This window comes from Lycium ferocissimum, chromosome 6 (genome assembly GCF_029784015.1).
Source record: "Lycium ferocissimum isolate CSIRO_LF1 chromosome 6, AGI_CSIRO_Lferr_CH_V1, whole genome shotgun sequence".
Lineage (NCBI taxonomy): Eukaryota > Viridiplantae > Streptophyta > Magnoliopsida > Solanales > Solanaceae > Lycium > Lycium ferocissimum.
In genome coordinates, this window is record NC_081347.1 from 71,560,747 (window position 1) to 71,630,399 (window position 69,653).

The following is a 69,653-nucleotide window of genomic DNA, read 5'->3' on the forward strand; positions in this document are numbered from 1 at the left end:
TTTTTCTAAAAAATATTACTCATACACCGGACAAGCTCATAAAACCGAAACTAGAATCGGACATAAGAAGATCTCTACCCGGACCAAATAAACCTACAAAAGAAAGAAGAGAGTTGTTGTAAGGATTGTCAAGACAACAATACATGCTTTGTAAAAGCAAAAAGAGAAATAAAAGAATTTAATTCTAGAAGAAGAAGAAATATTAGACGACGATAATCTAATAGAAAAAAATTATACTTTAATAGATATAGAAACATAATTATATAATTTTAAAACGGGATAGAAAAGATAGGAGTAATAAAAAACCAAAAGATTTAGATAATATAATAAGATTACTAGATGAGATAGAAATTATAGGTGAAAAACCTTTAAAACATTGAAAAAATAACAAAATTGTATGTAAATTAGACATAATAAATCCAGAATATATAATTAAAACGACCTCAATAGAAGCAACTAACCAAGACGTAGAAGACTTTAAAGTACAAATAAAAGAATTGTTAGAGTTAGGAGGTAATAAGAAGATCTACTTCTAAATATAGATCCGCGTTTTATGGTAAGAAATCATAGTGAGATAGTAAGAGGAAAAGCTAGAATGGTAATAAATTACAAAAGACTTAATGATAACACCGGAACGGATGGATATAAGTTACCGGACAAAACGAGCTAATAAATAGAATACAAAGTAAAAAGATCTTTAGTAAATTTGATTGTAAATCGAGGATATTGGCGGTACGAATGCATGAAGAAAGTATAGAATGGTGCATTTACTGTCAAGAAGGACATTTCGAATGGTTAGTAATGCCATTTGGATTAAAAAACAGCTCCACCAATTTTTCAAAGAAAAATGGATAGCATATTTGGAGACTATAAAAGATTTGTCCTAGTATATGTAGATGATATATTAGTATTTAGTAAAGACATGAAAGAACATTTAGGACACCTCCGGGGTACAGTATTTAGATTATTTGTAGAAAATGGAATAATAATTAGCAAGAAAAAGATGGAATTATGTAAAAACCATATAAACTTTTTAGGAGTAGTACTAGGAGATGGCAAAATAAAATTGCAACCGCATATAGCCAAAAAGGCCTTAGAAATGCCAGATAAATTAGATAACGTTAAAGAATTACAAAAATTCTTAGGAATAGTTAATTATGCTAGAAGTTTTATAAAAGATTTAGGAAAAATAGCAGGGCCATTGTATTCAAAAACTGGATCAAATGGTCAAAAACACTTTAATACCGAAGATATTAGATTAGTACGAGAAAATTAAAGAAAAAATAAAGAATATTCCGGACTTAAATATGCCCCTAGAAACGGACTATTTAATTATAGAAACGGATGGAAGCTTCGAAGGATGGGGAGCCGTATTAAAGGCAAAACCAAATAAATATAGCAATAAAAATGAAGAAAAGATATGTGCTTATCAAAGCGGCAAGTACCGAGAAAACTCCCATATTCCCCTTCTCTTTCATCAAATGCTCCAATCCCTTTAATAATTAGTTAATACAATTAAACTACAAAATAAAGGCAAAAAATTGAGATTCAAGATAAATAGAGTTTCTGGTCTGGGAGAGTGCCACGTCAGCGGGCTTATGGCCTGCTTATATATATATATATATATATATATACACACACATATACATATAGTTGTGCACAGGTTTTCAACAGTTGTGCCTTCTCCATTTAGTTATGTTTTTCTCTCTCCTAAGTAGTTATGTATTAATCTCCATTAGATGACACCATTTCACAATGAATAGGTGTATTCTTTAAAGGATGGATAACACCTTTTCACAATATATTATGTTTTTCAAATGTGTATTTAAATTTTGAATCACTTCTAAAATAAATTTCAACAAGAATATCCAAGCCTCTGTCGTTTTCATTTCTTGGATTATTCCGCAGCCTCAAAGATCCTTTAAAATTCTCATAAAGACAAAATCACTTTGTAAATTTAGATTTAATGTTATACTATTCTGCTAATTTCAAAGATGTATCTCTTGTAAATGACACAAAGTTTGACTTTATACTACAGATATACTTCATCACATATACCATGTAAACCATTGAATAAAGGCTGAGATTATTCATCATTATAGCCACTTAAACTTTTGAACCATGGCAAACAAAAACACTGTAGGGTCCATACTTGCAATTTTCATAGTTTTTTTCCCTATTTTTCTTCAGTTGCAACTCTTCTTCTTCTGATGATGATGGAAATTATTTAAGTGATAAATTTGCAACTATTGGCAATTACTTTACTGCAGTTTCAAAGGGCTTTTTTGCTGAGCTTCAACGGAGAAAAGTGGATTACTGCTCTTGTGCACCGTGTTGTTACACATGTCCATGCCCTACTTCTTAAAATTGGCTCTATATATACATAATAAAGCCGGGATTCAACTATATACGTTGACAATGTAAATAATTTTCACATTATCAGGTCGCTCGTATTTGTTTTTAGCAGGTTGTCGTAACCTGCATTATTTTCAAGATTACAGATCCGACCACTTTTTTATGAAGGGTGGTTACATGTGCTGATATCTTTCTGATGACCGGATAGTGTGAAAAATTATTTACGCTATTGGCGAATATTAGTTTAACTCTGAAATTAAAGTCCCTAATGCTATATCATGTACCCCTATTTTGGTTTTATTTCGTATGAACGTGATTGTTTAGGCACTATATGTATCCTATATGTAATAACCCTTCGTAGTATAATAAAAGTTTCCTTTTGATCAACAAAAGAAAAAGGCCACCCTTATACTTGTCTGTAGTACTAGTAGGTTATCGTAACGTGCCTTGTTTTCAAGATTACAAATCCGACTTCTTATGGAGAGTGATTACGTGCAGATATTTTTTGGGTGATATGATAGCTTGAAAATTAACTTATTTACACTGTCGGTGTATATTAGTTAAACGTAGAGAGCATAAGCTTCTTCTAACTTCCACGTGTTTCTTTCTTCCTTTTTTTTTAATTTGTATTTTCCTATGTGATCTTGCTATCCTGTTAAAAATAAATATGACGGTACATAGATGAATAGTCTATAAACCATCAGTTACAAGTACTTGAATAATTGTGTAATTAAGAGACTAAAAATTTTAAACCCTTTTGTGTAGTTCACTACAAAAAAAGGGGGTAATTTGCGGAGGTTGAAAATTGCAATTCTCGGGGGTTTTAGTCTCCACTAATTGATTGAGGAGGCTAAAACCCCCGCAAATTGCAACTTTCAACCTCCGCAAATTACTTTTTTTTTTTTAGCGTTTTGTTCCTTTAAAGGGTGATTTTTAATTTACTTGCAGTATAAAGTAAAGCATTATTAGATTTGTCACGCACCAAAACTGGGACCCGATGACCTAGTTCTCGTCGAGCAAACCAATAACCTTAACATTTTATTGAGAACATATATAGCTTGAACTTCGAGATCAATCACATCTACTTAAGCTTTGACAAAATTTTAAATATAAAAATTAACCGAACAATACTGAGTTGAACCAATATATAAAACACAATATGCATAACTATTACATATGTTACATAGTTGTTATATGTAATATTACATATTTATGTTACATAATCGTTAGTAATATTTGCGTCTTCTGAAGCAACAAATTAGTTAAATTATATAATTCCCTAATTTTAAGTCATTAAGGAGTGCTTTTGTCTTCATCGTTCTTCCTTGATGGGCTACTACTATATATTATGGGTGTGGACCAGTGATATATTAGAATTATTATCTTATACTATAACAAATAGGACATGCGAAAGTCATTGTTATATGCTTGCAATTTTAAAAATATCGGAATTAACCGAACCAATACCAACGAAAAACCTGAGACAATTGGATAGTTTGAAAGATGACCTTTTGGTTATACCGTATACGTGATAGATTAACCCAAAAAATTAGTATACAATTTATTTTTTAAATAATCGGTCGAACTGAACCACTATATTGACACTCCAATAACTCTTTCCACATGTATTATTTGAAACGATAGCCATTCTCAAACAACTGATCTCTAATTCGACGTCTTTATCCCACGTATTATATATACTGATTATATGTGATGATATGATCATGGTGCACATCTTCTTGTGATATATTTGATCGCTTCGGGTAGTACCGTCTTTTGATTACTTTGGTTTTGAGAAAAAGAATATTATGTCTTGATCTTTTTATGAATATTCCATGAGTTTATGAAATTTTAGAGATGCCTCTTCAATGAGATGTGTACCACTTGTTATTGGATTGTGCTCATCTTATAGAGGCCCATCCTAAATTTAGTAAAATTTTGATGTCTACTTTACAACGGTGTTTAGGCAATTATAAGACGTCTACAGATTATGTTACGGTGGAAGTTTTAATTTAAAGAACTTAATTAAAATATTGGAATGATCAATGATTTAAAATTGTAACTGCAGTATCTAAATAAAGAGAAAAAAAATTGCATGAAAACGATAAACTAACGTACCAAGTGCTAAGCAAACATAACAAATTTATCAAAATGTTCGAAACAATGACAAGGAAAAAAAAATATATATACTATAAACTTAGCTGAATTTGCCGAAATAGGCATCTATAAATTAGACTATTTGTGATAATCTTTTATTATATACTAAGATTAATTCTCTCTCTATATATAACACCTTCATGAGGCATTGCCATATCAAGATTTGGAACCATGGAATTAATGCAACAACTCCTCGCAAATTAGCGACACGTCATAATACAGTTACAAGCTCATCAAATGCAAACGAAGCGACTTTTAGTGAATCGTTAGCTCAAGCAGATGCAACAACTTCTCGCATATTAGGATCACGTCATAATGCAGTCACAAGCATGTCAAATGCAAATGAAGCAACTTTTAGTGGATCAGGACACCAGGATTTATCCGTTTCAAGTTCATTAGCTCACACAAATGTAATAATTCCTAAAGGTCCACTTATAAATCCAAATGAAGCAACTGATCGCAAGCATGGGACACGCCAGAATCCTATTATAATTACAAGCTCGCCAATTCAAGCAAATGTAGTTCTTCCTCGCGAACCAGGGACAGGTCACGGTTCATAAATTGTCAACTGATACAAATAAAACAACTGCTCGAAGACTAGTGAATCCTTTTTCCCCCATCACAAGTACTGTGCCGACTATAGTACAATTTCTAATAACTAATGGCTAACTGCTCGAGCCAGTTATGTATATAAATAAGTAGATGCTATAAATGCACCGTGTTGTATTAATACTATCTATGCATTTTGTGTTTTGTTATCTTCATTCTACTGCTTCCTTTATTTTAATTTACATGTTTTACTTTCCTTTTTAGTTTGTTTAAAAGAGAATATAACTAATTAAGTTGCATCCTGTTCAGAAAATCCTACAAGCTATTCCAAACTAATTAAGTAGGTTTAGCAAAGAACAAATCACAATGAAAGAAAGGAAGGCCTTTGAAACTTAAATTTGGTGACGATTACAAAGAGAGTATGTATGTGTAAGGAAGAAGGAGACAAAGTTAGGGGGATTGTGGGGGATTGTAAGTGAAGTAGATGAAGTAAAAGATTTCTTGAACAAGCCTATACTTTTTTTTTTTTTTAATTTGAGTATTGACAGAATAAAAAAAATTGATGATTATAAATTTGTTAACAAAAAATGATTTACACTAGTAAGGGTATATCGAAGTCAAGTTTTAACGTTTTACTTTATGATATATAAAATAAAAGAATTGTTACAGAAATTTCAAGATAAGAAAGGTAAATGTAATATCGTAAACCATAAGGGAGATTAATGTGACAAAGAGAAACCTGAAGGGAGGTCTCTGAAATTATCCATTTACATTAATATCGCTTCTTACTTGCTTTATTTAGTGAAGATTTGTATATACTACAACAAATATTTAAGGCATACCAAAGTCATTGATATATACTTGCAATTTTGTTGTATGCTTGCAATTTTGTTGTCTTATCAGAAATTAATCGAATCGAACCGATATCAAACGAAAATCAGACAATTATAGGATAGTTAGAAAAATGATTGTTTGGGTTATAAGTGATAGATAAACCAAGAAAATTAGTATGATGCTAAATTTTTAAGATAATCGTCCGAACCCAACTGTTGACAACCCTATAACTCTTTCCATGTGTCTTATTTGAAATGATAGCCGCACACAAATTGATCTCTAATTTGATGCCTTTAGTCCGATGTACAGTCAAAATATTACTGACTAAATGCGATGATAATCTACTTAATTGATATGCAGTCAAACCTCTCTATAATTGTCATTCGTCGTAACATCATTTTACTATAACGGTCTGATTTTCTCCGAAACTAATTTTTCATGTTATATTTTATTTATCTATAACAACGTTATATCTATAACAACAGTGACATTCATTATAGCGGTACACTATGTATAAAATTACCTCTCTATAACAGTCATACTCTAATATTGTGTAATAATATTTTGTAAGAAATATACTATTTATAAAAATAAAAAACTACTGTTAAGAGTCAACTATTACTTGGGATGAGATCGAAGAGTCAATTGTTAAGCTTTTAGACAGCCTTCAAGAGAAATATATTGAATTCCCTTTTGCTGAAAGTTTAGACAAAATTCTTCGTCAATTCAAGTGTTATATTATCACTAAGAGAGTAGTATTTACGAAACAACCTACAATTGTAAAATTCTTACATCAGACTTGAAATATTTAAATTCTCAATTAATTTTAAATGCATACGTTCGTTAGATTTCCTTTACCGGTATAGTACAACTAGTTGTGGATTTATTAATTTATTAGTCTAGGGCTCGGATCGCTTCGGTATGTTCGTAGAAGGTTCTATAACGAATAATGTCTCTAACTTTCATAGGCGGGCTCGGATTGGTTTGATACTTGTCCGTGGTCCCCGAGACTTTCCTTTGTATAGTTCTAACGACTTTTGAAAGAACCTAATATGGCTATCACCCCGACCCCCGAGTGTTGGTTAGTCTACTTATTTGTTGAGTCTGTAATGTTGATTTTTATGCATATGGTTACTCACGACTCTGCTCGTGCATATGATTGTTACATCTTTCACCGAGTCCCGGGCCGGTTATGTCGTCGTGCGCACTATGCTATATTCCGGAGTATGATGTGTTATGGTTCGCCGAGTCCCTCGCTAGAGGGCCGGGTACCGCTTATATTTGGTGTTATGATGTGTTATGGCGTTATGATGTGTTATAGAGATATGAATGAGATATCAATTTTTAATAAATGAGATATGAACACAATTGAGATTTTAAAATTAACAAGTATATTGTTTTAGTTTATATGTAACATAAAAAGTACAGAAAAATAATTGTTTGCGTACTTTTGTTTATAACAGCTAAATGAGATTTAAACTTCAAATGCCAGTATACACACATAACAGCACCTCACTATAGCAATCATCAAATTTTCGGACAAGCGCTGCCATTATAGAGAGGTTTGACTGTATATTACCCTTGTATCAATGATGGTGTTTAGGCAATTATACGACGACGTCTAGACACCGTTATGTCTGTCACTTTTTTTTTTCTTTGTGAATTTGGACTGAATGTTTTTTTTTTTTTTTAAATGTCTGTCACATTTTATTATGGGTGAAGTTTCGATATGTATTACTATTTGTTGCTTTGTTTGCTTTGTTCATTGCTATTTTGCTGTCATATATTTTCTTGCAACCCTGCTTCGAGAAATTTTCTTTTGAGCCGAGGGTCTATCGGAAACAACCTCTCTCTACACCACAAAGGTAGGGGTAAAGTCTGTATACATCCTATCCTTCCTAAACTCCACCTGTGGAATTATATTGGGTATGTTATTGTCCATATCTAGAATGATGTTCAAAATATTAACTTTGAAACAACATCTAAAAAGAGAGGAAAAATTGCATGAAAACGATAAACTTTCCATCAAAATATTCGAAATAATAACAAGGAAAAAAGATGTATACTATAAGCTTAGTTGATGAAATGCAATCATAAACTTAATTTGCCGAAATGGGCATCTATATATATAATATATATATTACACTTGAGAAAACTGGTTTTAAACTTATTCACATAGAGTGATTATGTTGGTGACAATGTTTTATTATATAACATGGAGGTTATTACTAAGATTATTTCCCTATATATATAACTCTTTTATGAGGTATTGCCATATCAATATTTGGTCATTTCTCAAATAATATACATTCAAGTTTAAGCCATGGCAAAAATAGCCCTTTTTCTTGTTTATGCACTTCTCATTATATTTTCACTCTTTTGGAACCATGGAAATGCAACAACTCCTCGCAAACTAGGGGTACGTCATAATGCAGTTACAAACTTGCCTAATGAAGCAATTTTTGGTGGATCAAAGCACGAGGATTCTCACATTCCAAGCTCATTAGCTCACGCAAATGTAGTAGTTCCTCAAGGCCCACTTGTAGTTACAAATGATGCTACTTCTCCCAAGTTTGGGAAACGCAAGAATCCAATTATAATTACAAGCTTACCAAATACAAATGAAGCAATTAGTTCTCGTCAATCAAGTATCCATTCTTTCCCCACTTCAAGCTCGTCAACTCAAAAAGATGTAGCAACTCATTTCCATCAATTGCCAGCTGATAAAGATGAAACAACTACTCGCAAAATAAAGAATCGTTTTTCCTCATCACAAATGTGGAAACCGGTACAGTTTGAGGTAACTCCTCGCAAACTAGGGGCACGCCATAACGCGGTTACAAGCTTTCCAAATACAAGTAAAGCAACTGCACGTGGATCAGGACTCCATATAATGCATCATTTGTCTATTTCAAGCTCGTCAGCTCACACACATGCAACAATTCCTCGCATACTGGGGGCACGTCATAACACAGTTACAAGCTTGCCAAATGCAAATGAAGGAAATGCTCGCGAGCTTGGGGCACGACAGAACCCAATTATAATTACAAGCTTATCAACCACAAATGGAGAAACTAATTCTCGTGAATCAGGGTTCCATTCTTTCCCCATCTCAAGCTCGGCAACTCAAACAAATAGAGAATTTCCTCGCGACTTAGATGAGATAGGACATGTTTCATCAATTATCAACTGATACAAATGAAATGACTCCTCGAAGACTAGGGAATCGTTTTCCTCTTATCACAAGTGTGCCTTCTAAGCACATTTTGAAGTAATTTCTAATAACTAATGGCTGCAACGTTAAGCCCAATATGTACTAAGTAGATGCTCCCTGAGAGATCATGGTTATCTTATATATGTGTTATTTACTGTGTTGTAATACTATGAATAACGCACTGTGTTTTCTGTTATCTCCAATTCTAGTACTGCTATATTTTGATTCCAGTAGATTGCTTTTCTTTTTCATATTACTACTGTATTTCTTCCCAGTAGATTCACGCCGTGCAAGATCCTTTAAAGGGGGCAACGTTCCCTACCAAAGGTTTCTCCGGCTCAACCCGAGATCTCTGGCTAAGCCGTTATGTATCGCCTAAATCTGTTTTGAGGCAACAACAATGAGATTTTATATTTGCTTTTGTATTGCCAGCAATATAAAAACAGAACACTGGAAAACGCAGAGCTATTGGAACAAATATTTCTTCTTCACAATTTTCCACTGTAGTGATACATGTATATATTGTATTTCTACCTGTAAGGTCCAACATATAAAAAAATGAGTGTCGCAAAAGATGCAAATGCTAAAATAGATGTACAGACAGGATTCAAAAAGATCACATTTGACAAAAAGTACAAATTCACTACTAAAAAATGGAGTACTATTTTCCCACTCAACTTTGGTGGGAACAACCTAAATAGTAGTCTTTTCCCATGGAAAAATTAGGAAGTTTTCCAGCATTTCAATGACAACCTGTTTCCCACCATGCGTTTTCTTAATGAGCTGGTTCGGTGGGAATGAGGTGGAAAATCATGTATTTTATAACACAAATTTTTCACTGAATGTAGGTGAGAAAAATCTCTGTTTCTAATAGTGAAATACACACACAATCGAGGACATACAAAGTGGGAGAAGATCACTGGAAATGGTTTGTTCATGTCTCAACCTTATTGGTCAGTAAGTATGTATAACCGTGAAGAATTGAAAGTATAATACAAAATAAACCTGATATCACATGAAAATAAATTGTCATGAAGACCTACAATATCTTGGAATCCTTGTTAACTTCGCAAAAAAAAATTAGGATACAATGAAATGGAAAAAATACATATAGGCGATATACCAAATAAGTGTATTAATGCTTAGTCATGTTTGTAAGTTTACATTTGGTCCTTCTTATCGTTGTTTTCAAATTTTATTATTACATATAAGTGACAATATAATGGATTTTGTAGTCCTTGGTTAGTTCTCAACTTTCTTGTTGGGAAGCTTGCTAACCAAATGCTCTGCACTTTCAATTTTGTCCTTTGTATTTCATATATATTAACATCATATGCCAAAGTGTGTTTTAAATAAATCAAGAAATTTACAAACCTATTTTGATAATACATAGTCCCACAAATTAACTTGTTGCATGTGGATATGTACTTTTTCTATCCCATACTTTTACCCCTACTTTATTTATTTGTTACTTAGATTGCCACATTCACCTAGGTAGATATAACAAATTTTGAGATCCTTTAAAATGCTTCAAAAGTTGTCTAAAATGATGATGTCATATCTAACAAAAATAATTGTGACAAACATGAGAAAATACAATAATTTTAAGGAGCTCATTTACTGTTAAAAAAGTACTAGATAGTATTTTTCACTGGGTAAATTTTAAAATTACTATTAAATTTCCCATGCTCTTGTTTATTAATGATCTTTAATTTGTATTTTGAAAATATAAATTTATGTATGATATTTTAACACAATTTTACAAAACTATTAGTTATGTCGTCGCATTCAGACATGATTAGGTTATTTAAATTTAGTCGATCCTTACTTATTTGAGATTGATAGCTTAAGGTTATTATGACATGAATTTACACAATAATATTCTACTAACAGTAAAAAAAAATGAAAAAGAAAATGCATTTTTTGAAAGGAAAAGAATATTTAAATTAAGAAAAACATTTTTTCTTTGATATTATTGATATATTTTTTATGAGTTAATTAGAACTAGCATCTATTAAAATAAGTTAAGAGTCAATTTTTTTTTTTAATTTTTAATTTTATCTTTATTTTCAGTTAAGTTCGCTAAGCCTCTCAATGAAAGAATAAATATAGTGTGCATAGATATATTAGACCTAGGCTTTAATCATCGTATTTTACTAGCATAAGCCGATGAGATTACGAACGGCTAATTAATATATACCAAACCATATATTTTTATCTTAAGCTAAAAATTATATGTTAACAAATTCATAAAATACTAAAATGTCTTTTCAATGTACAATTATAGTTAGTTTGAAATTGTTTTACATACTTCAAATTATGTTAATTTACAAAACATTAAGTTGGATGTGCCTCTTTAATAGTTGTTTCCTACAATACTTGCTTCGTCATAAATAATTCTTTTAGTAAGTTATCCAATTGTGCGACCAACTTAAATAATTAATAATACATAATTAAGAAGCAACCATATAAAGGAGTTGTGCCAGAAAAGAACGCAACACAAATTACTTTTTTCTAATTAAAATTTTTATGAATACTCTTTACCTTGATCTTGGGCCCGGGCTCAATACGGGCTTTCAGGAACTAGTATATATAAAAGAAAGGGAGTCTAGGCTCATAATATTACCTTTCTTTATTACTTCATATTATATGAACGTCAAATTATATAGTTATATTGGTGTCGGATAAATTAATATATCGGTCAATTTCTACTTTCGATGTCAACTTTATCGATTAGTAACTATTGCCATATTCGTTTTTTTTGTTATTATAAAGTATATTGCAACTGCTCACAAGCAAACAGAACAAATCTATCAAAATGTAAAAAACGAGGAAAATATGGACTTAGCTAATGAAACATGACTGTATATAGAAAGTACGAGTGCTTAATTTGCCGAAAGGGCATCTATAAACTCTACATATTTGAAAAAACGACCTTAATACTATATATTGTGCAGGTCACTTTCAAATTATTTTCAAAGAAGAGACGCAAAAATAGTGATAACCTTTTGTTATATTAAGTGGCGTAAAGTTTTATGAATTTTCTATTGATTGATATGGAGGCTATTACTAAGATTTCCCTATATAAATAACACATCTACGAGGCATTGTCATATCAAGATTTGGTCATTTCTCAAATATACATCAAATTTAGTTTAAGCTATGGCTAAAATCACCTTATTTCATGTAGTTGCACTTCTCATCATGATATGTGCTTCAACCGTAGCAGCTGGTATGAATGAAGCAATTCCCCGCAAACTAGGGGCACGTCCTAATGCGGTTACAAGCTTGCAAATAAAAAATGAAGGACGTTTAGGTGGTTCAGACTCGACAGCTCAATCAACTGCAGTGACTCCTTGCAAACTAGGGGCATGCCAATTCAGAATTACAAGCTTGCCAAATGCAAATAAATTAGCAACTTCTGGTGGATCAAGATGCCAGTCTTCTTCTACTTCAAGCTCATCAGCTCACACACGTACAATAACTCCTCGCAAACGAGGGGGAGGCCAATTTGGAATTGCAAGCTTGCCAAATACAAATTGTGCAACTTCAGGTGAATCAGGTGAAAGTGGATCAGGACACCTGTATTCTCCCATTGCAAGCTCGTCCACTCACACGCATACAACAGCTTCTCGCAAACTAGGGCCACCATCTCATGCAAATACAGTCACTCCTCACCTACTAGGGGCTCGCCATAATGCAATTACAAGCTTGAAAAGTACAAATGAAGCAACTTCTGGTGGATCAGAGCACCAATATCCGGATATTTCAAGCTCGCCAGCTCACACACATACAACAAGTCCTTGGATACTAGGGGCTCACCATAACGCAGTTACAAGTTTGTCAAATACAAACGAAGAAACTAATGGTGGATTAGAACATCAGTATTCTTCCATTTCAAGCTCGTCGGCTCATGCAAATGCAATAACTGGTCCTCAAGTCCTAGTTATATTCACAAATGAAGCAATTGCTCGCAAAATCAGGACACGCCATAACCCAATTGTAGTTAAAAGCTTACCAAATACAAATGAAGCAATTAATTCTCGTGAATCGGGGTACCATTCTTTCCCCATTTCAGGCTCGTCAACTCAAACGAATTTTGCATTTCCTCGTGAACCAGATCAACCGGGACATGGTTATTCAATTATCAACTGATACAAATGAAACAACTGCTCGAAGACTAGGGAATCACTTAATTTCCCCCAACCAGTACAGGTTGAAGTAATTGTTGTATGTTATCTAATACTATCTAATAATGTACTCTGTGTTTTTGCTATCATCTTCCATTCTACTACTACTATATTTTGATTCCAGTAGATTGCTTTTCTTTTTCATCTTTACTACTATTATTTTCCATCTCTACGTATATATTAGTGCTGCTGCTAAATTCAGTCACAAAATCACTCCAACCCCACCGCTAAATTTATTTCATTAGTGGCAACTAGTTTAACTGCCGAAGGAGCCGCCACGATATTATATTTTATTTCCTCTGTCCTAATTTATGTGGGCACAGCTTGGATTTCGAGAGTCAAATTTCTTAATTTTGATCATGAATTTGGACATAGAATCTGAGAAAATTGGGGTCAAATAAAAAACTCATTTGACTTTCGAAATCCGAAAGATGACACATAAATTGGGACGGAGGGAGTAGCTTGTTAGAACCGCAACAAAAAAAAAATGCCGCGAATTTACATTTTTTTGTAGTGAATAAATACATAAAGTTTGAGTAGAAAGTCAGTGGGCTCTGCAGACCTACAAGCTCTTGGAATCCAGGGGCGGAACCACGGGGAGAAGGGGGTTTAACTGTATACGAGGTTAAAATTATTTTTACGTCTATACAGTAGATGTTGAATTCTCTTGACTTTTCGTGTGTTCACTTCGTTATATTTTGAATCCGCTTACTGAAAATCCTGACTCTACCAGACTACCATTATTGAAGTCCATGAAACTTTAACAAAGAATAGAACACAATAAAAAAAATTCCATATATACAGGCGATATCAATTAAGGACTTGGTATTGAGGCTTAGTTATGTTGATAAACTTACATTAGACCCATCATTAGTTGTTTGCTAGAAGTCTTTTAAATAGAGTTACAAGATTTGCATGTCAAAACAAAATATAGAAAAAGTTATGGTTTCAAAGAAATTAAATTAATTAAAATTGGAATGAAATGGTCTCGAATAGAGCAAATTGGGGAGTGGGGAGAGTTGAGTGACCCCAATATTTAGCTTAGCTAGGATTGACGAGTGATAGTAGTTGTTGTCATTACATTCAAATTTATACCAAAAGTCTAGGCTCATAATATTACCTCTCTTTTTTACTTATGTGAATCAAACTTTTTTTTTTCTTCTTATACTTCCAGTTGAAAATTGTTACACTTATAAAACCATAGCACGTGATCTGGAAAACCATTGTAGTCCGGGGCGGATCTAGTGAGGGGGTTACGGCTTTATTTGAATTCAAAAGCTTTGGCGTAGATTTTGTATGTGTATTAAAAAATATGCCAAGCAAGTATAATTAATAGATTTTGAATCCAGTAAATTATACGAACTATGATAGAATTCCATACCAGAACCATAAATTTCAAATCCTATATCCACATCTGATCGCAAATAGCTATATCAATTGGTCAATTTCTACATTCAATGTCAACTTTATCGTTTAGTAACAATTGGTATATTCGTTTCTGTTAAAGTATAAAACTGCATCTAAAAAAGGGAATATTGCATAGAACAATAAATTCCAATTACTGCTCACAAGCAAACAAAATAAATCCATCAAGATGGTCGAAAAACAATGACAAAAAGATATATATAAACTTAGATGATGAAATGTAGTCATAAATTTAATCGAAGATGAGAAATTAATTGCATATAAAAAACACCAAACCGTAATTTGCCGAAATGGGCATCTAATTCATTATACACATTTGAGAGAATTTGTCACTTTCAAATTATTTACATAGAGTGATTATATTGGGGATAATCTTTTATTAAATTACACTTTCCCTATATAACACCTTTATGAGGCATTGCCATATCAAGATTTAGTCATTTCTCAAATGTTCATCAAGCTTAAATTAAGCTATGGCTAAAATCGTCCTACTTTCTGTAGTTGCACTTGTTAGCATATTTACGCTTTTAAGCTCACCAACTCACACAAATGCAGTAACTCCTCGCAAATTAAGGGCACGTCATAACACAATCACAAGCTTTCCAAATACAAATGAAGCAACTTCTGGTGAATCAGTGCATCGTTATTCCCCCGTTAATTCTAACTCCCCAACTCAAGCAAATGCAAGAACTCCTTGCAAACTAGGGAATTGTTATGGCGCCGTTACAAGCTTGTCGACTGTTATAAATGCATCAACTACTCGCACACTAAGTCGAATTGGCGGTATTACAAGCTTGTCAATTGATACAAATAAATCAACTACTCGCAAACTAGGGAATCGTTATGGTGCCGTTACAAGCTTGTCAGTTGAGACAAATGAATCAACTACTCATAGTCTAGGGAATCGTTTTGGCTCCGTCTACAATGTGCCAACTGATACAAATGAATCAACTACTCGCACACTAAGTCGAATGGGTGCCATTACAAGCTTGTCAATTGATACAAATAAATCAACTACTCGCAAACCAAGGAATCGTTATGTCGTTACAAGCTTGTCAGCTGAGACAAATGAATCAACTACTCATAGTCTAGGGAATCGTTTTGGCTCCGTCTACAATGTGCCAACTGATACAAATGAATCAACTACTCGCACACTAATTCAAATGGGCGCCATTACAAGCTTGTCAATTGATACAAATAAATCAACTACTCGCAAACTAGGGAATCGTTTTGACACAGTATACAATGTGCCAATTAATAAAAATGAATCAACTATCCATGAGACTAGGGAATCGTTTTGGCGGCGTATACAATGTGTCAACTAATACAAATGAATCAACTAGCATATTAGGGAATCGTTTTGCCGGCGTACACAATGTGCCAACTGATACAAATGAATCAACTACTCGCATATTAGGGAACCGTTTTGCCGGTGGACAGAATGTGCCAACTGGTACAAACGAATCAACTACTCGCAAATTAGAGAATCTTTTTGGCGCCGTACAAACTGTGGCAACTGATACAAATGAATCAACTACTCCCAGACTAGGAAATCATTTTGCCGGCGTACACAATTAATGTGCCAACTAGTACAACTAAAATGACTTCTCACAACATATAGTGGCTGCTCAAGCCCACTATGTACAAAGTACCAAGTATGCTAAAGTGCTATATTGTGCATTGTGTTGTATTATATTATCTAATAATGCATATTTGTGATTTGCCCTTCATTAAACTTCCTTTTGAACTTGAATTGCGGGAAGAAAAAAAAGGGGGAAAAGGGTTGTCAAATTTGCTCTTATATTGTTTGAAATTTAGTAACTTTACTCTTCATTAAACTTTTAGAGGTCGTTTGGTGTTCAAAATCAGGTTATTTTGGGATTATCTGTCCCATAATTTATACGGAAGAGATAATTTCATGATTGCGGTAAAACCATTATTTCGATTTTACGTAATATCACCAACCAAACACATAACAGATTTAAATTTTACGTAATATCATCAATCAAATACATAACATATTTCATCCTAAATTTTATACAATTGTAACACCTCAGACCTTTAACTTAAGTGTTGACCATGATTCTAGACTTAGAAAACCAGATAAAGAGTGTGGGAATTGGAAATTTACCTTCAGTTGGCAGATGGGGATTTACACCCCAGAATACGGACCGTGTTTCAGTAGACAGCCCGTATCTCAAATCGTGTTTTGGAGTCTAATCACTGTGCCTCCTGGAATTTGGCTTGGGGAATTTATATTGTTAAAAACGGACCGTATTTTGGTTTACGACCCATAATTTAGATCATATTTGAGGAGAGGATTAAGGCAGTGCTTCTGTTTTTGGGAACATGATTGATTACGGTCTATAATACGGATCATATTTTGGTCCGTATTTCCCAACCCGCACCAGAACCTATAAATACCGGGTTTCAGTTCTAATTTTTATTTTTACAATTCCCTAGACCCTAGAGCGATATATTCCTCTCCTCCATCACCAAGAACACCAAGGTATGTCAATTCTAATTATCCCAAGTGAATTCTAACATAAGATTACGAACGTTAAGCATGAATTCAATGTACTTAACCTAAGGTTTTCAAGAAAACCCATTTAAGGGTTCAAGATTTAGGCTTTTGGGGTTCTTCTCAATTTCAGACTAGTAGTTACAAGACTTGGAGCGTATACAGGTATGTGGGGCTAACTATCTACGTTAGGGAATGTTTATGATTCTCCCTACGCCTCATTCTTCAATGTTCATGATTCTCCCTACGCCTCATTCTTCATACTTGTCAGTAATTTGACTCAGAATACAGTTTAGCCCTAGTTTTATGATATCTTGTAGAACTGTTATCTTCTAGGGTTGCAGTTACAAAATTCGTTCACGATTGTCAATTTGAATATCATGAACTCAGCACATAATCTTTATAGACTTATGTATTATTATCACATGAGTCTCAGTCTAGAAATTCAGTATGCTCAGAAAAAATCAATATTTTCGGTTCGATCCCAGCATGTCTATTTCAGTTCAGTATTGTTCATTGTTGTTATGGTCCTAGTCTTTATTAATTAACCATAATTGAACATATATGATTTTGCCCAAGGGCACAGTCTTATGTATACGTATACTTGGCCGAGGCCATTGACTGACGCACTACTAGGCCGAGGCCATAGCGTGAATTTATTATTGGGTCGAGGCCCCACATATACAAACACTGATAAAACAGATGATTCAGATACAGAGAGGGAAGTATTCATATCTCTACTTCCTTTGCTATCACAGTTTACAGTTATCAGTTTCAGTTTTAGTTCCAATACTTTATTGCTTCAGTTGCTTTACATACCAGTACAATTCAAATATGTTGATGTCCCTTTTCATTGCTTGAGGGCCTGCATCATCCATATATAGGTTGACGACTCAGCTATTTAGGAGTGCACGTATCAGTTATTGGTGAGCCCCAGATTCCTTCGGGGCGTTGTCAGCTATCCAGTTATTTTAGTTTTTAGACAGTTATATTCTTAGAGGCTTCATAGATAAAGTCCAGATAGTCAGATATTTGTTATGATAGCCTCAGTGGCGAAGCCAGGATGTATATTAAGAGGTGTCAAAAAATATGGATATGTCAGAAACTAGGTTCGAATATGGGAACTTAGGTTATTTTTGCTACCCCTTAACCACTAACCTAAATCTTTAGCTTGTAACAAGGGTGTCAATACTAGTATATGTTGACACCCAATTTTGTCCCGCCTTCCATAAATATTTATTTACATTTATAGTATTTTTGGCAATTTAAGAAATGATTCTTCGTATTTTTACTATAATTATTGGATTTTCTACCGACGTTGCATTATTCCATTGCAGTCACTAGCGGTCATTATTTTTATCCTTATTGCTACTATTATTATTATTATTATATTTATTATTATTATTATTACCAGTATTATTATAATTCGCGTTATAATCATTTCAGCATTTTTACCACCGTATGCACATACCTTTGCGCATTATTTACGCGCGAGTTAAATAATAGTGTTTATTTACTATTGGATTTCAAATATATTATCGCACGGCTATTACGACGTCATTTTATTTTATCTGAGTACTAATAAATACATACTTTTATATAAGATAATATTTTAACACACGTTAGCATATAATTAATTTAAATGGGTCTTTTATTTAAATTCAGGAGCCAAGTTATTCAGCTCATATTTTAATTCATCTAACTCAAAACCGAACCCAATCAACCCATATTATTTTCGGAGCAGTCCATAAAATCAACCCATTCTTTAATTCACTAGCCCAAACCAATTAATCCACTTTAATATCCAACCCAACGTTTTAATACCCGCCCAACACAATACACCCGACCCGACCCGGTTCTATCAAAAGTGGATGAAAACCTAAAGGGTTTTCATCTCTTCTTCAGCGCCGCACCTCACCTTCTCTACCTTCTTTTCCTCTCTTCTCTCTTTCGTCTCCCTCTCTCTCCCACGCTCCTCTCTCTCTTCTCTGTGACCCTCGACCAAAATAGCCAAGTCTCAGTCAACTTTCACCTTTCCCAGACCGTGCATGGTCGATTTGGGGAAGGGAAATTAATGTTTCGTACCCCCCCCCCCCCCCCCCCATTCGGATTCAACCGTTGAAAAGATTCAATTTTGTTTTCTTCTCTTTTCTTTTCTGATCGCGTCTGAAAGGATCTTGATGAGTTTTGTCCAGTTGTGGTTTCAATTTTTCTTTTTACGAGTTCCTTTTCATTTTCGGGTACAAGGGGTTTTAATGGATTTTTGTCTTCCCCTTCTGGGACTTCTGATCAACATCAGAAAAAGCTTCCAATGTTGATTTGAAACGGTTGACCAAAGATCCCGCCCGTTTTAGAAAACCTAGCGAAACCCTAGAGTTTCCTCCTATAAATAATCGTTTGAATCTGTTTTTGAAGGGCGGCCTTGAATTCGAATATTAGTTCTTTTTAGCCGAAGAAATCCCTCCAAAAAAAAAAATAATAATAATAATAAAAAAAAAAGTTTGAAACCATCTCAAAACAAGAGTTTCTTTGGCTGTTTAAAACATTAATTGATTATTTCTTCCAGTATCGTCTAAAAGGGTTAAATCCTGTTCTGTTTTTTGGTTTTGAGTGTTCGCTTGAGTCCGAGCCCGCCCAAATTTGAGTTTTCGAGGTATATCGGAGATTCGACGCCTCACTTCGCTGCACCCGAAGCAGGTAATTTGCCTCCTTTTTAGTTTTTTTTTAGCAGTCATTTAAGTGCTTTATTACTATTTATGTGATTTTTTTTAGTTAGCTGGTTATTTGTTAGTCAGTTCCTGTTTGTAGTGTTCCAGTTGCATGATGTTTATTTGATGTTAGATTAATCCTGTTCTAGTCCATTTGTGTAGTTGTTTAGTTTCTGTATGCTAGTGGGATTAGTCATGTGCTAAGTTATGATTTACATGAGTTAATTATATGTCACATGTTAGTTTTAGGTTGGTATTTTGCTAATTGTGTCCATATGCTTAGTTGTTTCTTGGATTATTTGGTCTATAATGGTTCATTCATGTCCTATTCTGATTAGCCATAGGTCATTTAGCCTATAGTCATTGAGCATGGTCTCGTTTGTTTAATAAATAGCCAGCCATGTGTATTGGCTAGCTTTGTAGTTTACTTAATCATGCCTTCATGTGTTACCTGCATGTCAATTTGGGTCCATATGCTATATATGCCAGTTTAGTTGAGATCTTGTTGTTGTGAAAGTTCAATACAATTATATATGCTCATTTAGATGCTTTTTAGCTAAGCGGTTGTTTAACATGATAGCTTAGTATGACTATGAATGCTGTTTCATGTGAAGTCTCGTATAATAGCTTAGCATAAGCATGATTTGCTTTTGTATCTTTGTTTTGGTCGTTGGTATCGGTTCGAGTTAAGCTTTATCTCCCTTTTAAGTCGTGGAACTTGGTTTGAGGCATGATATATACTTCATTATTCGACTAAAATATGCCGTTAAGGTCAACTGGAAATCAAGAAATAAGTTCATCATGTTGGACTAAGTCACGAGCTTGTTTTTTGGAAATATCCACTTTTGTTTGTATTGTTTGAATCCTCTTGACATGTCTCTTGGCTTGCTTCCACTTCCCCGCTCATTCCCTTGGCTGTATCGCTATTGCTGCCTGCCCTATAGGGTTTCTAGTCCTTCCCTCTCTTAAATTAGAAACTTTCTGAGTTTGAATATTACTGTTTTAAATAGCAAATCCCAGAACAGTTAGGCATGCTTCAGGCCTGTTTTCAGAGTTCTTTTTTTTATTTCTCAGCTATGCTTGGCTTCACCCTCTGTATTTGATTTTATCATAGTCGCACCTGCATTATACCAAGCCTGTTTCGTTGATACCTCGTCCTTGAGACTGTCTGCATTTAGCTATACTATATCTATGATAATCTGCTTCCTGTTTCGTTTAGCTTCAATTAAATAGGATCAAAGTGTTTTATGTTAATCCTCAAACCCGTAGCTATGCTCTGTCCAATATGCCCTCTTGTTGTGCTAAATCTTTACTGATCCAGTTTAGCTTTTAGAGTTCTGTACTTCCTCTGTTAATTTGGTTCAAGCATGCTCTTACATTATATCACTAAAGCATACTGCATTTTCCTACACTTGTTTAAAATTTTATATGATCTTACATTGCAAATGTACCATGTTCGATTATGTATATGTATGTATATGACCAGTATACCTTAGCTAATACATTTATGGGGAGATTAGTTGGTCATTATGGATTAAGCTTGAACCTTCCCCGGTGTTAGCCATGCATGGGATTCATGAAATCCCTTGGAACTTGTGCAACATCAGGAAGACGAGGGCGAAAGCTTTCCAATATTAACCTTCTATATATCCTTATGAATGTGTATACACAAAATATACATAGTATCTACATAACCCGCTGGTCTGTTTTGAATTTACTTTATATGTCTGATCTTTCATTAATTGGATACTAATCCTTTTCTTTCATTTTTTTGCATGATTATCGCATACGAGTCCAAGGGACTCATCCCTCCCGCATTCGGTGTTGGGCTAAAAGCCCAACACAATATTCTCGTGTCCAGCCAGTCCGCAGCAAAAAATAGAAATGAAAAAAAATCAGTTGGGCCGAAGCCCAACAGTAGCAGCAGAGCAATTTTCTGGGCCAAAGCCCATATAGCGACGCCTTTTTTTTTTTTAATGGGCTGAACCCATTTATATTTTCTACTCTTCATTTATTTTGTGCAATTAACTCTTTGTTTTGTTTGTTTTCTTTAGCTTAAATGAATTTTAGTAAATTAGTGGGTTTAGTTTTAGTAATGGGTAGTTAGGAAGACTATTAATTAATCCCCGAGTCTCATTCTCTTTCATTACATTAAGATTATTTATAATACCTATAATATTTATATTTCTTAGAATGATTGATTTATAAAATGGCGTAGTTATATATTTAAGCTATAGGGAATCATAATTCATATCGACTATCTTAAAAGATTTCGAACCATCATTAATATGGAGATAATAATATAAATATATTTTATAAATGCTATTTCTTTCAAAATTCATCCGACTAAATATATTTTATACAAACTTAGTTAAATAAGGTTAGGAAAATAGAAAGAAAATTCATCACCCTTTGCACTCTATTTATAAAAAAGGAAAGTTAGATTAGACAAAGCACATCTAATCAATAGATTTTTAAAGCTTCATTTGCATTATTTTTTAATCTCTTTATATCAAGTGTAGATTCTCTACATATAATATAATTTTACGTCAAGTTTAAATTGGCTAATCATTACATTTTTGCAAGCTTCTTTTTATTAAAGTTTAGCAATATTTATAGCTATTTTAAATAGCATTTGAACTCTCTCTTTTATGCAAATTATCCCCCAAGTCTTGATGAAAAATAGCATTTTTTACACTTTTAAGTCTTATTCTAAAATAGCATTACTATACTGTCCTTTATACTTTAGTAATATTATAAGTTATTTTTCTTAAATTTAAGCATCTTATTTAACTTTAATTAATTAACCTAAGTTTGACCGGATAACCGTAGTTAACGGATTCTAAAGGATGCCTAACCCCTTCCCTTTAGAATAATCTAGAACCCTTACCTAGAATTAAGATTAAGCAGACCATTAACGGAGGTTTAGTTAGGCTTTACCTTAGTTAATAAAATAGGTGCCCTAATTCACCGTAAAATTAATTAGGTGGCGACTCCTTAAAATAAGCAAAAATAGGAATCTCCAATATGTTGTACTCTAAATTAGCCCGTTTAAATGGGGTATAACAGTATATATACCTATAAAACCAAAATTTCACCTACCTATACAATGTAATTTTCCGGCAAAAGGGTGTCGCCTGACACCCCTCGGGCGTGGGTAGCTCCGCCCCTGGATAGCCTTGTTGGTAGTTATACTCAGTGTTCAGTTGTTTTGATTTAGCCATGTTGGCTACTTTCAGATATTTTCAGATTGTCTAAGTATTTTCGCATTATGATATTTCAATCAGACTTCCAGTTAATCAGCATGTGTTAGTTTTATTTTATAAACCAGATATGTTTTGGTATCACATGTTGATTCAGCCAGCCAGTTGGTTCGCTCGGTCACATGCAGTCAGGCACCAGGTGCCGTGTTACGTCCAGGCCCAGGTTCGGGGCTTGACAACAAGGGTCACTTAATCCTCCAACCAAACGACTGCTTAATCTAATATTGATCATATCTTTCAGAAAAAAAGTCTCATTTTTTTCTCTCAACCCCTAACGAATCTCCAACATGAGAGTACTTTTAACCATAGTAAAATTTGAGGGGTAACTTTAGACATTTCTCTCAAAGAATTTAAACATGAGGAGTCTAGTCTACCCATTTCAGGTAAGAGCTTCGTAAATGACAAAGCCAATATGAGACAATCTACTAACTACAAGAGTATGAATAAACTAAAAGTATAACGAATGGCAAAATTGAGCAATGTTGTATAGTAAGAGAGGTCAATATGGACCTTTTTGGAAAAAGAAGAAGAAGAAGTGGATGCCACAACGTCGTAAGGTACTTATATGATTTCTCTACTGACTTGACCTCTCTTTACTAAAGACTTAGGTAATCAAGAACTGCAAAATAAACTTTAAGAAAAAATGACAAGTTCAAATTTGGAAGTGAAATCATCTTCATCTACAGATCCTTTGCAAGTTCCAAACTTTAATATTCATACCCCTTATTATTGGTACACTTTCTCTTTTTCTTTTTTAAAGATGTTGAGGGGTGTTATATATATATATATATTCTTGAAATACATACTACATAGCTGGTGATTTCTATTTGTTTATGGATTTTGATGCATAATAGAGGATACCCTTTTCATTTGAAGACCTAATTAAGTGAATTGGTACTTTTTTTGTTTGCCTGGGGGGGGGGGGGGTGTTGGGGAGGCGGGGGTCTGTATGTATTCATTCTTGAAAAACAGACATAGCTGGTGATTGCTATTTGTTTATGAAATCTGATACATAAATGACTATCCTTTCACTTTTTTGGTTTGTAAGCGTGGGGGGTGGGGGGGGGGGGTGTTATATATGTATGCATTCTTGAAATACAGATATATAGCTGGTGATTACTGATTTCATGATACATAATTGACGATACCCTTTCATAGCTGGTGGTAGTCATGTTGGTAAGTTTAATTACATTTGGTCCGTTGTTTAATAGAAAATGTAGAGAAGTCCTAGTATTACAAAAATTAATTAAATTATTGAATTTCTGGAATGAAAAACTTAGTTCCTAATGGAGCTAAAACGGACAATGAGGACTGAGGAGTCATAGCTATAGCCTACGCCAAGTAGCTTGGGATTGACGAGTAGTAATAGTAGTACTTCTTATCTTTGCATTCAAAATTGTAAAAAAATCTAGGCTTATAATATTACATTTCTTATTATTATTATTAAAAATTTTATTATATGAACGTCAAAGTATATAGCTATGTTCGTATCGGATAAATTAATACTAGTATATTGGTCAATTTCTACTTTCGATGTCAACTTTATCATGTAGTAACTATTGCCATATTCGTTTTATGTTATTAAGTATAGCAACTGCGCCTTAGAAGCAAACAGAACAAAATATCAAAATGTTCGAAACAATAACAAGGAAGACATGAACTTAGCTAATGAAATATGGCTGTATATAGAAAGTACGAACGCTTAATTTGCCGAAAAGGGCATCTGTACACTCTACACATTTGAAAAAAAGACCTTTATACTATGCATTATACTGGTCACTTACAAGTTATTTTCAAAGAGGAGACACAAAACTTAGTGATAATCTTTTATTATATTAAGTGGCGTAAAGTTTTATGAATTTTTTATTGATTGATATGGAGGCTATTATCAAGATTTTCCTATATAAATAGCACTTCCAAGAGGCATTGTCATATCAAGATTTGGTCATTTCTCAAATATACATCAAATTCAATTTAAGCTATGGCTAAAATCACCCTTTTTCAGGTAGTTGCACTTCTCATCATGATATATGCTTCAACCGTAGCAGCTGGTATGAATGCAGCAATTCCTCGTAAATTAGGGGCACGTCATGACGCAGTCACAAGCTTGCCAATTACAAATGATGCACCTTTCGGTGGCTCAGGGTCATCTCACTCAAATGCAGTGACTACTCGCATACTAGGGTCACGCCATAATGCAATTACAAGCTTGCCAAATACAAATGAAGCTGCTTCTAGTGGATCAGACGATCAAGATTCTCCCATTTCAAGCTCATTGGCTCATGCAAATGTAATTATTCCTCGAGGTCCAATAATAATTACGAATGAAGCAACAACTGGAAAGCTTGGGAAACGCCAGAACCGAATTATAGTTACAAGCTTACCAAGTACAAATGAAGCACCTAATTCTCGTGAATCAGGGTTCCGTTCTTTCCCCATTTCAAGCTCGCCAACTCAAATAAATTTTGCATTTCCTCGCGAACCAGATCAGTCGGGACACGGTTCATCAATCATCAACTGATACAAATGAAACAACTACTTGAAGACTAGGGAATTATCTGAAGTAATTTCTCATAATAATTATTGGCCGCTTGATCGAGGCCACATTGTACAACTATGCTACCATGCTTTTTTATGCAGCGTGTTGTATAATAAATGTTATCTATGCTTTGTGTTTTGTTATCTTCCATTTCCATCTTTGAAAGATAAACTTCATAATGCCAATTACAACTTTAAATAATTTCCGCCCTATGGTCTTTGTTACTAGAATCATTATAAATCGCATCAAACCACACTCGGATAAATTAATAGGACCTTGCAAATCTAGGTTTTAATAAAATAGGAGATAACTATAATGCCATCATTATCCAAAGATTATATCGCACTTTTTGAAAAAAATGGAAGGTGCTAATGCAGTGACGCTTATGTTGATGTTGCTAAAAATTGACCTTAAAGTTTCTAACACATTGGAATGGTCCTTTATTCATCGAACACTTAGGTTACCCCCCACCCCAACCACCACCCCCGCAACCCAACCCCCACACAAAAAAAAAAAAAAAAATTTATTGTAGCATCTATATATTATACTAAACATCTAAGTACTTACAAGAAAACAAAAGAAATCTATAAAAATGTTCGAAACAATGACAAGAAAAATAGAATGTGTCCAGTCATAAAAATAATTTGCCGAAATACGCATCTATATATTATACAAATTTGAGAAAACTTTCACTTTCAAATTATTTACATAGAATGATTATATTGGGGATAATCTTGTATTATATGACATGGAGGCTATTACCAAGATCAATTCCCTATATATATAACACCTTTATGAGGCATTGCCGTATGTATAGATTTGGTGATTTAAGCTATGGCTAAAATCATCCTACTTTCTGTAGTTGCACTTGTCATGATATTTACGCTTTTAATCTCACCAACTCACGCAAATGTGATAACTCCTCTCAAATTAAGGGCACGCCATAACGCAGTTACAAGCTCGCCAAATATAAATGAAGCAACTTTTGGTGGATTGGAGGATCGGTATTCGTCCATTTCAAGCTTGTCAGCTCACTCAAAAGTAGTGACGCCTCGCAAGCTAGGATCAGGCTATAGATTCATTACAAGCCGGCAAAACAAAAATGAAGCAACTTCAGGTGGATCAGAAAACCAGTATTCGTCCATTTCAAGCTCATTAGCTCACACAATTAGTGCAAGAACTCCTCGCAAACTAAAAGCACGTCGTAACACAATTACAAGCTTGCCAAATATAAATAAAGCAACTTTTGGTGGATCAAGACGCCAATATTCTCCCATTTCAAGCTCCTCGGCTCACACAAATGCAACAACTCCTCGCAAACTAGGGGTCCGCCATAACATGGTTACAAGCTTGCTAATTAATACAAATGAAGCAACTCCTCGCACACTAGGGGAACGCGCGGACCTAATTTCAAGCTCGCTCAATACAAATGAAGAAGCTTTTGGTGAATCAGGTAAATGTTATTCTCCCGATAATTCAAGCTCACCAACTCAAACAAATGCAATTCCTCGCAAACTAGGGAATCGTTATGGCGCTGTTACAACCTTGTCAACTGAGACAAATGAATCAACTATTCGTAGTCTAGGGAATCGTTCTGGCTCCACATACAATGTGCCAACTGATACAAATGAATCAACTACTGGCACACTAAGTCGAGTTGGCGGCATTGCAAACTTGTCAATTGATACAAATAAATCAACTACGCACAAACCAGGGAATCACTTTGAAGGACTATACAATGTGCCAATTGATACAAATGAATCAACTACTCGCAAACTAGGATATCATTTTGGCGGCATACACAATGAGCCAATTGATACAAACGAATCAACTATTCGCAGACTAGGGAATCGTTTTGGCGGCTTACACAATATGCCAACTGATACAAATGAATCAATCTACTCGCAGATTAGGGAATCATTTTGCCACCATACACAATGTGACAATTGATACAAATGAATCAAATACCAGCAGACACTACAACAAATATGATATTTAGCTACGAAAATGCTAGCTACGGCATAAAATTCGTCACTAATTATTCACTTTTCGTGACAAAAGTTACATTTCGTCCTTAAATACATGAGGCACATATTTTTAGTGACGAAACACAAAATTTCGTAGCAAAGTTTTGTCCCCTAAAGTTTCCCTCCAATAAATGAGTTGGCGCCATTTATTGAGTTCTATTAGCCACGAATTTATAGTTATTAGTGACACATTATTTTGTCATTAATGATGTACCCAATTTATGACAAACTTATTTTCGTCCTAAAATTAGTTAAATTTTGAGACGAAAACTTTTGTCGCAAAAACTATGTTGATACATTAGCGACAAATTAGAATTTGTAGTTAATCATTGTAAGTTTTAGCTACAAAATTTTATGTTTAATTGTGACCTTAGTTTTTGTCACTAATAACATAAACAATTAGTGACAGAGAAATTTATTGTCCCTAATCAACATGCGACTTAGTGACAACAAATTTTTGTCGAAAATATGTAATGTTTTAAATAGCGACGATTTAAAAGTTGTAGTTGAATGATTTAACTATTGGCGACGAAAAAAAATTTGTAGCTAAAATCAATGATCTTTGTTTCCGATTGTTTATGGTGACAAGTTATCAATGTTCGAGTGTTTCGATAGCGAAATTTTAAGAAAATTTAGGATATTTATGAAAAAAGCAAAGCGGTGCGAAGAAAGGAGGATGAGATGATTTAATGATCACCTTAATTTTTATATTTAATGATCACCTTAATTTTTGTCACTAATACTATAAGCAATTAGTGACGAGCAATTTATTGTCTCTAATCAACATGTGACTTAGTGACAAAAAACAATGTCACAAAATATGTCATGTTTTAAATAGCGACGATTTAAAATTTGTAGTTGAATAAATCAACTAGTTGTGATGAAAAATATTCATAGCTAAATATAAAGGATCTTTGTCTACGATAATTTATGATGACAAGTGACAACTAACTAATATTTTTTCAAGTGCTCTTAATAGGAATAAAAAATACTAAATCATAGAATAATGTGGTAGCGCCCAACTACATCTTATGAGAATTAAAGGCAAGTATCAAAGCAAACATAAAACGTAATGTGAGTTGGGGTCGTGATTCCACATAGACCAATTATACGAAGAAAATAAAAGAAATAAAGTAAGGGAACAAGAAAAGAAATAAAGTGATGTTAGATCATGATTTTAGAAGAAGCAATTCAGTCAACGGCCAGCAAGTAACTAAGCAAAATTCAAAGAAAGAAAAAGAATTAGATTTTGTTTTATCTTGGGATTCGTTAAATGGTATCACTTTTTAATATATTTGCATGATTTAATAAGTGTGTGTGGGGGACTAAATAATTGTAGTGCTTATGATATCATTTTGTTTAGTTACTATTATGGCAATGCACGACATCGCATTTGTAGTTGAATAAATCAACTAGTTGTGATGAAAAATATTCATAGCTAAATATAAAGGATCTTTGTCTACGATAATTTATGATAACAAGTGACAACTAACTAATATTTTCATGTTTTGTTACGTTATTTTCATATTGTATATTATTAAAGAATAAAAAAAAAGGTGTGCTTAATTTCTAAAATGGATTCGGGCCTATTTTTTTGTGGTCGACAAGCTTTATAAAAAGCAGCCGTCCAATTAATGACGAAGGTTGAAGACAACTAAAAGAAATTAGTGGAGATGAAGTGTTAGATATCTTAGATTAACTTTGAATTGTATTATTAAACTGGCATGTAATAATTTTTATTATTCTTGTAAATTAGTTTTAGGAAGAGTTATGGAATGATACATAAAAGACATGTTTGTCCTTCAAATGTTCGTTAGGCCTACCTCTGGCATAAAGAGGTCCCTTGCATTATAGAACGCGTTGCGTTATGTGCAATAATGTGTTTTATGTGCAATAACATATTCTTACCGTATACTGACTCATTTTCTCTTTTCTTTTCTTGTTTTATCTTTTTTTCTTTTAAATTTATTTTCAAAATGAACATTGACTGGTGCTAAAGGGGAACTCATGAGCATCCATATTTCACACGGTCTAAAGTTAAGAAAATAAACTTACTTTTTATAGAAATGAGGAAAATTTTACCAAAGACGAGATAATTTTACCATTGTCCCAACTACTTTCTTCGAGTAGCTGGGACATAAAAGAAGAAAAAAAAAATTAAAAACAAAACAAAAAGAAGAAAAACAATTTTACCATTGTCCCAACTACAGTCACAGTAGCATTTCTTTTAGATTGTCACGTGTAAGTCCACCATGGTGAATCATCATCTTAATTCTATTCCTATCTCAAGGTACAATTATTAGATTATTAAAAAAACATCAAGTGCTCTTAATAGGAATAAAAAATACTAAATCATAGAATAATGTGGTAGCGCCCAACTACATCTTATGAGAATTAAAGACAAGTATCAAAGCAAACATAAAACGTAATGTGAGTTGGGGTCGTGATTCCACATAGACCAATTATACGAAGAAAATAAAAGAAATAAAGTAAGGGAACAAGAAAAGAAATAAAGTGATGTTAGATCATGATTTTAGAAGAAGCAATTCACCAACGGCTGCCAGCAAGTAACTAAGCAAAATTCAAAGAAAGAAAAAGAATTAGATTTTGTTTTATCTTGGGATTCGTTAAATGGTATCACTTTTTAATATATTTGCATGATTTAATAAGTGTGTGGGGGGACTAAATAATTGTAGTGCTTATGATATCATTTTGTCACTACTATTATGGCAATGCAGAGAAAAGAAGAATTAAGCTTGAGAAAGATACACTCCAACACTTAAAATTGTGTTGCTAAGGATTTGAAATATGATTTTATAGATTCCAACTGCTAAACTTATGCACATACTATAATATTTAGCAGATAAAAGCAAAGTGCTCATGGCACTGTGAGGACGTGTCTATAAGCAAAAAACACTTACCGGAGAAACTATTTCGCTTACTCAATCTGACGATGAGTCAAATAAGCATACTCCGCTACTACTACAGTAATATTATTCCTTAGATTAATTAGTACATATTAGTTACTTTTCTCCGGTTTGAAGTGAAAATTTAAACAATTAAGGCCGACATTCATGTTAAACTTTAACCATAATGTTCGAATTTCTTGACTTGGTTGTCATTAAAATAAATGAAGCAAAATTTTAAGTTGTTGCTTTCTTCATCCCGTGCGATACTCATACGTGGTATTTTGAACCGACTTTTTTCCTTCGATGATTCCCCTAGGATCGGAATGGTCGTGGCAAGACTAGAGGGAAAGGTCTTGAAAGGATGAGGAAGACTATGGGAAGCAAGATGAAAATTGAGATCCCGCTTGGTAAAGGGAGGCCAACTAAGCCAACTCAATCGGCAAAATTATCCAATGAACTAGGGATAATTGCCAGAAATTTTCTTTCGCTTCCAAACAAGTGGAAGGAACTCACAAGAGAGGACAAAGATGCAGCACTAATTAGATGCCACGTAAGGATTCTATACTCTTGTAATTTTATTACATTATAGTGATTATAGTGAGTTCGCTTCTTTTGGGTATTGTAAGTTAACTCATGTATCCTTCGCTACTACGTATGGCTCTAGAGTCGAAGGTTGGTGTTGAATTCAACTTCACTTCTAATAACACAAAAAGCTTTCCAAGAATAAGAACCCCTTTTGACCATTGCACATTAAGGAATTTTGATTGTTCGTGTGTTTCTTCATAACATATCTGTTTTTTAGGAGAAGTTTGAAATTGATTTGGACGAGCATTACGTGAAAGATAGTTGTGAGGATATTTTGAAAAATAGAAGCCGACAATGGCGGTACAAGTTAAAACAGCTATTTGAAAGTGCACGTTCGGAGGAAGAAGCTCGTAAAATTGAAGTGCCAGAGTTGACCCGAGAAAATTGGAATAAGCTTTGTGATATGTGGGCTGATCCAGAGCATAAGGTAATTTATATTCATGTTATTATCCTTGTTTTTTTTTGTTTTTTTGATGAAGTAAGATGTTTCATTAGAAAAGCATCAAGTAGATGCATAATTACAGGGGCGTAATTACAGATAGGCAAAAAAACAAAAGAATTGCATGCCCCTAGGCCTCCATTGCACTTTGGGAGCAATACTTTATCCCATTTTACCAAATGAAATTTGTGTGTGCTACTATTCCCTTCCCATAGAAAATTTCATGTTATTATCCTTGTTGATTAAGTTACATATATTTATATGTTCTTTGTAGAAACGATGCGACATAAACAGGGCCAATCGAAGTAACCTTAAAATTAATCATTTCATGGGGTCAAAAGCGTTTGTACCGGCTCGTGCTGAACTTGTAAGTTATACCATTTTTGTTCTTTTTACTAAAAATATTTTAGTTCTACTTCATATTAATATTTTATTTTATAGGCTGAAAATGGAGTAGAGCCTGATAGAATTGAGTTCTACAAGAGTACTCATTACTCGACTGAAAAAGGATGGTCATCTCTAGAGGGCCGAGACAAACTATGTAAGAAAATTATTATTTTAATACCATATCCATTGCATTTGTCCGGGTAAATATTGTTGAAGTTGCGTCTTCCTTCTTTTTGGCTTAGAAATCGAGATTAGCCTTGAATAATTCATAATAAATTTTTTCTTGTGATTGAACTTTAAAATAATGAAAATTCTACTTTACAACAGAAACAACTACTCAAGTCAATTCCCGAGCGAGTTTGGTGAATTCCATTTTACCAAGGAATATTGATTTTGTTATAGTCTTCCCGAAAACTCGATTTCCAATCTAGATGTTGTGTTATTTGAAAGAATTTGTGTCTTGTGCTGCTATTTGGTAGCGTGATTTTCACTGCAATATAGTTGTATTTGCTGCTAGATTATAATTAATTTAAATAATATTACTATTCTTATGCAGAACACCATGAAAGATTTGAAAGATATATATACTTCGGGAGAGCCGGGAGAGCCTTGCATGACTATTGATCAAATTATGGATACTGTACTTGGTACAAAATCGGGGTACATAAAAGGTCTCGGTTATGGTCCGAAACCCGATACTACCAGAGCCACACAAAGAAGAACAGCAGAGTTAGAAGACTCCCTTAGAAAGACGAAAGAGGAGAGCTGCTAGTGCCCAACATGATTTACGAAACGATTAAATGCAAATGAAGTTGTGGTAGAAACCCAAAGCGGTCAAGATAGAAAACCAAAGAGTCCCGGATAGAAACTCAAAGAGTTCGATACAAGCATTAAATTCTCAACTGGTTACTTTAGCAAAGACGCCAAGAGGAAATGTTTAAAAAAATGCAACATTTTGCTAGCTCATCGCCATCAAGGTTAGAAGTAACACAACTTTACATGATAAGTTCTATTTTTCAACTTTACACGCCAAGAGGATTGTGCACTCATAACCATTGAGCTTTGAATTCTTCAACTTCTACACTTTAAATCTAATCTTATTTTGCTTCTCTCTTTTCCGCAGTATTAAATGTGGGAATTGAATCAAGACCGATTGCAAGCTAAGTGTCACCACATTATTAGTATTTTGGAAGAAACCCGCACTATCCGTCTTAGTTTAGGAGTAATATTTCATATATTTCGGTTGGATTGGTACTTTGGAAGAAACCGCATTGTCTATCTTAGTTTAGCAGTAATATTTAGTATATTTCAGTTGGATTTTCTTGTTAGTAGACATATTTTACATTTATTTAGGAGTTTGTAATGAGATATGATCTCAGTACAATTTTAGTTGTTAATTGTATGATCATGGGTGAATTGTATCATTATCTGGCATGTTAAAATTATTTTGTTTTCAATTTATGCAATTCTAATTTTAAAAATTATTACCTACAAAATAATTAAACGTGAATGTCTATAATTAGTGACAAATATTTTGTTATTAAAGGATTAATTTTTGGCGACGACTAAACTAAATTTTTCTAGACAAATATATTTTCGTCACGAAACAAATTAGTTCGTCATAAGTTGACTACATTTAGTGACAAAAATATATTTGTCCCAATATCCTCCTCCTTGTTGGGTACGAATTAATGCTTTATGTTATGACAATGGTAATTGTCACTAATCATGACAATTTATAGTGATAATTTTTTTTTGTCGCAAAAAGCAATACTATTAGTGACGAGATGAAAGATTCAACTACAAAATTGTAAACTTTGTTTATAACAACAAATTTGTCACTAATCCCTATACGTTTAGGGACGAAACATTTTTTTGTATATAAAAGGTAGTCTTTAGTGACGAAATTACATTATTTCAGCTACAAAATACATATAACTTTTGAGACAATTTATATCGTCACCGAAACGTACTAAATAGTTAGTGACAAGGTAGTTTCGTCGTATTAATAGGCTCTTTAGTGACAAAAACACACTATCAACTACGATAATCTATCCTTTTTATGACAAATATGTTAGTCACAAATACTATGCATTTGGGGACGAAAGGAAGATTTCGTAGTTAATAAACTTTATTTAGCGACGAAACACTAAGTTGTCTTTGTATACTTTTAGCGACCCGCTTTTAGGGACGAATGATTGACGAAATTTTTTTTCACACAAGATTTTTGGTGACGAAATATGACTTATAAGTGACGACATTATTTGTCCCTGATAATCGAATTTGTTGTAGTGAGACTAGGGAATCGTTTTGGCGGCGTATTATACAATGTGTCAACTGATACAAATGAAGCAACTACTAGCACACTAGGGAATCGTTTTGCCGGCGTACACAATTAATGTGCCAACTAGTACAACTAAAATGGCTTCTAACAACATCTAGTGGCTGCTCAAGCCCACTATAAACGAAGTACAAGTATGCTGAAGTGCTATATTGTGCATCGTGTTGTATTTTATTATCTAATAATGCATTTTTGTGCTTTGCCCTTCGTTAAACTTCCTTTTGAACTTGAAGTGGGGGAAAAAAGGGAAAAGGGTCATCAAATTTGCTCTTATATTGTTTGAACTTTAGTAACTTTGCTCTTCATTAAACTATCAGGGGTCTTTTTGTTGAAACAGGTCGTCTCAACATGACTAGGGGCCTAAAGCCAAATTTCAGAGAGGGACTCTAATTTTATTTTATTTTTAAAGGGAAAGATCGTCATATATATTTTTATTAAGGTCCACTTTTCTAGTTTTTTTTAGATGCGAAGTCATTAATTACTGTTTTATAATCGTCAAGAACAATGCAAAGTTGTTAACAATTTTTCAAATCAATTTATTTGAAAAAAAAAAGTTAACTGACAATATAGCTAATCAATCACGCGACTAAAAAATTCTTCTCTTTTTTTCTTTTATAAATATTGTGCACTCCCTCTGTCTCAATTTATGTGACGTAATATGAATTTCAAGAGTCCAGCTTCTTTATTTTTATCGTGAGCAATTCAAACATACAATCTTTAAGTTTTTTTGAAAAAACAATTTACATATTTAGAAACTACATAAAAGTACCATAAGTCATAATAATTTTTTAAACAAATTAGCATAAAACTCAGGGGAAAGAACGTGCGTGCCCCCTCAAACCAAAATAATTACCCGCCCATACCCCCATTACTTTCGTACCCCCAGAAAAATTTAAAACTATTTACCGAGATGCCCCCAAATTATGATAGCAACATGGTATATAAATATACTGAGATGGTATCATCGAAGATTGCTTCAGTCCTTCTCTTAGTCCTCTATGATACCATCATGCCATATAAATATACTGTGGTAGTATTATGGATGATCAAAAACACACTTTTCTCTAAAAGAACAGCTGTGATACCATCATCTTATATACATATATTGTGATGGTATCATGGAGGACTGCTTCAGTCCTTCAACGAGACACTCCTCGAGACCATGGTACCACCGTGATATATAAATATACTGAGATGGTATCATGGAGGACTGCTTTAGTCCTTCTCTTAGTCCTCCATGATACCATCATGATATTTAAATATACTGCGATGATATCATGGAGGAAGGGGTTTGGGCAAGGGGGCATGTCGGGTAATTAGTTTGAGCTATGCTGGGCAGAAGTGAAAATTGTTTGAGAGGGGGCATGGGCGTGTAATTAGTTTGAGTTGAGCGAGCAATTAGTGATGTTTTTCTTAAAACTTAATAAAAAATGAGACCCCAAAAATTTGAGGGCCCAAAGCCATTGCCTTAGTTGCTTTGGCCTTGGCCGGGCCCTGGGTTCAAAACCAGGTTATTCTGGGATTATTTGTCCCACATTTTATATGGAATAAATAATTTCATGATTGTGATTAAAAAAAAAATATCATGATTTTAGGTAATACCATCAACCAAACACATAACAAATTTATTCATAAATTTTATACAGAGGTTACCCACTTAATCCTCCAATCAAACAACGGCTTAATCTAATATTAATCATATCTTTATATTTTTTTTTTCTCTCGCCCCCTAACGAATCTCCAACAGAAGAGTATGTTTTAACCATAATCGAAAGTTGAGGGCTAAATTTAGACATTTCTCTTGAAGAATTTGAACATGGGAAGTCTAACCATTTCACATAATAGCTTCGTACATGACAAAGGCAAATATAAGACGATTTGCTAACGAGAAGAGTATGAATGGACCAAAAGTGTAATGGATGACAAAATTGAGCACTTTCAACAACATACCAAAGGTAATCCCACAAAGTGGATCTGAGAAGGGTAGAGTGTACGCAGATCTTACCTATACCTTGGGAGGTAAAGATGTTGTTTCCAATAGACCCTCAAAGACAAGGACAAACAACTCAAAGAAGTATAGAATGTCACGACAAAATATTATAAAAGAATGATAAGGCAGTAGGGAAAAAAAGGCAACAACAACAACAACAACAAGAAGCCCAGTATAATCCCACCATGTGGGGTCCGGGGAGGAGTAGAGTGTACGCAGACCTAACCCTCACCTTGAACGCGGGCGTTTCGAAAGACCCTCGACTCAAGAGATAGAGAAGAGAGAAGATAAGAGAAAAAGACAAAAAAGGTCGGATAGGTGCAAGATATCGAAAACAATATGATAATACAAATACCAAAAGCGAGAAAGTCATGGTAGACCAGTCCGGGCATAAAGGAGCATTAACTACTATATATAAATAAAATAATCAAAGTACAACTATAAGCAGCAATCAGATGCATAAACCAAAGGTAATAAACAAATGAGCGAAACTGCAACTACTAAGGTGAAAGGGTAAGCCACCTAGCCTTCTATCCTAATCTGAGTCCTCCACAACCTCCTATCTAAGGTCATGTCCTCGGTGATCTGAAATACTACGACTAACTAACATAATAAAAAGACAAATTTGACCTTTTTGGAAAATGAGACGAATTAAAGAAGTGGATGCCACGACGTCGTAAGATGCTTATGAGATTTCCTACTGACCTCTCCTTACTAAACTAAAAACTGAAGAATAATCAAGAACTGCAAAATAAACTTTAAAAAAAAATGACAAGTTCAAATTTGGAAGTGAAATCTTCATCATCTACAGCTCCTTTGCAAGTTCCAAACTTTAATCATACCCCTTATTATTGGTACATACACATTTTCTCTCTTTTTGTTTTTGTTTTTTTTTTTTTTTGTGTGTGTGTGTGTGTGTGCATTCTTGAGATACATATATAGTTGGTGATTACTGTTTGTTTATGAATTCTGATGTATAATTGATGATACCCTTTTCATTTGAAGATCTAATTAAGGGAATTGGTAGATATGTGTATGTATACATTCTTGAATTACAAACATAGTTGGTGATTACTGTTTGTTTATTGTAGATACCCTTTTCGTTTGAGGACCTAATTAAGCGAATTAGTACTCTCTCTGTGTGTGTGGGTTTTTTTTTTTTTTTTTTTAAATGGTGGTGGCGTGGGAGTGGGGAGGTGGGGTGTGTGTATATACATTCTTGAAAAATATATATATATATATATAGTTGGTGATTGCTGTTTGTTTATGAAATCTGATACATAAATGATGATACCCTTTCATTTTTTGTGGTTTGGTGGGGGTGGGGGTGGTGTGGGTTGTTATATATATATATATATATATGCATTCTTGAAATACAGATATAGCTGGTGATTGCTTGTTTGTTTAGGAAATCTGATGTATAATTGGTGATACCCTTTTCATTTGAAGACCTAATTAAGGGAATTGGTATACTCTCTCTCTCTCTCTCTCTGTTTTTGCTGTTTTTTGGGTATATATTAGCCTTCTTGAAATACAGACATTCTTGTTTATGAAATGTAATGCATAGTTAAGGATGCCCTTTTGATTTGAAGATCTAATTTAGAGAATTAGTTCTCTCTGTTTATGTGTGTGTGTGAGTTTATTCATTTTTTTGGTGTGTGTGTGTGTGCGCGGGGGGTATGAGTATGTAGCTGATGATTGCTGTTTGTTTATGGAAGCTGATTCATAATTGAGGACACCCTTTTTCGTTTGAAGACCTAATTTAAGTGAATTCTATAGCTGACCAGTTTTAGGACCTCCCCTTTTCTTTTTCCTTTAATTTTTTTAGTATGACATTGTACATGGAATTAGGTGCAGGAAAGATGGTATGGGCACTATTGTTATTTAAAAAAAATTATGGAAGTTTTGTAATTGAGTAATGAAAGAGCTAAATATTTCTTTGTAATGTGAATTAATTAAAAGACTTAGCCTTATTTTACTTGGAATGGTGGTTACTACACTTTGAGGAGGCTGAACTAATTCAGCTCCTAGCTTCTGGTTGGAGAAATGGAGTGCTTTATTAAGTGAATTTCATGTTATTTGATAGATAACTGTTATTTGGATCTTCAGTTATCTAATGAGAATTCAAGATATGAATTTGGAACTTGTCAATCTTTCATTTGGTTGAAGCAATAATTGAATTGAGCAGAAATGTGGAATAGTTATAATATTACCTAAAAGAAGTAATGTTATGTCCCACATCGGTGGACATAGTGTGCTTATATGGGTTTAAATAGCCTTGGGCTCTCCCACCTTAATAGCTCGCTCTTGGGGTGTGAATTAGGTCCAAAGTTGATACAAGTAAAAAAGAAAAGAACTTGTCAATCTTTTATTTAGTTGAAGATTGAAGAAATATAATGCACTAGTGAAAAATAACTTGGACTATCTTTCTGAGCATATTTCCAAAGAAACTCTTCTTTCTACCTGAAAATATACATTCATAACACGAAGGGAACTTTTGAATCCTGTTGAACTAAGCACTTTTGTTCTTAAATTTGACTTGTTTGTTTTTAGTTTCCATTCGCATTAAGCTAACTTACCAAGGATCTAGAGAGTTCACTTTTGGAATTGAGGCATAATTGATTGATTGATTAAGATTATCTAGCACTAACAAGAAGTATTTTTTTTGTCTGCTTTCTGTGTTTACTTGTTATTACAGTGAGGAAAACATTTACCTGCTATGCAAAAAGCTATGTGATGATGGGCTGGCAGATCCTGATGGTTCTGATCTGTTTGTTATTTTCATTTCAAATGAGAAAGAGCAGGCAACTACTCTTTTTTTCTTCCTTTGGTTACTCGTTACTGTTCTAAGAAATTCATGCACTTTATTGATACTTCATCTCAGTGAAATGATAGTTGTATAGATCTGTTTCACTACTCGAAATGGTAATTTATTTCGTAAAAAAACTAGCAAAAGTTTATTGGATAACAAAATGATGTTAGCTGCAAGCCTTTGTCTGCAAATGGAACAGACTAATTCTTTGAAACATTAGATCAACTTGGTCTTTTGCTTTTTGCTTACCATTTGACAATGTAAATGCATTAGGGCGTGTTGGTATGAAGGAAAATGTTTTTCTAGAAAATTTATTCTTGGAAAATACGTGGGGTTGTTACTTATTTTCTAGTGTTCGGTAAGTCCCGAGAGCATCTATATGTAATCTAGCAAAACACTATAGGAGTGGGGATTCAGGGGTTGGCGGGAAGTGGGATTGTCAAGGGTTGGGGGTATTGGGGTTGTTGGGGGGGGGGGGGGGTGAGGAGACAATGAACTTGGAATGTCACTTATGGAACTTGTTTCCCTACTTTCATTAGGGAAGTCATTTTCCTCATTTTTAAGGAACTTGCTTTTCTAGAGAAAATATTTTCCAAAACATTTTGCCCAACCAAACATGGGAAAATTGGAAAACACTTTCTGGAAAATGTTTCCCTCCATACCAAACACACCTTAATCAGCTCAATTTTTCTCTCCTTTTCCAGTTTCAACAAAGTAAAAGGATGAAGGGGATTTCATGTATACATGAATCTGAAAATGTTCCTGGGCATTCAAATAACAACAACAACGACGTACACGGTGTAATCCTACAAGTGGGTTCTGGGGAGGGTAGTTTGTACGCAGACCTTACCTTACCCCTACCTTGTGAAGGTAGAGAGGCATTCAAATGAGTTAAAGATAAATATGACTTGAACTTTCTTCAAAACCAAATCAACACAGTACTTCGAGTCTATGAGTTAGTTTTCTAGTATTACTGTTGCAATCCAGCTTAGCTGTTTTAATAAGGAAAGAGACAGAATGTATGACAGTTGTACATAGCAAAAAAATTTTGGGCATATTAAGTAATTTATTGATATGCTTTCAGATTCCTCTGTGGCATCAGAAGGCTAGCCAGCGAGCAGAGGGAGTTATTCTGTGGGACTATCATGCCATCTGTGTACAAGTCAGATTAACCTACTCTATTCTAGTACAAGCTGAAAATTGTTAAACATACGGATTTTATTTTTCTCCAGTATAGCTATGTGGGATTTCACGTTCTTAAGAAAATCTGATTGCAATGATAATGCAGAAAAAGAGAAATGAAAACTCTTCATCCTTAGTGTGGGATTTAGATTCAAGCCTTCCGTTTCCATCTCCTCTTGGCTCCTATGTCGCTGAAAGTATTCGTCCATCAATTCAGATATTTTCAGAATTCAAAAGGTAATAACTGTTCTAGTCCCTAGAAGAAACATTATTTTATTGAGTACATTGATAAAGCTACATACCTCTAGAACTTTTGTTCTTAACCGAGGAAGAAGAAATGTTATTTCATTCTCTTTTGTAGGAGATAGATATGTCGTATTTGCTCAAATTAAGATTCTTGAACTAGTGATGCAAAAGTAGTTCAATCGCCTTTCTATGTGTTGTTTTTCTCCATTTCCAACCTGAAGTCAACCCAACCTTAAAATGTTTCTAACTTTTCGTCACATTGCATATTGAAAATTTACGCTCTACTTAGTGAATCTCATTTTTTGTTTATCTTTAAAAAAAAAAAAAATTACTATTCCACCCCATAGGTGGTGGTCTCATCTCTTTCACTGACCTTTCTCTGAAGAAGAAACAATAGCATGTCTTTCTTGTCCTAGTGGTCAATGAAGTGGGTTGATAACCATGAGGTCTCAGGTTCATATTCCAGCAGAGACAAAAACACTAGGTGATTTCTTCCCACCTGTCCTAGCCTAGGTGGACAGAGTTACCTGGTACTTGTTGTTGGTGGGAGGTAGCAGGTACCCGTGGAATTAGTCGAGGTGTGCGCAAGCTGACTCGGAACCACGGTTAACGGAAAAAAAAAAAGAGAGTATGTTTTTCTTCTGGTGCTAAGCAATGGTGTTGACATCGTGCTTGGAGTGATACACTAACTGCAATCTAATGAAGAACCAACTTTTGGCCATTTCAGGTGTTTTCGAGTTGTGCATGGCCCTATATTTCTCCGACACTTCGCATCAGATAGAAGACATATGAAGGATTCTGCTGGAAACTGGATTGCTGAACCGCCATCGCACGAAGCTATTGTTGCTGAAGGTAACTGCCGGAAATAAAAGTTTGTGAAGTTATGCCTTTTTTCCATTTGTTGGTACTTGGTACATGTTGCAAGCAGGTAACTTCAGTTTAGTGCATGGAAGGACATTAATTATAGTTTTATAGCCTGCATGTTGTTGGCTCAGTAATGTATAAAAGGTCAACCACAATCATGGTAAATTTACGAGTTTTTAGCCAAATTTGTCCCTTATCTATGGGAGTAGGTCTATATTTATCCTTCAAATATAAGTATATAACCTTGAGCTTCTTTAGTCCCTTAACCTTTGGTCCAACTAACAGGATGGACTCTAACGGTGACTACAAAAGAAACAAGCCAAAAATGGACGGAGACCGAGTTGATGATAGGTTTTATTGGATGGGGAAGACGTGTATTATTGCAATTTATATTTAGTCCCATTTTATATAGTATCATTTTTCATAGCTAACTTATGGAATAGAACATACAAGGGCCAGTACGTGTGAGCTTTGAATAGTTGTTCCTTATTAAAATAGGGAAGAACACGCTTACATTACCTAAAGATTTCTGATAGGTACCTACCTATATAGGGTCATCTGGTGCATTTAGTGATAAACCACGGTGACCTCTTGTTAGTTTGCGTTATAATTACTATTTTCATTCTGCCTTTTGCTTGTACAGATGGAGCCGTACACAACCTGAACGAGTACATTACAGTCTCTCCAGATGATGTAGTGAAAAATGTGGAAGCTGATACCATCAATGTTGTTTTCTCGGAAAAACTTGGCGTCGTAGTTGGTGAAAATGATTTGTTGGGATTTTTCTCTTTGATTTCCTGATGAGAGTTGAAAACTGTACTAGCTGAAAGTTGAAATCATGGTCTTGGATTTTAACATGTAAAAAAGAAAGTGCTTTGTGAGAGTCTTGCCAATAGAGGGGTGGTGTGGAAGAATTCTTGTTTGGTCAAGTTTTTTGGAGTGATTTTATTTTTTAGAACTTGTACAAACATTTTCTTGGCTGGTGAACATGGTTGAAGGAGGGCACATTATACAGTACAGTGATTTCTTCAAAATACTCTTCATCAAAACAAAATTAGCAGTTTCTGAGCTACTCCCACTTTATCAAAACAAAAATTAGCAGTTTCTTGGCTACTTTTTTTTTTTTTTTTCTTTCAAGTTTTAGTAGGCCTTTGGCCATGCGTTTTCAAACCATAGGTTGAAATCATGACCCCAAACCAGCATTTGGACATGCATTTTTACTCATGGTTTCAACTTTTTTAAATATAAAATTTAACCCATAAGTTTATATTTTGTAAAAAAGACCCATAAGTTGGTAGATATTTTTAACAATTACCCCCATCAATCATTTACCAATCTCATTAACTTCCACCAACCTTTATTTATGTCTACCAACCTTTAATTTATGTGGGAGGATTATATTAAAGAGTAGTTACATTACTATTCATGTTAAGTTTTCGTTTTTATTGAACTAAAGTTTGATTAATTGATGTTGTATTTTTTAGAAAGGCCTTCTAGTAGCGTACTAATTTTGTTATGAACTATGACTTGCTCATTTGGTAAGATTTTTATAAGAATTGAGAATGTTTTGATAGTTTTCACAATTTGTGGGGTTTTTATGTCTATAAGAGAAAATACAACTCAAAATATCAAAATTGCATGTCCAAACGGGGCCTTATAACGGTAGTGTTGGGCCAGCATCTCGATTATTCCACTGGGTACTTGATATCTCCAACTAGTACAGGGTATTGTGTAACTCTATCAATGAGAAGAAATCATCTAGGAATTTTTATCTCTACGATTGAACGCCGGTCTTCAATGTTTGCTCAATTTCTTAGCTAGTGGAGTTTATAATCAGTACTATTGTTTCCACTGGCCATAAGCGGTTAATTTTCTTGAATTTTATGGCCAAATTATTAGCACTGGATCTTGTGTTGAGGTGGTAAGTATTCATTCATCTGTGTGATGGGGTGGTAAGTATTCATCCATCTTTATTCTGACGTCTCGGATTCAAGCCTGAGAATGGAGTCGATATTATTAGGAAGCATTTTACTTCTTAAAGTGGAACTTTTCAGCGCAAAGCGGGATTAATCGAGGCTAAAAGCAGATATCAAATACAGCCCAAAAAAACTATGGGCCAAACTAATGGCTCCTATGAATTGTGGGAAATCTTCTGTTCATTGTGAGATAAGTGGTAATAATTGATTCAAAGGTCTCTATTGCACCTAAGTGCCACAATCACTCAATGAACCTCCCATCTATCAATGCTGTATTTTGTTTCTTTTTCATCATGTGTTGGGCAATTGAACTAATAATTTCTTTTATGTAATTATGGGGACTATTTTTTCATTAATAGGATTCTTAGTAAAGTATGAAGACAAGTAACTATTCATTTAAAAAAATGCTTTCTAAGTTTATTGTACCTATTTATTGCACTACTTGAGAATCTATTACACTTTAATTAATCTTATTGATTGTACTGTGATGGGAGAAAAACATGTCATTTTCTAAATATTAAAGAGTATAAGTCATCTAAAAATTTCTATGTACAAGAATTTGAGTTATATATGAGTGTAAAAGATCTGTGACACTATAAGTATACTTAATCATATTGGATAGTTACTACTTTTACCAGGGATTTATGTTTTATATGCTAATATTATAAAGATCGTGTTATATTACTATTGTATTTTAACATGTTAATAATTAGTAGCATTTTAACAGGTTGTCAATAAATGTTTATCATAGAGATTTCATATTTATCTGTAATTATCTTATAAGAAAGTGACCCAATCGTGTTAATATATTTTACAACATCAATCTTACAAAGTTGTCAAATAATGCCTATTAAAAATTTCCTCCTAATCACCTTATAGTAACTTGAACTTATAATAAAAAATAAAAAATAAAAAATAAACTACTTCCACCCTGCTCTCAAAAAGGAGGAAAAAAATGTGAACCAGTGGAATACTTGTCTCAATACATAATTCCAAATGTGAAATTGTACAAATGCAATTTAAAACTTTTAATTTTCATACAAGTTCCAACTCCATTTAACTTTCCTTTTTTTTTTTTTTTTTTTTTGTTTGGTAGTTTACCTGGCAGAAAAGTAAGATACCTGGACCCATTAAGCAACACACATAAAATATCAGTTCCTTTTCACTGAGAGTCACAAACTCAAAAAAATCAGAATCTTTGCGACAAAAAACAGGCACTAAATGAACTCACAAAAAAATTAAAAATAAAAAAATAAAAAATCTTGCCTATCCAAACTCTACACTCACTGCTCTCTTTACCCATAACTTTATATTATGAAATCTAAACTGACCAATAGGAACACAAGAATCATCATCATAGATGACCCCAAGCAAGATAGAAAATACAACAACAAAAAGTACAAACAACTCATTTTCTTGCTAACACACACCCTTCTTGCCACGTGTCCCATTATTTCACCACTAAAAAAAATTTAAAAAACATCTATATTTTACACTCAAAACATTTCCAACTTCCATAACAGCCACTATCATCCTCCTTCACTTACATAAACTCAAGAAAAGCAAGAATTTTTCACTTAAAAATTCAATCTTTATAACTTCAACACCCAAGATTTTGTTTTTTTTCTTCTTCTTGGTTTTGTGTTTTTATATTGTTTTTGTGTATAATCAAGAAACCAAAGAGTTAAAGTTTGAAACTTTTTGTAGTTTTTGAACTATGGCTTCTTTGGTTTCTTCACCATTTACATTATCAAACTCAAAAGTAGAACATCTTTCATCTATATCACAAAAACATTACTTTCTTCACTCATTTCTTCCCAAAAAAACCAACCCCACATTCTTAAAATCACCAAAAAAGTTCCAATGTAATGCTATTGGTAATGGTTTGTTTACACAAACAACTCAAGAAGTAAGGAGAATTAAACCTGAAAATCTTGAAAATCTTGCTACTGTTAAGATTGTTTATGTTGTGTTAGAAGCTCAGTATCAATCAGCTCTTACTGCTGCTGTTCAAACACTAAACAAAAATGGAAACTTTGCTTCTTTTGAGGTTGTGGGGTACTTAGTTGAGGAACTTAGAGATGTTGAAACTTATAAAACTTTTTGTAAAGATCTTGAGGATGCAAATGTATTTATTGGGTCATTGATCTTTGTGGAAGAATTAGCTTTGAAAGTTAAGTCTGCTGTTGAAAAAGAAAGGGATAGGCTTGATGCAGTTCTGGTGTTTCCATCTATGCCTGAAGTTATGAGGTTGAATAAGTTAGGATCTTTTAGTATGTCTCAATTGGGACAATCTAAAAGTCCATTTTTTCAACTTTTCAAGAAGAAGAAATCATCTAATGCTGGTTTTTCTGATCAAATGTTGAAGCTTGTTAGGACTTTACCTAAGGTTTTGAAGTACTTGCCAAGTGATAAAGCTCAAGATGCTAGGTTGTATATATTGAGTTTGCAGTTTTGGCTTGGAGGTTCACCTGATAACTTGGTGAATTTCTTGAAAATGATATCTGGTTCTTATGTTCCTGCTTTAAAAGGAACGAAAATCGAGTATTCGGACCCTGTTTTGTACTTGGATAGTGGAATTTGGCATCCTTTAGCTCCTTGTATGTATGATGATGTGAAGGAGTATTTGAATTGGTATGCAACAAGGAGGGATGCTAATGAGAAACTTAAGAGTAATAATGCTCCTGTTATTGGGCTAGTTTTGCAAAGGAGTCACATTGTTACTGGTGATGAGAGTCATTATGTGGCTGTGATCATGGAATTGGAAGCAAGAGGTGCTAAAGTTATCCCAATTTTCGCTGGTGGGCTAGATTTCTCGGGGCCGGTTGAGAGATATTTCATTGATCCTATCACTAAGAAGCCTTTTGTGAATTCAGTAATATCACTTACTGGTTTTGCTCTTGTTGGAGGGCCAGCAAGACAGGACCATCCAAGGGCTATTGAGGCTTTGATGAAGCTTGATGTGCCTTATATTGTGGCATTGCCTTTGGTTTTCCAGACAACAGAGGAATGGTTGAACAGCACTTTGGGGTTGCACCCAATTCAGGTGGCTCTACAAGTTGCTCTACCTGAGCTGGATGGAGGCATGGAGCCCATTGTTTTCGCCGGCCGGGATCCAAGAACAGGCAAGTGTCCTTTTTTTCTTCTTTGTTCTTGTCCTTTGTCATGTTGATTCCATTTCATGTGTTTAGTTTGATTAGTTTTTGCTCAGCATTACTAAGCTTTTACTGGTTTTTCCCTTTCATTACTTGAAATATGCAGGGAAATCACATGCTCTTCACAAAAGAGTGGAGCAACTCTGCACCAGGGCAATCAAATGGGGAGAGTTAAAGAGAAAAACAAAGGTATGTGTGCTGAAATTTTGGTTCTTTTCATATTGGTTTCGATTATAAGATATGATTTATTTAGTGGCTTTATGGTAATGTTCTGGATAATTAGAAACAATTCACAAAAGTACTTAGACCAATGAGATTATCTAATTTATATATTCCTGTGACGATTTAATCTGAGAAAGTGTAATTAACATGGTCAATCACCTGCAAATACTGATTAACATGGACCAAATTTCTTTGAGTAACTGGCGTTAGTTTTTGACCATTAGTAAAATTCTCTTATCTGTTACTTGAAAATACTAAGTTGACAAGTTTAGAAGCTCCCTTCCTCTATATTTAAACTTTGATCACTTTCATTAGGACTTCAACAAGTGCCGTGAACTCTGAAATGAATGTTTAGATGTATTTATCATGATCACAAGTTGCAAATTAGGATGAAATTTTCCTACGAAACCAGAACTTTTCCATTTCCTGTTTAGGGTTCAGAGTTTTACAGTTTCCTGTGTTGCTCAAATTCTCCAAAAATGTTGTCGCACCTTTGTTGGGATCCTCCAAAAATGCACTACTTATGGAGGATACGACAAGAATCTGGAAGCATTCTTGAAGAGTCCGAGCAACATAGACAATTTCTGCATATGATAGTCATAGACCAAAGGGACAACAATATTGAAACTTGGAAACCTGTGGTTCCATTTTCAGTAACTCTCCCTAAATATATATTATAATCAGCTTAGTAAGAATTGTTTAGTGGATTAATGAATCTGATTATGTTGCATTATAACAATTGTCAAATTGTTTTCTGCTACTGATGCTCAATGTGTAACTAAACATTGTGCAGGCTGAGAAGAAGTTGGCAATCACTGTTTTCAGCTTTCCTCCAGACAAAGGCAATGTCGGAACTGCTGCATACTTGAATGTCTTTGCCTCCATATACTCTGTGCTCAAAGATCTCAAGAAAGATGGCTACAACGTCGAGGGGCTGCCCGAGACTTCTGCAGAACTGATTGAAGAAGTAATTCATGATAAAGAAGCTCAGTTCAGCAGTCCAAATCTTAATGTAGCTTACAAGATGAACGTCCGAGAATACATGAAGCTAACTCCCTATGCAACTGCTCTTGAAGAAAACTGGGGAAAAGCACCTGGTAATCTGAACTCTGATGGAGAAAACCTCTTGGTATATGGAAAACAGTACGGAAATGTCTTTATCGGTGTCCAGCCCACATTTGGATACGAAGGTTAGAATCTATTTGAATTCTCTTAGGTCCTGTTTGGCCGTGATTTCAAATCATGATTAAAATCAGGTTGATTTGAAGTTGAAATTTGTTTGGACATGCAATTTGGATCTGAAAAGTTATACGTTTTCTCATAAACATGAAAACGGCACAATTTGTGAAAACTATCAAAACTTTCCCGATTCAACTTGAAGTTGAAGTTTGTTCAAATGTTATAAACAAACATTTCAAATCAAAACTTCTAATTTGAGCTCCAAATTGCACGTCCAAATGCCTATTTAGTGTTTGCAGCTTTAAAGACTTGAAGCCTTTTTCAAATGGATGTTTAAAGCTCTGTTCTAAATGGTGTAGGTGACCCGATGAGACTTCTCTTCTCCAAATCAGCTAGCCCGCACCACGGTTTTGCTGCATACTATTCTTTTGTGGAGAAAATTTTCAAAGCTGATGCAGTTCTCCACTTTGGTACTCATGGTTCTCTTGAGTTCATGCCCGGGAAACAAGTGGGAATGAGCGACGCTTGTTTCCCTGACAGTCTCATTGGAAACATTCCAAATGTCTATTACTATGCAGCAAACAATCCATCCGAAGCAACCATTGCCAAACGAAGGAGTTATGCTAATACCATTAGCTACTTGACTCCCCCGGCTGAGAATGCTGGACTTTACAAGGGACTCAAGCAGCTCAGCGAGCTCATTGCCTCGTACCAATCTCTGAAAGACTCAGGCCGTGGCCAACAGATTGTGAACTCTATCATCAGTACAGCTAGACAGTGCAATCTTGACAAGGACGTTGATCTTCCTGAAGAAGGACAAGAAATCGATGCCAAAGAGCGTGATAATGTAGTAGGCAAAGTATACTCAAAGATTATGGAGATCGAGTCTCGTCTTCTGCCATGTGGACTTCACATCATCGGTGAACCTCCAACCGCCATGGAGGCAGTTGCTACTCTTGTCAACATTGCTGCATTGGACCGTCCTGAAGATGATATTTCTGCCCTTCCATCTATATTGGCTGCCACAGTCGGAAGAAACATCGAGGATATCTACAGAGGAAATGACAAGGGAATCTTAAAAGATGTGGAGCTCCTTCGTCAAATTACTGAGGCATCACGTGGAGCAATATCAGCATTTGTTGACCGTTCAACTAATAACAAGGGTCAAGTCGTGGACACTTCTGATAAGCTGACCTCGCTTCTTGGTTTTGGTCTTAATGAACCATGGATCCAATATTTGTCAAACACTCAATTCTACAGAGCTGACAGGGAAAAACTCAGAGTTCTATTCGGGTTCTTGGGTGAGTGTTTGAAGCTAATTGTGGCTAATAACGAGGTGGGAAGCTTGAAACAGGCTCTAGAAGGGAAATATGTTGAACCAGGTCCTGGAGGGGATCCAATCAGAAACCCGAAAGTTTTGCCTACTGGGAAAAACATCCATGCTTTGGACCCACAAGCTATTCCTACAGTAGCAGCACTTCAGAGTGCTAAAATAGTGGTTGAAAGATTGTTGGAGAGGCAAAAGGCTGACAACGGCGGCAAGTACCCAGAGACTGTTGCTCTGGTGCTTTGGGGAACCGATAACATCAAGACTTATGGAGAGTCATTGGCACAGGTTATGTGGATGATTGGTGTAAGGCCAGTTGCAGACGGACTTGGACGGGTTAACAAGGTGGAACCAGTTAGTCTTGAAGAGCTTGGAAGACCTAGAGTTGATGTTGTTGTCAACTGCTCTGGGGTATTCAGAGATCTCTTCATCAATCAGGTACTGGTCTATCTTCCGTTTCTAATGATTCTACACTGGGTTGGTGCATTAGTGCAATGTCAAGCTGTTGTATTTACTTATTTTTTGTTTTGTTTTGTACACAGATGAATCTCCTTGACCGGGCAGTCAAGATGGTTGCTGAGCTTGACGAGCCAGAAGACCAGAACTTTGTCAGGAAACATGCACTAGAACAGGCAAAAACACTCGGAGTTGATGTTCGTGAAGCAGCTACTAGGGTCTTCTCAAATGCTTCAGGATCTTACTCCTCCAACATCAACCTTGCTGTTGAGAACTCATCATGGAACGACGAGAAGCAACTTCAAGACATGTACTTGAGCCGAAAGTCATTTGCATTCGACTCTGATGCTCCTGGTGCTGGCATGATGGAGAAGAGACAAGTTTTCGAGATGGCTCTTAGCACAGCTGATGCCACGTTCCAGAACCTCGACTCATCAGAAATTTCGCTCACAGATGTTAGTCACTACTTCGATTCAGATCCAACCAACCTTGTGCAAAACCTCAGGAAGGACGGAAAGAAGCCTAGTGCATACATTGCTGACACCACTACTGCTAATGCGCAGGTGAATGTTATCACTTGATAGATAACTTGAAAGATGTAACTGATTAAGTTGACAGAAGTCGTTTTACTTTATGTCTAATGCCTCTCTCTCTGATGATTCAGGTACGTACATTGTCTGAGACTGTGAGACTTGATGCAAGGACAAAGTTGTTGAACCCCAAGTGGTATGAAGGCATGCTATCCACTGGCTACGAGGGAGTTCGTGAGATTGAGAAACGATTAACTAACACAGTGGGGTGGAGTGCAACTTCAGGCCAAGTTGACAATTGGGTGTATGAAGAAGCAAACACAACCTTCATCAAAGATGAGGAGATGTTGAACAGGCTCATGAACACAAACCCGAATTCTTTCAGGAAGTTGCTTCAGACATTCTTGGAGGCTAATGGACGTGGATACTGGGAGACTTCTGAAGAGAACATTGAGAAACTCAAGCAATTGTACTCAGAAGTTGAAGACAAGATTGAAGGAATAGACCGATAAATGTATAGCAAAATAAATGATCTCTGATTACTGCCTGATTCTGTTTCAGGATAATCTGCTTCCTAACAATTTCTGATGTGAATTCCTTTGATAGTCCCCAGTGTAATTTTTGTTCATTTTTTGGGGATGTCTTTCTACTTGTATGAGAAAATACTGCTTCCATATGTTCAAATTTGAACTTGAAAGTTGCAATTGCCTTTATTCTTATTCTTCAAGTTTTTCTTAGAACTCAATATATTTTTTCTGCAGCAGGAATCCATTCATTGCTTTACAGAATGGATTCTCTTTTGAAGTATTAAATTAATTTTTGGCCAAAACAAACGACCATATTATACCGAAAAATAAGAAACTTACAAAAAGATATGGTTTTTTACAAAGGAGACTTGCTCGCCTATACGGATATATTTCAATAATGCTCTGAGGATGTTCTAATCACGCGTGCATAGAAGACCGATTAAGTAAATAAAAGTATTTTCGTTAGCAGTTTAAACTTTTAGACAAGTATGTTCTTTAACAGTTTAAACTTTTAATTGAGATGGTCACTCGCTTCACAACGGCATGATCGGCGTGATAAATGCAGTTTTAGGACATTTTGTAGTCAATTGTTGGACACATCAAGATGAAAAATATTCAAGCAATCTTGATTTCTCATCTGTATACATGTAAAAGACTAAAGATGATCAAAGCATGCTCTATAGAAACTTATCTAGTAATAATATAACTATAAACTTCCCATTTTACCCTTAATGAGACGATTTATAGTCACACAAATATTTACGGCTTATTTTAGACCACAAGTTTCAATAGTCTTCCTTTCATTCTTAAACTCTGTGCCCAATAACTTCACATAAATTGGGATGGAGGAAGTATCATATTCAGAAAAATGAAAATCAGAGGAAAGCTAGCACTGTTTTCTCCTTCAATTTCTCTTGGCACAAAACTTTTTTGAGGGTTAAAAACAGTAGTACAACATAAATCTACAAAAGCACAAAACCTTTCTTTCACCCCATTCCCCCTCTACTAATGAATGGTACAAAAGAATAGCAGAATTCAGCTGCACATAAAACTTTACATGTTTTACACTTTCCCTGTGAGTGAACCTATCATTACACTATACCAACTCCATTAACAGGGGATCGCCCGCTGCCATAACTCTGATCAGCTTTATGAACTCTTGCTCGCTTGACACTTTCCACGGGTGAATTGCAGGTGCCTCGGCTGAATAGATTGTCGTTAAATTACCAGGAGGCTTCTTCTTGTAAATCATTGAATTCAAAACTGAATCGAAATTCTGTGGAGAATCCATAGCCGTGAAAAACATTGGCACTGCAACCTTATGATGCATGTCTAGATTCCCAACTAGATTCACGAGGTCAACAAAGTCGGATACAAAATGCCGAGGGATGTAGAATATCTCCGAACTGCATATCGTTAAGGTGTCATCGCTTTTCATTGACTCTTTGTAGTTGACTTGCAAATGTACCGGCATTGTTGCTACCACTTTCTTAACAACGGCTGCTTGCTTCACAAACCAGTCTGGTTTGCCAGCTACTGGAACATCGTGCCATGACTTGGATACCTATATGCATAAGAAATAAATAAGACGACTATTACTTATTGGGTTGGACAGGTTTGAGAACTAATCACTTGCGACTATAAATTAAGAAGTAAGGGGTCGTTTGGTTGCTGGTTACGAAGTGAGTTATTCATGTATTAAAACCAACATAACTAGTACCAGGTGTAGTAGCATTCAGTTGTTATGTATTAAATTCAGCACACCAAGTACGGTGTTTAGTTACTAGTTTACAATCCCGCATAACTAATACATGAATAACTAAAAGTCTAAAACCCTGCATAACTAATCTCTGCATTACTACTAATACCTGCATAACTCTAACCAAATACTAGTTTACAATCCCGCATAACTAATACATGAATAACTAAAAGTCTAAAACCCTGCATAACTAATCCCTGCATTACTAATACCTGCATAACTCTAACCAACAATCAAATGACGAACTCAAAAAGTTTCCCTTTTCCCCCTCTCTACTGGAAGCAGTTGGATGATCAAGCAAATGAGCTTTAGCCCCAAGTAAAAACCTCAAGCTACAGATCCATAAAGTATATATCACAATGGCCAATGTCCAAAAACATCATAGGATGAAATTTCTTCCCTCACGATGAAATTTCTTCCCTCACGATGATTGACTCAGATGTCCTATGTCTAGATAAAATATCTCCTCTCCGAGATGAACAACGAAATAAAGAGCATTACATAGATTGTTCTACATACAGATATGTATATTTCTTTCTTAATTCCCTTTGAGTAACAAGAAGTAGTACAAGTAACAGAAGAAACCAGAGAACAGTAAATTTTTGAGAAACTGGTACTGTAAAACCAGAGAACGGTAAATTCCTTCAATTAAACCATAAAAAGTAAGAATTGCTCCCTCCTTTTCATTTGTTTGTCTTTGTTTGACTTGAAAGAGAGTTTAAGACTTTTGATCTTGTGGTCTTAAACTAAAGATGTGTCTAGTGCACCAAAAAGCCGTTTGAATCTTAAATATGCCATATAAGATGTTTGGCGTAAAGAGTTACTAATTATAGAAAGTGACATTCTTTTTTAAACAGACTTAAAAAAAGGGCAGCCCGGTATACTAAGCTCCCGCCAAGCGTGGACGGGGAAGGGCCGGACCACAAGGGCCTATTGTACGCAGCCTTAGTCTTTTTTAAAGAGACTAAAAACGAAAATAAGACAAACAAATTGAAACAGGAGGAGTAACAAATAGTAGAAACCTCCCCTAACAAGAAGTTGATACCAAAAAAAAAAGGACTTCATAATTGTACTTACCTTGTTTGCTATCCAGAGTTTAGACTTGTCTGCTTGAAGTAAGTTCCAGTAATTAAGGATAGTATCGTCTTGAAGAAATAGAAAGCCTTCTGCACTAGTGTATCTATCAAATATTTTTGGCGCATATCTGAAAAAAAAAATTCCAACATGGTATTTAATTAAGAACATCGGAAGGTAGCAAGGCCGAAAAATTAGACTAACATGATTGAAACAGTTTCCAAATAAAGAATAACTAGAAAGTCATGATATTTCAAAAGAAATTAAATCTTTATCCAGTTAAAATTGGCTCCACAAGGTATTTCTTATTGACTGCTGGTCTTTCAAATGGAGGACCTTTCATGGAAAATACTCACAGGCATATAATCTCTTTTTTCGATTTTCTTGAAGTAATTAATTTTATTGTACTGACGCAATTCTTTTCATGATTGTTGAACGTAAAAGAATAAGTAAATAAACTCTAACAGCTTAAGCTTTTAGATGAGATGGTCACACAATCTGGTAAGTGAGCAGGCAGAGGTCCTCGGTTCGAGTCTCACTGCCACCCATTAAAAAGGACAACCCGGTGCACCAAGCTCCCGTACACTACCACTCATTATCAAAAAGAATATGCATGTGCTTGACCCATGAAAAATAATCAAGCCCGCATGTGAAGGACATCTTGAAGATATAATTAAGTAAATAGAAGTGTGCTCTTTCTAGCAGCTTAAACTTTTAGACGAAATGGTCACACACTCCATTAATGGTATTTTTGCATATGGTACCATTCATGGTAGGCGTATCTTCCATTACTGCTAGCACTGATTTACTGGTTGGTATAACAAGAGTCGCAGATTGCAACAAGTGTTATACAAAAGTTTTATCCGAAAATGAACTAGAATATGAAGCAAAGCGATTAGATGTTTAAGAAAAAGTCTCCACCCTTTCATTTGATGAGCTTATCAACAATCAAAGAGTGGAGTTATAAGTTAAAAGTAAATTCTCCGGCAAGCACCCTTAAAGCTCCAGGTCCTGTTTAGCATAAGTATCACCAGATTTACAGCCAGGCTTGATGCTTTTTTCCTCTCCAACCTAAAAATCGAGATCACTTATGTACGAACTACGAACATTATTTTGAAACTTCGCCTGAGACACCTCTTTTTCCCTATTCTACGTGACCCAGAAAAAAGAAAAAAAAAACTCCTAAACCAACATATAGTGCCAGTCTCAGAACACAAATATTTCTGCTCAAAAGTACGTAGAATGGGGACACACTAATATCATATGTTAGATGTTACTACATATTCCATGTATGGCGTACTAAGTTTTAATGACCTATTTCACTTTATATGAGTCATGAACTTTTATATTAAGGAAAAGTAATTGATAGCTTTCAAGCAGTTAAAATTTAATAGTTCCAGGTCACTCTTCAACATCATTTGCAGCAAATCTTCAAGTAAAACTCAGCGCTTCACATTTATACTTTGCCACCCAAGATAACAGAAACTATAAACTTTTATCAACAATTAAAAAGTGAAGAAAAATGATGTTGATGACTAACCTGTATATATAATCCACATTTCCTTTTTCAACGGCAAGATCTACATCCTTCTTGTCTGACAATACGATAACTGTCTTAAATATCCTGCCATAAAGCAATCTCCACTCCAAGGCAGTACGTTCAACAGGCCCGCTACAAAAGATTACGAGCACAACGTTGCCAAAATTCTTCCTCCACTTAATCAAATTGGCGATTTCATAATTCACAGTACCAATCTCTTCTACCCCAAGATGCACAGATGGCAACTTCTGAGGTACAAATTCCTTCCTGTCGCCATGGCCTATACTTGCCCTTGGCCGATCCAAGTCTAAAGACATTACTCGAGGCTGCATGTACCCAACAGCAAGCAAATCTTGAAGCCATGCAGCAGTGAACTTAACATCTTGCTCCGTCCAAAAGCCTTCTTCGGCCATTGCATAGCTTAACTCCAAAATCTTTTCGAACAACCTGTGTTTACCTGATCTCCACGCTACCAAAAACTTGGTTAAACGTCCAACATTCACGTGTAGATCTTTCTCTTCTGAAAAAGGGTATCCCTCGATTCTATCATACCGATGAATAGTAGGAGGATACACCACAACATACCCACCGATCTCCCACAATATCCTTTGTGCCCAATATCCTCTTAAAACATCAGAAGCCATTGTACTAACAGAAACCGGAAGCATCAAACCCCAAAATGCAGACGTATGAAAAAGCGTATTAAATGAATTAACCGGCACCATCATACCCTGGGGCAATGCCACCTTAGGGGCACGCTCATCAAATCTAATATCAAATGCTTCAAGCCCCGACTTCCTAGTAAAATAAAACACCGAATCCACATCCGGTAAACCATTCGAGATCCCTTGCTGAATAAACTGTCTTCCACCAAAAGTCTCAGTGTAAAACTCCTCATGTCCAATCTCACCTACATTTTCCAATGGCAAACCTCTAGGCCAAACAGACCGTTGCCCGAAATGCACATACGGGTTAACCACAGTCCTATTAGGATTATCATGACTATACTGTAAAATCACTTCTTGCCTAGCATCCTCACCAATCAATTCAACATCAAAATGTTTACCAATATCGTCGTCAATTACATTGCCACGATCATCGACATCTAAAATCTTTTTAGCACCATGTTGTATAGCAAACAAATAACCAACAGTTTTTCTAACATAAGAATCATAAGGCAAGTAATCAACAACTCTAAATCCTAACTTAGCTTGCATTTCCAAAGACAAGTAAATTGTACCTTTCAAGTTCCAATCTTTAGGAGTTTTTGAATTCCCAATTGCAAGAACTTGCCACCCTTTAATCCTCACAAGCTTTTTAAGTGAATCTGATGGATAATCTGATACAGAAACAACAACCCATTTCTCAGATCGAAAATTTGCATAAGGTGTATACCCATCTTGTATACTTGGTATATTATTCCATTTAATCTTTGGAAACTCAGGTTTAATTGAGTGAGTTTGAGTTGTTTGTAAACAAAGGAGAGTAGTGGTATCAGTAGTAACATTTTTAAGGTAGAAAAAAATGGCTATGGTTGAAATTAAGAGGAAAAAAGTGATAATTTTGTAAAGATTATCAGAAAACCATGTGGAAAAATCAAGATTGTTGGTTCTTGATGATATTGATAATGGAATTTGTGATCTTTCCTTAATGGGTTTTGATCCTTTTGATGATTTAGGACTACCATCATCACGATCTTGGATTAACATTGAAACCCCACAACCTTAATTTTCACAAAAAGAGAAAAAATGTGTTCTTTATTTTGAGGTCTTGAAGTCTAGTAATATTGACTTGGGAGAAAAATTGAATCTTTAAGTGTGTGTTTTTTGTGTTTGCCGACAGGGTATGGAGGAGGGGGGTGGCGTGGCGTGGGGGTGGGGGCGTTGGGGGGGTGGGGTTGCTTTAGCTTGAAGGCTAACATCAGTTGGGGCAGTTTGGTGAGATGTTCACTTGTTAGGACTCTACCATTTTTGTTTTCTTTATTTTTTTTTTTTGTTTTTTTTTTTGAGTTTTTGTTTGTTAGTTTATTTATGTTGATGATCTGGAGATTGGGTGGCCAATAACTCAAGAATAGGACAAATCAACTAACTCAAGATTTTTGAAAAGAAAGAAGAAAACAACTCAATTGGATGAAGTCATAAAAGTTTGAGAAAAAGAAAGGCAAACGAGAACAAAACTTTAGGTGTAAGTTATTTGTTGAAGTTATGAACCAGGAAAAATAAGGTTAAAAATTGGTTGGGAAGTAAAGAATTATCTATATTCTCATGTTATTGAGTGGTTGAACAAGGTAAAATAATAAATTTGGAACTCAAAAAGAAGTTGTCTGGAGAATTTCACTCACAAGTTCACGAGAAATTTTAGACCTGATGACCTAAGTTGAAAGAACAAACTGAACTAATGGCGAAAAAAATTATAATCAAACTTTAGATCAATTGTTCTAGAGTTGGTTTCATTCTTTCGGTTATGTAGCAAGACTTCTAAAAATATGGACAAAACATAAACCTCAAAAGGAGCCATCTGTGCATTTCAACCCCCAAAGTCAAATAAGAGCTGCACTAGATATCCGCTTTGAGAATCCCGATTTAAAATATATCAAGTTTTCAAGTATTATTTAGAGTTTAGCCAACTTTAAACAACTTCAGACCGCTCGTTATTGTAACTTCTTCTTTAGTGAACTCAACAAACATAACATACTAAATAACTGCCCTTGTAACGATTTACGAGAAAAATTCACTCATTAATTAATATCCCGAGTGCTATTCCCTACGAACTGACTGTTTTGCGTAGGATATGGACAATGTTCGATTAAGGTGTATATCGGCCGAATTAGTAGAGAAAAAAGTAGACTGGACAATAGCTCATGGTGCTATTAGAGAGCTTTCATTTGGTTCCGTCTTGTTTCAGGTTGTGCAGGTACAAGCTCGACTGAAGTACTCTACAATTTGAGTAATCAACTATATGCCAATCTCATACCCAAATATCTAAAATCATTTTTTTTTTTTGCAGGGATTGTCCTTCAAAGGCACTGGTCTTTAATTTTTGGCCCTCAAATTGCTGGTTTTTTATTTTTGTACTTCGCTTAAAAAATTGTTCAAAAATACCCTGAGATTCTGATTCTAACCCCCGCTCGGTTAAAAAAAAAAAAATTGCAAGTTAAGGCTTCAGGAAAATTCTATCTTATAAGGTAGCAAGACAATTTTTTATTTTTTTTCACTCAGCTGGAATTCTACACAAGTTAGGCCCCGGATAGGCCTAATTTTGCTATAAAATTCTGCTTTGCGATTTTTTTTTACTGAGCTGGAGTTCGAACCTAGAACCTTGATGTATTTTAGGCGAAAGACAAAAACTAAAGACCAAAGAATTGGAGGGCCAAAAATTAAAGACCACCCCTGAATAAGAACAATGGTGCAAATTGCCCAAAAAAAATTGGGCAATTCGCGCGAATGCCCTTCAAATGCGTTGGTCTTTAATTTTTGCCCCCGTAATGCGTGGTCTTTAATATTTGCCCTTCTAAGCTAAAAAATAATAAGAAAAGACGTTATTACCCCTACCCATCACATATAAAAACCTGAAAGTCTGTAACGAACCCCAAACATCCAATTAAACCTATCCATCATTCCAACAACAAACCTTTCAATCGTTCCAACATTTCACCGGAGAAATCTCCATTGATTTTGCTGCTACAACATCGGAAAAGATAAATACATAATATATAGCGTTTCAATTGAACATAATTCAACTCAATTTGATGCTTTATTAAGTTTAGATTTGTTAATATTTGAAAATAACAACAAATCATCTTCTATGAACTAAACAACTGATATTCAGTTGAGATTCAACATTACGAATCATAATTTTAGTCAACAACATAGAATTGATCAAATTTATTGCTTTGTTCTGATTTTGATTAGTTTATGTAAATCCAAAGTCAAGATGGGCTGGTCAAGATGGGCAAGATCCGAATCGAGGGGCATGCCAATATTGATGACAAGTCACCGTAACAAGAAGGACAAAGTTCCAACAAGAATGCAAAATGATCAAGCAATTCGTACAAGTGGGCGATTTAGCAAAAGTTTTGCAATACTTGAGACAATAACCATACCATAATATAAGACGAAGAGTAAGGAAACAACCCATCAAGATACTTCAAAATTTCAGAAAATAAAATATTTCAAGTTCAAGTTTATACACGAACCTTGGCGTTTTACCACACAACAAGTTCTACCACAACTCGAGGAGTTCAAACCCTCTACGCCATAGACCAACCAAAGCCCACTTCGTCAAACAATTTCTCTTAGCTTGTACAGGAGCATATATACCTTAAATACACAATAAAATATCTACTTAAGTTCAAAATAATTTACTACTAAAAATGACTAATTGAAAGCATTTTATGTTCCCTCCAATTCTTTCCCCAAATAATTAACTATTCCCTCCAAATAATCAAAAAGTATAAAATAAAAAAACTTTTGCTCGTTCTTTTTCAGAACAGAACCCTTACGCCTTGAAGGAACAGAACCTGCTCTGCTGCTCCAACCGCTGGTAAGCTCTGCTGCTATCTCAATCTCCTCCCTCGCATCAGTTTATGTCTATTTTGGTTTATTTTTCCTATTCATACTCTACTTTTTCATCAGATCTTTGTTTTGTTTGATTTCTGAATTTAATTTCCTCTTCAATAATCGAAGAAGCAATATTTTTAGCTGTAAAGTGTGTCTTTTGTGGTTAGTTTTCCGATTTTTTTAAGTTCTGGATTTTGGGGGGTGTAAACTTTGGCTAGTTTGCTAAGTTTTGGTTATTTTTTTCTCAATTGAAGGGTCATTATATATCCATTTTTAGGGAATTATTTTTTATCTTTCATGAATCCTAGGATTTCATTATATATCAATTTTTAGGGATTTGTTTTTTATCTTTCATGAATCCTAGGATTTCAGATAGATTGTGTTTGTAATGAAATTTCAACTATTCTCTAATGTCATAAAACATATATTTTTAAGGAGGTAGGCGTTTCAATGAATTGCGAGGTGGCGTTGTTTTTGTAAGACTTTGAAAAGCCGAGTTCCAAAATTTCAAATACAAAGAAAAAAGAAAAAAGAGAAGCTACTTGTTGCTAAACTAAAATAAAAGGAATGTTTTGCTAGAACTGTTTTCAGAACAGAATCCTTGACGCCTTTAGGAGCTTCATTCATCTCGTTCACTTTCTTGTCTTTCCCGTCGAAGTAATCTACTTTCCAATCATCCAAAACTTGAGTTTACGTCAACTTGTGATGTTCAACTATGTCAATTGGTAAAAATAAAGTTTTTATGTTTTTGCCAACGCGGTTTTGTGATATCTGACTGCTGATAATTGACTGAATTAGTTCACCTATTTCTCCACTGTTTCTACTGTTTTATCTTTTGTTTCACTGCTGTGTATGTTTAATGTGAAGTAAAATCTGTCCAGCCACTAAACATTTAAGAATCTAAAGTAAAATCTGTCCAGCAACTTCATTAACAACTTATAAAATGCATAATCAACAAAAAATGAACTCTTTGTTGCTCATCACGTATTGCATTTTTGGCAAAAAAAAATTAGTTTTCTGATGGTTATCTGTAAAGACAGCTCTATTCTTTAAAAAATAAAATTTAGAGCATTGTGAAGTAGACGTTGAGATAAATAGATATTTTATATAGCAGTCATGGAAGAAACTTATTAGCAGTCATGGAAGAAACTTACTCTTTAGTTTCTTTTTGTGTTTTTGAAAATTTGTAAGCAGCTACTATGAGATAATAGTCAAAATACCCCCCAACGTTTGACCAAAATGCCAACTACACACCGAACCTTTGCGGGGGTCCTATTACCCCCCTGGACAAATTTTTTCAGTAGCAAAATGGCCGTTTTTTGCGTGATGGCAGCCAATCTGCCAACCCCCAAATATTAAATGGCGGTTGTCCACACGCGCCGGCCCACGTGCCACGTGTTTAATTTTGCCCCATTTTTTATTAATTTCCCCTTCCTCCATCCATCTACTCTTCTTCAAAAAAAAAAAATCTCTCAATTTTCCATACTCCATTTTTATTAAGGATCTGAAAACCCATACCCAATTCTCCTTCATCTTCATCAACATTATCATCATCATCATCATCATCATCATCTTCACTAGGAGTTGAAAAAAAAAATCACACCAACTTGCTCAAATCTAATCCAAACAAACCCAAATGTGAAAGGAAGCTTCCTAACACCAAATAGAACAAAGTTCATCCATTAATTTGATTAAACAATGGGCAATTAATTGCCCCTTCTTTTCGGGGTGGTCTTTAAATTTTGCCCTCATATTTGCGGTCTTTAAATTTTGCCCTTCATATTTGTGGTCTTTAAGTTTTGCCCTTAGCTTGGATACCTGAGGTTTTGGGTTCGAACCCCCGCTCAGGCATAAAATAAAGAAATAATTTAAGCGAGTAATGTAGGAGTGTCTGCCCTCCTCGATAACTTCCTTAAGGAAAAACTAAAGTTATGCGGAGGGGGCATAACTTTTCCTCAAGACATAGTTTAGTTATGCCTTATGGAGCAAAACTTTTCCTTAAGGAACTATGCCTTATGGGCGGACTTTTAATTAAGGCATAACCAAAAGTATGCCTTAACTAAAAGTATGCCTTAACTAAAAGTGTGACTTGAAAAGTTTAAAAAAAAAAAAAAAAGTCTCAAGGCAAAGTACGCCCCCTCCCAAGCATAACTTCCTTAAGGAAAAACTAAAGTTATGCCGGAGGGCATAATTTAGTTTTGCCTTATGGGGCAAAACTTTTCCTTAAGGAATTATGCCTTATGGGGCGACTTTTAATTAAGGCATAACCAAAAGTATGCCTTAAAAAAAAAAAAAAAAAAAATGTCTCAAGGCAAAGTCTCGCCCTCCTAAGATAACTTCCTTAAGGAAAAACTAAAGTTATGCCGGAGGGGGCATAACTTTTCCTCAAGGTATAATTTAGTTTTGCCTTATGGGGTAAAATTTTTCTCTAAGGAACTATGCCTTATGGGCATACTTTTAATTAAGGCATAACCAAAAGTATGCCTTAACTAAAAGTGTGCCTTTAAAAGTTTAAAAAAAAAAAAAAAAAAAAAAAAATTCGCAAGGCAAAGTCTGCCCTCCGGCATAACATCCTTAAGGAAAAACTAAAGTTATGCGGAGGGGCATAACTTTTCCTCAAGGCATAATTTAGTTTTGCCTTATGGGGCAAATTTTTTTCTTAAGGAACTATGCCTTATGGGGCATACTTTTAATTAAGGCATAACCAAAAGTATGCCTTAACTAAAAGTGTGCCTTTAAAAGTTAAAAAAAAAAAAAAAAAAAAAAATTCTCAAGGCAAAGTCTGCCCCCGCCGGCATAACTTCCTTAAGGAAAAACTAAAGTTATGCCGGAGGGGCATAACTTTTCCTCAAGGCATAATTTAGTTTTGCCTTATGGGGTAAAATTTTTTCTTAAGGAACTATGCCTTATGGGGCATACTTTTAATTAAGGCATAACCAAAAGTATGCCTTAACTAAAAGTGTGCCTTTAAAAGTTTAAAAAAAAAAAAAAAAAAAAAAAATCTCAAGGCAAAGTCTCGCCCCTCCGCATAACTTCCTTAAGGAAAAACTAAAGTTATCTTTTGAGGGGGCATAACTTTTCCTCAAGGCATAATTTAGTTTTGCCTTATGGGGCAAAATTTTTCCTTAAGGAACTATGCCTTATGGGGTATACTTTTAATTAAGGCATAACCAAAAGTATGCCTTAACTAAAAGTGTGCCTTGAAAAGTTAAAAAAAAAAAAAATGTCTCAAGGCAAAGTACGCCCTCCCAAGATAATTTAGAATTTAGAGAAACCCATTTAGTGTTCTTCATAGCTTTCTCCAAATTCTTAGCAATGGAGTTTAATTTTCTCCCCAAATCAACTCAAAGAATTAGTGCTTAAATAACTCCAACCAAGCAACAAGTAGCAACTCCAAACAAGCAACTTCCAATCAGATTTTCTTTAACAAGATTAGATTTTTCATCCTTATTTTTTTTTCCGCATTTTTCCTTTTTTTTCTTCTTGATTTTTCATTTTTTTCTTCGATTTTCGTTTATGGTGGAAAGTTGTTCTTTAACAAGTTGTTCGGAATCATATGTGGATTTTCTTCACTTGAGATTTTCGTTTATAATGGATATTATTTTGACAACAAAAAATGGGGATGGATATTAAATAGGGTGAAGATGAAGATGAAGTAGCCTAAAAATGGAGGAGTTCAAATTTTATCTACTTGGCATCATATGTGGCGCTTAGTTGGCGTCCAAAATGTGTCGATGCAGATTTTTAAAGGCCGTCACGCGCCAATCGGGCGGTGTATTCACGCTTCTACATCGGCAAAAAAGGCCATTTTGCTACTGAAAAAATTTGTCCAGGGGGGTAATAGGACCCCCGCAAAGGTTCGGTGTGTAGTTGGCATTTTGGTCAAACGTTGGGGGGTATTTTGACTATTATCCCCAGCTACTATCTTTCAATTTTACTGGCTCACTAAACAAGCTTTTAGTTCTTTTGCTACGAGTAAAAGTTCGTATAGTTATTCATCTCATTTTGTTTCCTATAGGAATAATAATCCCTTTCTCCATATTTCTATGACATCGTTACTATATGATAGCTGTTATTTTTTTAACTATAATGAATATGACAACCTGTAGTACCTCTATTGCAAAGATTTCAATGTGTACATTGTATGCTAAAAATGGAATTTATGACATAGCTTTTGTACTTTTATTATCCATTATATCATAGCTTGCAAGTATCCTATAAAGTACCTAAATGTAGATGTTACATATAGTACCTTTTCTAACTTCTTTCTTTTTCGTCACAACATTTTTCTTTGTCTTCTTGAAAATGCAGAATAGTAACAAAATTCTTGAATTGCCATGGAAAATACTAGGAGTAGAAGCTGGATCAATTGCGATAGACTTAGTAAAGAATATTTGTATGCAGTTTGAGTCATCAATGCAAAGTGATGCCACTGACTTAATAATATTAGAAAATGTTTGTGATACAGAATATGAGTGTAACGATTGGGTAAGAAGCGATGTTGATGGGATAGAAATTGATGTGCCACATTCTCAAACTCCTCCAAATAAAGGTGAAGCAGATGTTGATGGAGGAAATGACATTGAAGATGAAAGTGATAATGAATAAAATGGGTGCTCGTTATAAAATATTTAATTCTTTTTAGTTTTATTGAATTACTTATAGGGATGTGGTATTTATTTGATTTTGAACAGTGAATAAGATATAATTTTTATTGTTAATTAAAGTCACATATTAGAGAACATGCATATTAGTCAACTACGAATTATCATATATGTATTAGTGGTTTATCCAATATTTGAGTGAATTCTCTATGCGTGCTTTTACTTATATTTTGTTGATGTTGCCTTTGGATTTTGAGATACTGATATGATCTTATCATCGGATAGTAATTTTGTTTTCTGGTGCGTAAATATCTCATAACTTGTGAAGTATCTTTGTAGCAAGGCTTTAAGTAATTAGTTCAATTTTGAGGTGGACCAATGCGAACTAGAGCTGGAAGCAGATTTGAAACTGAACAACATGATGATGAAGTTGTACGACCTTATATGGAGCAATTGATGAATGGTCAAGACTACTCTCAAGCTGAAACACATGATGGTCAATCTAATGAATTGAGAATAACTGACACTGAGGAGCAACAAAATGATGAATCAGGTAACACTTTTATATCTAGTATTAAGTCCGATAGATATCCTATTGGAGATGGTATGTACAGGTTGTTACTGTTATTTTCTTCGGTCTTTGATGTTTTCTAGTCTGTTCATCTAGATCATTTAACTCATCTTTCGTTGTAATAAGAGTAGTGGAAATTATTCTTAAGACTTATAAGATGTCTTAAGTTGATATTACCAAATGCTAATGTAACTAGTGCTAAAAAACCGAATAATGTGTGTAAAATTAGATGAAACAGTTTTTGCCCAGATTTTGGGCACAAAACTGTAGTAGTGATCTTGTAGCTTTTCCTTGATGATCTGTGTCTAACATTGTGCATGGATGGCCTCCTTTCCTGTTGCATGATTGCATGGCCACCTGCTGCCTTTTTGTGGTGCTCATTGTTCATGTATGGTGTTGCAATACATTTCCACACAACACTGTCCCCAGAACTGTAGATAACTACATTTCCAACTGCCTGCTTATCTCTTTTCCAAGTAAAAGTGATAGCTTGTACTGTTGACCATCTGATGTCCCAAGTTTGGTCCCTTGGTGCATCATCTATGCCAAAATAGCAGTAGTAGTGTGCCTGATGGACAAACCATCTGCACTGCTTGCTGGTGCTGTGTAGAACCCTTAGTTCTTGTCCTTGAGCAACTTGTTGTATCATGTGTATCTTGTATTCTGTGTCCCAAGTTTGGTCCCTTAGTGTACCTCTCAGCTTCTGCATGACAGACCCAAACACCTCCTCTTTGCTACACCAGCTGAGCTTAATCAGAAGACATCTGGTGTCATTATTTGACCTCACCACCGTTGTGTCTCCTTGTTAAATCACACCAGCAGCCTGTTGCACATTACTCCTTATTTCCATTCTGATTTTAGCTAACACCTCCAGTCTGAGTTAGCATTATCCACTAAAGAAACACCAGCTCTTTTGTTCTCATACCAGGTTCCCCCCCCCCCCCCCCCTTTTTTTTTTTCTTTTTTTTCTCTCTATGTTCCCTCCTGATGCACAGCAGCAGCAAATTGCTGCGTTCATGCACACTTTGTGCCTTAAATAACCTTGTGCCAACAGCAACAACACTACAAAGTGACAGCACCAGGCAGTATGCCCAGCAGTAGGCACCAGCAACTGTGTACCCAGCATTACTGCACTGGTCTGCAGTTGTACATCCTGTAGCAATGTCCACCTTTGTTGTCCATGCCACGGAAACAACAGGTCTGAGCCACCAAGTTTGCTGCTGAACTCCTTCCACACTACCAGGTCTGAGCCACCAAGTTTGTTGTCCATGCCATGCTGCTGCACCTCTGATTCTTGTCTGATAGCCTTCAACTTGGTCCTACTGCAGCAGTAAACCTCCAGCCTCCTCTGCCTCTTCACCCCCCCCCCCCCCCCCCCTTTTTTTTTTTTTTTTAAATTCCCCTCCTGATTACCACCAGCAAACCAGATGCTATCAGGTCTGAGTTGCTGATGTATATTTTTTTTTTCTCCTTCAGTGCACAGCAATAGGACCTTGTGCACCAACAGCAACCAAACCAAGGTTGCAAGAGCACCTTGTGCCTTTCCATGCTACAAACAGGCCTCATTCTTGTCACCAGAAGCCTTTCCATGCTGTTCCTCTGATGCAAAGAGGCCAGCAGTAGTAGAATTTTTCTCCTGGTTAGCACCAGCAAAAATGAGTTGCTGCTGTTTTACAACTTGCCAAGTTTTCCTCTAAGGCAAATTCATGTTTCTCCATGACTTCTGATGCTTATTCCTTGCTGCAACCAGCAAATCACCTCCAACCATTGTCTGCACCTTCCCCCTTATTTTTTTTTTTCTGGTGCATTCCAATAGCAGTAAATGCTAAAAAGAACACATTTAGCTGCTGCACATTTGCTACTATCCTTGTTAACAGCGGTGTTGTGCCTTAGTAATCAAGGCAAAATCCTTGTTCCTCCATGACTTCTGGTATTGATTTCTTGCTGCAAACCAGCAAACAAACCATCAACAGCTTCAACATACCAGATCATGTCCAAACTGTGAACATCATCATGAATTGGCATAATCCTGAGCCAACTCAATTCTAAATGACTGGAATTTCACTTCTTTTGAACCCATGCCATATCTGCTATAAACCAGCATTGCACCTAGAGAAAACAAACCAGAATTCCCCCTGGTTATAACTTCAATGCATCAGCCTGCATCTGTGCTAGTTTCTTCATTTGACCAACTGCCCTCATCCACCAAAATTATGCTAGAGTAAGCACAATATTCAGCAAAATACTATTAGTCATGATGTGCAGATTGTGTACACCAGAACCACCCCTTCTACTTATTGTCAAAATATCAGTAGAATGGGCAAACCACACACTGATATTCTGTCAATAAGCACTCCAGCATTCATCAGTATCTCTTTGCTACAAGCACCTGTTCTTGTTATTATTATTATTTTTTTTTTAAATAAAGTCCACTAGGCTTTTGGCCTAGGGCTGATTTTATATTTTTTTCTCAAAGCAAAACAAGCAAAGTGTCTTTACAAATGTAGCCAAAATGGCTAATAAAATGCAGAAATTAAACTAATGACCAACTTAAGCAAATTGAACTGTAGTTCTAAAACAGTCCATATAATTGCCAAGCCTGCAACTTAAAAAACCAGTAGAACCAAGAAATCCCATATCATTTCCTAAATTTGGATCAATGAGATAGTAGTAGTATCCAATCTTGTATAACATTTGTATCACATCATATCCTACATACTTAGGATCAGTGACACAAACAACCTGTGCATATCCAATAATCCTATGGCCAATATGTAGAAGAACGAGCAGCAGTTGCAGTTTTGAATTAGTAGCACCTATATTGACAGCTCCCAGATCAGTATCAATATTGAGCCATGTTAGTACCACGTCATGTCCAAAATTTGGATCATTTTTACCAATAGTTGCAAGCTTGCAGCAGATGTTTCCTTCATCTCATAGCATGAAGTTACCATATCATTTCCTAAAGAAATAGGATCAATGGGATAATAAACTTCAGCTATGAAACTAAAATGTACCAAGTCCTGTGCTAACCATCTGTAAGCAATCCCTCAGCAGTAGTAATATTTGCATTCCTGATGGCCTTATTTCCCATTTTGTCACAGATTTCTTTCCACTCGAAACCTGCAAAAAAGAAAACTGGATTAGTGAAAAAATATATCACCATTCTCTCCTCCGATTGGATTTGAGTATGATGATAAGACTTCCTCCACTTCCAACCATCAGTCCTCCTCTTTATCACACCAGCAGCAAAAAAATGACCAGCTCTGTCCATTATTTCCAAATTTACACTCTGTCCTTTCCTATCACCAAGCCCCATCCCATATCATTTCCTCCATATATGCGAACCTCGTTCTTTTACTACGATTTTTTAGTTGCTGATAAAGAAATGATAGTTGCTGGTGTTAAGCGTCAGTTTTTGAAAGTAAAATGTTCAAACTTTATCTATTCAATTGAAAAATACAAAATATTAGTATCTGCTACTGCATAAAATGAACACCATCATATGCATCAAGGCTGTCCATTCTTGGTCAGTAAGTACTGGGGACAAAAAAGAATCAGCACAAACTTCTACTGTTCCAATAATTAATGTGTAGTTTATGACTTCAACTAACTCATGACCTTTGAATCTTTTCCATGTTAGATACTTCGGAAAAAAAGAAGGTTCGTGGGCCCACATTACTAAAAGAAATTTGGAAGTTGCCTCCAGGGAAGACAATCGCTGTGCAGTTCAATAGTCGTAACCAAGCCATTAAGAAAGATGGTCGCAAGCTTGCAAGCTTTCTAGGATTTGTTGCTAGAACTCCAGAACTAACGCCGTTACATATACATGATTGGAGAAGCTTTGACAAAGACGAAAAGAAGAAATTGGTAGAGTTTGTGAGAGTAAGGAGTTATTATTATCTTATAATTCATGACTCTTATAAGACATTATTTCCATTTTACATGATATTATCTTACAGTCATTTTCTTTTATTTTTCAGAAGAAGTTTTCTATCCCAACGCGTGGAGAAGAGTTTGTCATAAAGTCAATAGGAAAGAAATGGAAAGATTACAAATGTGATTTAAAAAGTGTTTATCTGACAAAATTTAAGACCAAAGATGTGTTGTTGAAGAATAAACCGAATCGTATACCAAGGGATCAGTGGACTGGTCTAGTTTCCTATTGGGTTTCAGAAAAAGCTAAGGTATCATCAATTTTAGAAGTCTTGAAAACATATAAACCAAGCAAAAGATATTTCTATATATAAACTATAAGATTTTTTCTATGTTTCAATGGTAGAGGCGCAGCCAAACAAACAGAAACAATAGGGCGAAGCAAAAGATGCCACACACAGGAGGATCAAAAAGTATTGCCACCTTGATGGATGAGAAGGTATTCTTTTATAGATTAAAGCATATAATATTTTATGACTCTCTTTGTCGTGCTTATTTGACATCATTCAATGTACCAGGCTGAAAATGGGGTTGAGCCTACACGAGCACAGGTTTTTATATTAACTCATAGACCACGTAAGGATGGTAGACCACTGGATGAGGAGTCTTCAAAGACAATTGTAAGATTTTTCTTCTCTCTTTTATGAAGTAGGGTAAAATTTATTAATAAAGTACCAATAAGGATTCACGTGTATTAAGTT

At 34.9% G+C, this 69,653-nt stretch overlaps 5 protein-coding genes across 9 annotated transcripts in view; 4 read left to right on the top strand and 1 right to left on the bottom strand.

Annotated features, from left to right (window-relative positions):
• The first annotated feature begins 31,017 nt into the window (after nt 1-31,017).
• Nucleotides 31,018-32,880, top strand: LOC132060995 (uncharacterized). 3 transcript variants are annotated; one of them, XM_059453881.1, is made up of 5 exons: nt 31,018-31,241; nt 31,494-31,703; nt 31,990-32,082; nt 32,157-32,222; nt 32,657-32,872. In XM_059453881.1, the coding sequence occupies exons 1-5, from the start codon at nt 31,053-31,055 to the stop codon at nt 32,666-32,668; spliced, it is 570 nt and encodes a 189-aa protein (XP_059309864.1). In that variant the 5' UTR covers nt 31,018-31,052; the 3' UTR covers nt 32,669-32,872. The 3 variants fall into 3 exon arrangements, 2 of the variants coding, with proteins under 2 accessions (XP_059309864.1, XP_059309863.1); XR_009416079.1 differs by lacking the exon at nt 32,657-32,872 and having other exon boundaries at nt 31,494-31,740; nt 31,963-32,082; nt 32,157-32,294; XM_059453880.1 differs by lacking the exons at nt 31,990-32,082; nt 32,157-32,222 and having other exon boundaries at nt 32,659-32,880.
• Nucleotides 32,881-37,139: 4,259 nt separating this feature from the next.
• LOC132060996 (protein N-terminal glutamine amidohydrolase) lies at nt 37,140-42,609 on the top strand. Its single transcript, XM_059453883.1, has 6 exons — nt 37,140-37,287; nt 39,132-39,237; nt 40,330-40,407; nt 40,534-40,664; nt 41,401-41,525; nt 42,181-42,609. Exons 1-6 carry the CDS (start codon nt 37,202-37,204, stop codon nt 42,336-42,338), a joined length of 684 nt encoding a protein of 227 aa, XP_059309866.1. The 5' UTR covers nt 37,140-37,201; the 3' UTR covers nt 42,339-42,609.
• A 2,405-nt stretch (nt 42,610-45,014) lies between these two features.
• LOC132060302 (magnesium-chelatase subunit ChlH, chloroplastic) lies at nt 45,015-51,093 on the top strand. The gene is made up of 6 exons (XM_059453274.1): nt 45,015-46,638; nt 46,775-46,857; nt 47,684-48,080; nt 48,429-49,834; nt 49,939-50,415; nt 50,517-51,093. The coding sequence occupies exons 1-6, from the start codon at nt 45,231-45,233 to the stop codon at nt 50,892-50,894; spliced, it is 4,149 nt and encodes a 1,382-aa protein (XP_059309257.1). The 5' UTR covers nt 45,015-45,230; the 3' UTR covers nt 50,895-51,093.
• Nucleotides 51,094-51,784: 691 nt separating this feature from the next.
• Nucleotides 51,785-57,111, bottom strand: LOC132060303 (probable glycosyltransferase STELLO2). Its single transcript, XM_059453275.1, has 3 exons — nt 55,283-57,111; nt 53,746-53,872; nt 51,785-52,473 (listed from the first exon to the last, which is right to left on the bottom strand). The coding sequence occupies exons 1-3, from the start codon at nt 56,989-56,991 to the stop codon at nt 52,006-52,008; spliced, it is 2,304 nt and encodes a 767-aa protein (XP_059309258.1). The 5' UTR covers nt 56,992-57,111; the 3' UTR covers nt 51,785-52,005.
• Nucleotides 57,112-63,762: 6,651 nt separating this feature from the next.
• LOC132060304 (uncharacterized) overlaps nt 63,763-69,653 on the top strand; it is a 7,473-nt gene continuing 1,582 nt past the window's right edge. The window contains exons 1-5 of one of the 3 annotated variants that reach the window (XM_059453277.1): nt 63,763-64,998; nt 68,660-68,901; nt 69,000-69,203; nt 69,299-69,391; nt 69,471-69,572. In XM_059453277.1, coding sequence (XP_059309260.1) covers nt 64,824-64,998; nt 68,660-68,901; nt 69,000-69,203; nt 69,299-69,391; nt 69,471-69,572 — 816 coding nt within the window. In that variant the 5' untranslated portion in view covers nt 63,763-64,823. The remainder of the gene's footprint in view (nt 64,999-68,659; nt 68,902-68,999; nt 69,204-69,298; nt 69,392-69,470; nt 69,573-69,653) is intronic. The other 2 variants (XM_059453278.1, XM_059453279.1) reach the window with 2 other exon arrangements.

Excerpts from the sequence above, each read along its gene's own strand:
- LOC132060995 (XM_059453880.1), top strand. The coding sequence starts at position 31,053 with ATGAGGAAGACTATGGGAAGCAAGATGAAAATTGAGATCCCGCTTGGT. Across the intron at positions 31,242-31,493 it reads CAGCACTAATTAGATGCCAC|GAGAAGTTTGAAATTGATTT; the intron begins GTAAGGATTCTA and ends TCTGTTTTTTAG. Across the intron at positions 31,704-32,658 it reads GGGCTGATCCAGAGCATAAG|AACACCATGAAAGATTTGAA; the intron begins GTAATTTATATT and ends ATTCTTATGCAG.
- LOC132060996 (XM_059453883.1), top strand. The coding sequence starts at position 37,202 with ATGACAAGTTCAAATTTGGAAGTGAAATCTTCATCATCTACAGCTCCT. Across the intron at positions 37,288-39,131 it reads AATCATACCCCTTATTATTG|TGAGGAAAACATTTACCTGC; the intron begins GTACATACACAT and ends TTGTTATTACAG. Across the intron at positions 39,238-40,329 it reads TTTCAAATGAGAAAGAGCAG|ATTCCTCTGTGGCATCAGAA; the intron begins GCAACTACTCTT and ends ATATGCTTTCAG.
- LOC132060302 (XM_059453274.1), top strand. The coding sequence starts at position 45,231 with ATGGCTTCTTTGGTTTCTTCACCATTTACATTATCAAACTCAAAAGTA. Across the intron at positions 46,639-46,774 it reads CGGCCGGGATCCAAGAACAG|GGAAATCACATGCTCTTCAC; the intron begins GCAAGTGTCCTT and ends TGAAATATGCAG. Across the intron at positions 50,416-50,516 it reads CCACTACTGCTAATGCGCAG|GTACGTACATTGTCTGAGAC; the intron begins GTGAATGTTATC and ends CTGATGATTCAG.
- LOC132060303 (XM_059453275.1), bottom strand. The coding sequence starts at position 56,991 with ATGTTAATCCAAGATCGTGATGATGGTAGTCCTAAATCATCAAAAGGA. Across the intron at positions 53,873-55,282 it reads AATGTGGATTATATATACAG|ATATGCGCCAAAAATATTTG; the intron begins GTTAGTCATCAA and ends TTTTTTTTTCAG. Across the intron at positions 52,474-53,745 it reads AACTCTGGATAGCAAACAAG|GTATCCAAGTCATGGCACGA; the intron begins GTAAGTACAATT and ends TTATGCATATAG.